Raw genomic sequence first — 72089 nt, 5'->3', positions numbered from 1 at the left:
GATTAAGGAAGGCCAAAAAAATATGGTTTTCTTGCAGTAATTAATATTTTCCATTCTGCTAGATAGCTACAGCAATTGGCACAGGGTAGTTGGGCATATTTTTCAGATCCAGAGGCATCCAAATTGCTTGGTAAAGTCTGGGATAAATACAAGACCACTACAAAAGAATATGAAGCAGAGAAAAAAATCAAATGAGAATAAATACAGAGTAATAAAGCCACCCCAATAGACAGAAGAAAATCCTCTCCGTCAGCCTGAAAGCTCCTATTTTGTTTGGGTGGTTGTTCTGGGACAGCAACTGCTGATGCCGGAGGTGGCTGCAGGGAGGCATCTGGAATGATTAACCTACTGGCATCATCCACTGGCCTTGAATACAGCAAGGCAGTGGGTCAAGGAAACCCTATGAGATACCACCTTAGCTGTGGCTGACACCAGAGAGAGCAGAGGAGATTCACAGCAGGACTAGGACTGTGAGACTTGGCAGTCCGTTGAATTCCACAATTAACCTCTGACCCACTCAATAAATTTCGTAAGTCAATATGTTTATTACTCAAACACTGCCTATCTCAGCCCATTAAATGTTATTTAGCCAGGTTCTGTTTGGGTCTCCTATCATTTGTAGCACTGTTGTCATTCACCTGTGTCGGGTCCTCCTGTTTACCACTGCAGAAGGTGGTGGTGACTTTAGGCACGGTTTGCTTAAAGTCACTGGTGTCTTTCTTTCCTTTGAAACTTACCACTGGCTGTGTTCATGAATATGTTGCACAACTTCTGGGCTTAGCAGTGAAAAACAATTTGAAAATTTATATTAAAAAATCTCTTAAAATAATTTTTCATTAATGTTAATATGCACTTGCGGATCCCTGTTCTTCAGCAACTCTGAAAGTGTACCTAGTTCACTGCAGACACATAAGTCAGTTCATTACCTCTGAAACACCCAGCATTCTTTGGGCAGTAAAAAAATAAGTAAGAATAACATTGTAAAAAGTTGCCATTCTTCAGCATAGTTCAGAGGCCAATTCCATTGGGGTCTTTGTACAGTTATTTTTATGCATTCATTGCTCGTTGACCAGGATAATCAAATAGAATATTCCATTTGCTTCCTGCTGTTTAAGTGCCTAATTCAAAGCTAATTGAAGCCAATGGCAGATATTCATAGACTTTAATGGACCAACCATAATCTTATCTCTACCCTTGTTGTGTAAGTTATTGTATTTATCCTGATTACTTTTACCTTTACATACATGTGTGCATTCATGCATATTTATAGTTTTACATGCATAATCATCATCCCTAAGTCAAAGTATTTGAAAGTAGTTATTAAATTAAAATATATTTCATGATAAGTATTTACATAGACCTATGACTACAATAATAGCATATATATAGGTTCTAATATCATATTACTTACTCTGATTTCCAGTATAACAGTTATCACTAGAAAGACATAGCTAAATGACCAGGTTTCTTTGTTACTTCAGCTACATGGGCAGAATGTAAGCTATTAGTGTGATTATACTAACAGCCTATACATATTTATGCCCTAAAGGCATAACTTTTCAGCTAATGTGAATAGAATATACTATGAACAAAAAGCTAAAGTACATGAGATCCGTAATCTTGTAGGGAAAAAAAAAAAAAAATCTGAATAGTGTTAGCGAGGGGAAAAAATGTCAAAAGCTATATAGTTGTTTTTCTATATATTAAAGTGTTTTAATTTAAAAACTGTTTTTCCTCTCATTTGTATCCACAGGTATTAATGCATTTCCATCTCCTGGTTCTAAGGCATCCAGCCTTTTAATTTATCAGAATTTAATGAGTATTAGCAAACTGAGATAGAGATTTAAATCAATATCTTCTATTACGGTTGATGTCTCACAAGGAAGGATTCTGGAAGCATGATGTGAAATAAGATAACTAATGATAGACACTAATATAATTCATATTCTCTTCTGTTTTCTCTGCTACCAGTGCTTTTGAGAATACCTGAAGTCCTTATGGTGCTGCAAATTCTAATGTCACTTCTTGTGAATGTCTGAAACTTGTGTGAAAAATTACAATCTGCCCTTCTGCCTTTCTTAGTGGTTTCTTTTCCTATACCTATCTTTTGAGGAATGTCTGTACATGCTATAAAAAGTTACTTACCCAATTTGTTGTGTTTTTGTTGTCAAGAAGTTAATATTGAATGCCTGACTCAAAGCAGTCAAAAGACAAATTCTAAAACAGTAGTAGTGTAGGCTCAGTGACACTCCACTTTCTCCTGTATTGAAGCATGGCACTGAAAACAAATAAAAATAAAAATGAGGATTTTCTTAATGTAATATCTTTATATAGTACCATATATACTAATGGAAAGTCCTTGTTTTCAGGTATAAGCAGCAGTGCAACAGTTCTTTGTGGCATGCTGTACAGCTGGGACAACACACATTTCTGATTAATTCTGCTTTGTCATTGACTTCTGTTGGAGTAAAGACAGGTCAGTCCCAAGTGTTTGGAAAAATTTTGATTTTTTTTCCCCCTTCCATATAGTTAATTCAGCATATAATTACAATTCCAGATACACAATATTTGGTTACTTAATAGTGCATTAAGCAAGTTACATTTAATGTTTTGATATAATTTAATCTTCCTATGTGTCAATATTTAGCTCCTAATTAATAGCATATTTACTTCTCTTCCATACGTTGGTGTGCCAATTATGAGCTTAAACACTCCTTTCCAGTTCAATACTCACAGTGGAAATTACATATACTAAACCGAATTTGTCTTTGATGTAGCTCCATCAAATGAATTTACTTCAAGTATGTGTTTGATCTACTATATAATGCTAATACAATTTGAAAGTAGTTTATAGATTGTAATTTCCTCCTGTGATTGTAATTGCTTCAATGGGTATTGCACATACCCAAGAAAGAGGGAAGTGCTTTTGCAGTGCTTTAGTCATAATCTCTACATGGATTATTTCAAGTTCATCACACATCAGGTACTATAAAAACAGAAATTTTACCTAAAACACTATTTTTTAAATGAAATGGATTAGTTAATAGGTTTAGCCAGTTATTTTTCATCATTTGAGGAAGAATTTTGTCAGATATACATTTAACTAAATTGTATTCCGTCTCATTTTCCCTTTCTCCTTTCATCTCTTTCAACATGCAAAATAACTGGGTTATTTAAAGTCTGTAAATAATAAATATTTTATCCTTTTTGTTGTTGTTTTGTTTTGTTTTTCTTGAATTCAGATAAAACTTTACTTTTACAGACTTTTTTTTCTTCAGATTTTTTAGTTTTAATGAAATTCCACTGAATTTTCTTTCTCTTTATAAATGTATATATTCATCCTGTAATATTAAAAGTGTATGCTTTTAAAATGGCAGATTTCAGTGAAGAAAAAATATGTCAGTGCTGTTTGATTTTATATAAAATTACTTATTACTATATGCTATTATGCCCGCTCATACATTATTGTTATATTATAGTATTATATTATTCTATTGCATTACTCAGGGGTTTGAAGCTTCTTCATGCAAAGTAATTGTACTGCTAGCCACCCATTTCCCCACAGCACTACATCCTTGTTTAGATTGTTTAGATGAGGTAAGAGATAGAAGAGGCGATAGATCCACATCGTGGTCAAACACAATGCTCTCCTCATGCCATATGCCAGTGCCATGCCCTCAGCAACCTCCTGGGAAAGTGGGACTAGGAAGGAGGGTACTACACTATATGTACAGGGTTTTGTGCATTTCTGGGTCTTAATACATCTGCTTTGATCAGGATATATTTCTTAGGGAAGAATAAGCATTTCACTGCAGTCCAAGAACACCTTTAGTTGCTGGTTTGTGCTCTCACTCCTTTTCTGTTCTTTCTCCACACACTTTATCAAGTACTCTGTGTGACAGGGAACACCAGGGGAAAAAAATCACACTCACCCACACAACAAAATTAAGGAGCAGATCGCAACAGAGATCACAACTGTTCTGCAGTGGAGCTGGCGCTTCAAAAATTGTGACTCTTCTGTTTCCCAGTGTTTCTGTTTCCCAGCAGCTAACTGAACATTTCAGCAATTGTACTGAATCTTCAGACACAAGGAAAGTAATAACAGAGTAGAGTCAGAGAAAGTCATTCACATAGCAGAAGAAAAATAAATAAATGGGATCTTCAGAAAGAGAAAAGATGATATATACAACAGCATACCATTTAGCAGGAAACATTTACTTCATTTCATTGTACAGCTTGATAAACATAAACTATATTATCAAGATAGAACTCAGCTGGACATAGGGTAAAGGGAATTTAAGTGAATCCCAAATGAAAGATAAGATCAAATTATTTTTGTCATACAATTTTTAAATGTCAGTACTTTAAACAAAATAATGTAATAACTCTTTCTATTAGGATTAGAGAAAGCTTGAACATGGAAGAAGCAAAGGAAGATGTATAAACCTGTACAAGGTAAACATTGCCACAGTAGAACTATACTTCAGTCTTTCTAAAATAATAATGGAAATGTTAGTGTAAAGGACTGAATTTACTCTCATTAAACTCAGAGCTAATGCTGCTTTTAATAAGACAAAACTGAGTATAGGAGTGCATCCCACCTAAATCCACAGTGATTTCAGTTATTTCTGTTCATCTATGTGGTTTTTAAAATCTTTTGCATACAGAGAAGTAAGATACCACCCAGTTTGGTTGCCAGGGGTTATCGGTCTGTCCCATTCAGTGTACTGCTGCTCCTCACCATCCTTGTTGCTAATAGAAAACAACCTTTATTTTGCATAAGAGATGTCTGGTTCTGCTCTAGTTAAGAGGGAAATATTTTCTTCAGAAAAACAACATCCTTATTAACCAAGTCCCATATTTGTTTAATAAATGTTTCTTTTCTCTTTACTGTCTTCCAGCCAATCTCCTTTGGACACATACAAATAAAGCAACATTCAGTAAGAGCCCATCACCACAAACTAACACACCTCAAATGCTAAATATCAAGAATCAGGCATGCAGTTAATTGCTGACAGTTAATACACAGAGGAAAATAACTCACAAAAGTTCAATCTAATCATGAACGTATTCAAGGAAATTATAATCTACTCATGATGATTCCATGTTGAGAAACAGATTCTGAGCTCAGAGTGAATTATTCATTGTGAATTGTTTGCAAGTCCTACAAGAGCCATATATTTTTCATGGTATGCCATTGAAAGAAATGCATTTCCTTGCAAACACAAATGCAAATTGCAAATGCAATTGTAAAATTAGATCAGAATTACATTGTCATTGTCACTGCCGTTGATCACTGTGGCTTAAAAACCGACTGCTTTTCTACAGGCCAACTTCAGAAAAAAACACAGTAAAACTTTGACCTGTGGCTAAATGTTCATCTTCAATGAAAGACTGCCAGGATGGTCAGAAATGCAGCTCAAAACTATAGCTCTTCATACACCTATTAATCACAGAGAAATTGGATCAATGGATTTTCATTTCTCAGACCTTCCCAAAAGGTTTCCCTGTGACCAAAGATGTTCTACCTTACTTTATTATTTCCTCTCACACTTTGAACAGTCAACTTTATATTAAATTCCTGGAAAACTATCCATCAATATCAAGCCAAAAAGTAGATAGTACCTCTATAGAAGACCCAGCAACACCTCTAAAAAAAAAATTTTTGTTTTCACTAAATTAGCATCCATTCTCATTTTTTAATTTCAGAGAAATAAACCCCTTTGAACCAAAATTTTTCAAGAGTTGCAGTAGTTGCTGAATAAATGGACAACATCAGGCAAGAGCGTTCAGGGTATTTTGAATGCCTGCTCTCTGGCATTACTTTCTGTCAGGTAGGGATTTCTGTTGAGTGCAGTGTTGTTCTTTTAGTTAGGATGTAAAGGAGGGTTTCTAACCATCATCTCATATGTACCTTATATGAAATATATATATATATGGCATAGTGAAGCAAATATCCTCTATTAATGATAGATAATATGCCACTGAAGTATAAATGCAATCTATATTTCTTCTGGTTTTAAATCAAAAAAATACACTGAGGAGCACTAGAGAGTTCACAAAACATTCAGACAAGAAATACTCTTTCTCTAGTTGGTCTCAGTTCTTTTTCTTTTTCTTTTCTTTTTCTCCAGAGATTAGACAGGGGTTAAGGCAGCACAGAAGAAGCTTTCGGACAAACATTTTAATGACTAGCCATTTCCAGTAAGATTGAAATTGTCTTTCTTTATCCCAGAGGAAAAATAAGCTAATGTCAATTTTATGGTGGAAGCTACTTTGCTTTCTGATTATTTAAGAGACATCATTTGGGATCAAGATCTAGTCCAAGGTCCATTTCAAAAATAAATAAATAAATAAATAAATAAATAAATAAATAAATAAATAGATGAAATAAAAAGAACACTCACACTAACTGGCTGAATTCAAAGGCCTCAAAAACATACATATGAAACAATTTTTCACTACACACTCCTGCCTGTTTATTTGCAACTTTTGAAGAAAAAAATAGTTCTAATATAATGTATGGTTTTCCCAAATTATTTAATTTCTTCTGTCTATTTCAGCAAGAAATAAGGCACTGCTAGTCCATTTTTCTATAAAACAACAATTTTAAATACAAACGTATAAAAATATTCCTAAGTAATAAGGAATGAAAAACAACATATTTCATTATTTACCTCTCTACTTTCCTTTTCTATACTGTGCAGTAAAGCAGACTTGAGAAAGGGTACCTAGTCTTGAGGTTAATTATAAATAAATAAAGATTTCTGTAAAAAAAAAAAAAAAAAAAAAAAAAAAAAAAAAAAAGGCAAAATGCTTTTTCACCTATGCATTATGAGAGACTTTCTTAACCTTTTCTCAGGATAAGTTTCTAGAAGGAAGTTTGGGAATTTTCTGGCATGCTCTTCCTGGCCCCTCGCTAACTATTTCTTACATAGATTGTTCAGCACAGCCACTGAGGGCCTTTTCTGTCCCACTTACTCATATTAAGTATTTCTGTACTTTGCTCATGTGGAATAATCGTACTGACTGTAACAGGCTGAATTGTCAGAACAGTATTCAGACTGAATGAGGGAGCAGGATTAGACCATTAGTGCTTTCCCATCAGGCTGACACAACAGTATATGCTTAAATCTAAGAATGTAATCTTGATCTTCCTACTATGAAATTAAGTTACAAAGAAATGCTATCCCAGGCAATTTGGCTTTCCAGAATAGCTTTTCTCTTCTTCTTAGGATAAATTTAAATGGTCCAAACCTGGCTTGGGACAGTGTGATTGGATGCCTAAGACCAATCCTAAACAGAGAAAAAGCTGGAAGCAGCCTGAGGTACCTTAAACAGTGTCCATAAGCTAATTGCCCTTCTTAAATAATAGAAGATAGACAGCCACAGCAATGACGTTGTCTCATTCTTCTTTGGCTTCAGCATGCTCTATACAGGACAAAGGGATGCTCATCTCCAAAGGGATAGGGGGTGGAGTGCTGTAACTAGGATTCTGGAAGTGGGAACTGTTCTTGTGGCTAGTCCAAATGATATAATATGTTTAATGTTGTATACATGTATTCTAGTATATTATAAATTTACAGTGTGATATATAATACAATATGAAATATAACATAAATTTAATATTTTATAATAAAATAAAATATATAAACATGTAAGTACATAAAATCCTAGTAATAAATGAAATAGTGGCCTGACAGAAACTCTCTTCAGAATCTCTTCCACCCTTTTATGTAAAAGATTCAGTATTAAGAGAATTTACATTAAATGCATGAAGCAGAAGTAAGCAAATTCCACCACATTAAAACTAAGGCAAAAGTGTTCATGGCCCTCTACTGAAGGAATAATTTTAATTTCAAGGAGAAGTATACCATGCCCCCTCTGAAAATTTTCTCCAGAATGTTCAAAAGCATAATTGCATGATTTTTTTTTCACAACCTTACTTAGTTCAAGATGATCAGTAAACGAAGTAAAAAACTAAGAGGAAGATTACATTTCTGTAATTAAGCTATTAAATAGAGACCAAGACAAGCTACAAAAAGTAGACCTCTGATGAGACATATCACTCTGGAAATAGTCAAAAGGATGAAAAAAAAAAATTAATTCTGTGCTTCATTTTAACTTGTTTAGTATTGAACATTTCACTATTCTTTTTTTTTCCACAAAATGTCTGATTCATTCACCTCATTTTCAGTCTGAATGGAGTTAAATGTCCTTCATGTTTTCATTTTTTAATTAATTTTCCATTCTGCTTAACAAAGTAATCTATATACTTAGAAATTTGAATTAATAATGTTTTGTCTCAATGGCTTTACCTGCTAGTTACTACACTAGCTATCATCTCTCATTCAACTGGTTGAATAAGCTAATTACTTCATTTGCTTTATGTCTATGCTGTTTAATTCCTTTTGTCATTTTTTTCATTTATAAAAATATGAATTTGATTATTTCACCATGTTCCAGACTTTTTTACAAATATATTTTATTCAAAATACTTACCTAAACTATACTTACATAGGGATCAAAACCAGCTTTATCCATTTAGGCTAAATTGATAGACCATATTTTGAACATAGAAAAGTTGTGTCCTTCAGGTAATTTGAGGAATCTTTCTATTAAAAAGTGCAATTTCATTTGTGGCTGGAAAATATAAAAAAGTATAAGTGAGCTGAACTTATCTATAGTGTTTCATTGCTCTTTTTGTTGAGTATTATTCTAGCAGGATAAATAATGAAACAGTGATAAAACTGCCTCATAATGCTGTTTAGTGGATACAACCCACATGTGATTGAATAGTAACATTAAACTCCTGGGCTTAGGTCGTGATTTGTAGTTATTGGTAATCTAGTAAAAACAATCTGTTACCTGGAACTAAAATTGAAGCAAGGACTTTTCTTTTCCGCTGCTTCATGACATGATGAGTTTCTTCCTAAATATGAAAAAAATATTAAGTTATTTCTTAGGATGCTTATTCTACAATGAATGCATTAAGACAGTCGTGTCAGTCATTGATCATTTTCTTATTGGAGAATTTTAAATTAAGGTCATTCTTATAATGTTTGATGAGTAATGAGTAAATTGAAAAAGGTGGTTAAAGGTGATAAAATTGCAGATGTATTAGGTTGTACTTAACAAGGAAAAAATGTCTCAAAAGGTTATAATGAATTTGTCAGAAACATAGCTAAACCATGCATCTTGCTTCTTAGTGCTGTGAAACCTTTACTTGCAACAAGAAGGTAAAGAATATGCAAGAAGGCCACTGATGGTAAAATTCTTAACTTTAATTTATACTGCCTTTAAACACAATCTTTTCACTGTAGGCATTTAAGTAGTTCCATTAACTTTCTCAAGATAGCTCTCTCAGAAATTGTACTGAAAAATAACACAACAACAAGAAAAAGATCTGACTAAATGGTCTGCTATGGGGGAATCTGAAAAGATTCTGAATTAATAAATAATTACAATCAAAAATGTAAAAAGAAACTTTTGGGTACAACAGAGATAACAATATCACTTTATTTCATCCAAAATTTTTGCTATTAAACATTATTAAAACCAGTACAGCTAATCAGCACCAAATTTGCATGAGAATACCTGCATTAATTATTGATTTAATGTTATTCCAAATTTTATTATTATAGTTTGGCATCAATGGAACTTGCAATACACAGAGTCTTATGAAGTTTCATTCAAGGCTTATTTGTCTATAAATTTAAATGGGGCTTACGTAAACAAGGTTATCATGTTTGGGAAGAATGGAACTGAAAACAAAATACCTTGCTTTTGCTCCTTTCAAATATATTTAAACAGTGATCTGAAATGTATAAATAAGACTTAAGTAAGAAAATAACAAAAGGTATTGTATACTTTATAAAGTCAAAATATAGGGCTACTTTGTGCTGCTCTTACTGCAAAGTGACTGCAGATTTCTCTAAGCGATTAAGGGAAAATAACGAGGTGCTATTATGCCCATTCAGGTCTCAGCAGCCAGGTAACCTGGTTAATGCTTCTTCATTATGTACTAAACATGTCTAATCTACATAAAACTGAAAATACAAATAGATATATATTTTTCAGCAACAAAAAGCAAAGCTGGATTTTTCTATAAATCAAGAAAGTGCTGAATCTATTTCTCTCTCTCTCACACACACGCACCATATTGTCATGGGGGACAAAAGGGAACAATGCATTGAACAGCCCGGTTTTGTTGTTGAAAATACATTTTGACATTTTATTTTAAAGTTCTTTGAAGAATCTACCTTTATTTCAGCCAGATACTGAGGACTTTGAAAAATCTGACTAATTCAAGGAAACACAAAAACGCTAGTTCTGTTACAGATCTATATCATAATAAAGATCAAATTGTCTGAGCCTTCTATCTAGTTTCTATCTGTAACTGCAAAGGGTTCTTGAGCTCCCTCTTCCCACAATTAGATTTGTTTTCTGTCATGCAATGACATTTTTAAATTCTGTTCAGTAAAATATTTCTAGTTCCATTACAATAAATTTAGCCTGGTGTCACACCAACACGATTAATATTACCAAATGCCACAGCAGTTGCTGACTGCCTGTTGATTAGCTTCAAGTTGCCAATGGGGAATCTGCTTGACTTTTTGTCTCCTTCAGAGTTATATGTCCCTGTTTTGTGAAAATAAAACTGACATAAAGATACAGGAAATAAAGATTTTGCAGGTAATCTGCTAAGTCTTGTCTCATTCCTGTTATCAGAAACACAGTTTGCTTTTTACCTGCCATTGATATGTTTGACATCTGTCACAGAACTGCAGTGGCCTTTTCCCTTTTCTTCCAGTAAAATCACCAACCCGAGGATGCACTGCTGGCACTCGGGCTGTTATCTCGAAGACCCACAGAATTTTTCAAAGATCTCTTTGGCTGCTCTTTTTTTTCTTACAAGCTGTTCCTATCAGAAATGTACTTCTAACCACAAGGCAAAGATGAAGAGCTATGGGAAATACCCCAAATATACACAACAAACCACCTGACAAAATCTGGTGGTAGGAGTAAAAACCAAAAATAATGTGACAGTGTCTAAGCACCTGCTGTGTGGTTAAGTGACAAGGATCACACTCACTCCCTTCCATCATTTTCTTCATCTGACACTTCTTTGGAGAAGCCAGATGCTCACATTAGAAAAATAAGATCTTTTATTAATAATTGAGAAAATATGTGCCTACTGGTTTGAGTTTATATTTCTCCAGTTTCCCCCTTCACATTGACTGTTCATATGCAGAAGTTAACCAGTTTCTAACTTTTCTTCCAATTAAATCAGTTTATTGGAGTCAACGTACCCCACAGATAAAGATACCTGAAACAAAAACAAAAACCAAACAGGCTATTTCGGAAGCCAAGCACTTATCTTACTAAATGTTTGTGTGAGTGAAATATAACTGAATGTAATTTAGTACAGAGAGTTCAGAGAAGTGCTTGCAAAGGGCATTTTGCTCTGTGGTTGCTCCATGTAACTGAGCAAATACCCACTACAGGCTGCAGAGGAGCAAAGGAGGCCTTGGATATCCATATCTTTCCTTCTTATCCAACACTACATCCATTTATATTTTCTGACCATAGAACATCTTTCTTGGAAGGGCCTTACACTGTGCTGGCTCTCCATGAAAGTGGTCAAGCTCTGTCACTCTGGGAGCAGATTGGAGTTTCTTGGTCATGTGTTTCCATGTGTCATGGGTCACATTCAGAAGATTGTTTCTGAAATTTCTACATTTATAGATTTTCACTCAACATGAAACTTTAAAATTTATATTCCTGTTTATAAATAAAAATATATCTGATCTGAATAATAACTTTACATCAGCAAACATTATATATATATGTATATATGTATATGATCTGACTATTCAGGTATTCTGTTGCTTTATCCTAATCAAAAGAAAGAAAGAGCTTTAATTTTTTTAATGAGATAAAGCTTAGCAGGGAAAAGGAATAAAATGAATAAAGCAACAGACCTGAATTAAAAATGAAAAGAAATCTCTTTTCTCCTAAACCTAAACCCTCTGGAGGCACAAACAATTTTTCATTCTACCCTTGTTAAACTAAGAGATATCTGGCAAAATATCAATGTTTCATAAAGGAACTTAGGCCTTTAATAGCAAATGAAAAATTAAAAGGTGTTCGATTTTGAAGGAAGAAGTAAGAAAATAATTTCTCTTTTATCTCTGCATTTGAATCTGTCCAACAATGTTTAAAATGTTTTTAGTTGTTCTTACTGTGTCCAGGCTCACAAAACACAGATGGACAGCAAGCTCCAATACTGCAATACAATCTATAGGCAGCATAATTAATAACAGCGCCATTGTTAAAAATAATAATAATACAAATATTTTTAAAAGGTATTATCTTGCTGTAGGACTTCAGACAACAAACAGGTGTTCATGAGACCTATATGAAGAACAGATCTCATGTCTACCTTATAATGGCAATTCTTACCATATAAATGACACACATCTATAGACCAAGAAAAGTCAAAAAGAATAAAAGTCATAGATAACTTCACATATCACTGATATTTTACACTAGAACTAATTATCCTCTACAGTGGTCTGTTAGGTGGAAGTCTTTTGCTTTACAAACACATTACATTTCTTCTTTCCCTGTTCAAATCTGTTTTTGCTAATGCCTGGAAGTTCAAAGCATGGCACAAGCCGACTTGACTGGGAAAGCCAAGTCCTTTCCAGTCTCCTCTGAGCACTGCAGTTCTGTGCCTCTCCACTCTTTACTGTCACTTTCACTTTTTTTTCCTCCTTCCCAGCTGTCATAAAAGATGAGATTGAAAGCACTAAGGGACACTATGTGCAGCTTGCTTCTTCCAGCCCCAAACAACTCAGCAGGGTTTTACAGGATGATTTGCACCGTCATCTTCCAAAACCCAGGAAGCTGAAAGTCTTTGTTTTATTGAAGTGTACAAACACTGAGACAAAAAAAAAAAAAAAAAAAAAAAAAAAGATTCTTCATCATGACCAGCATCAGTATTCTCACTCAGTCCTTACACCTGCCACCGCATGCCAAAACTTAACAGGGAATAAAAAAAATAATAATAATAATAATTCCAAAGAAACACCCAGGTAAAACATTTTGAAAGTACAAAAAAGGATTGTTAAAGTTTTAAAACAAGCAAAATACAGTAAATTGATAAGAGCCCTAGGTAGACTGCATGTTGTGAAATATGCAGTTCTTTGCAAATACCATTTTCATAAAAATCATTAGCAAAACGCATCTATGAAAGGTTCCTGCTGCTAGGGATGAATATGATGTCAACAGAAACTATACTTACTGGTGTAACATATAACTTGGCTCTTAATTATTTTTTTCTTCAAAATTACCAGGTTCTGTGACACAATGTGATGCATTTTTGGCGCATATAATTTCTTCTGAATATCCAAGCACACGTGTCAGTGTGGGAAGCAATCTCCTACTGAGACTGTGGGTGATATTCTGTCTTCATTTACTCCCAGTCATTCCCGCTGGCATTGAAAAGATCTAAATGTAAGAAGAATACATTATTTTTGCATTTAAGACTTTTTTTTCAATTATTGTTATTGCTATATGGTTAATCATATATTTATTGGTTACCAGAGATAGAGTGCAGGAACACAATAAGATCTATCTGTAGTACGGGCTATATAATTACCATTTGTAATAACATATTTATTCGCTATCTGCAATAAAATTAACTTATGTGCCTACAGTCCCTGGTGAAAATTGAGGTGCTTGCCTTTCAGCTGCCCATTCCTGCCAAATGTCCATAGGCTACTCTTGACAGATTCCTGGTTCCTGGGGCCATGGAGCAGAGGTCACCTTATATTTTGCTTCCTTGCTGACATAGCACTGGCTCTTGCCCTGTCTGACACTACATGACAACAAGGATGCTAAGGTACCCTCAGTATATGACAGAGGCTCTTCCTCTCACAGCACAGGGCACTCTTTAGAATCTCAAAAGGTTTACCATGAACTGGGACATGATCTTTTCTAGCTACACCTTTGTGATTTGAACTGACAGCTGGTCAGAGTGACTGGGCAATCCTCAGCCCTCAGAGGATCCTCTACATCAGTACAGACTAACTGTGGTCCCTGAATAAACTGCAACCCTAGACATCCTGGAGGCAGTTTTCTGCTTAGTTTGTGTTAAAACACATAACTCAGTTTTATCTCAGTTGAGCTTTGTGTTTTTGTTTGTTTGTTTGTTTTGAGAGTGACTGAGGAGATGGAGGGTTCCTGGAGCATGTGGGGATCCACTCCCCAATCTCCTCTTTCTCCAAGGCCAATGTGCAGTTTGTCCTGTTGGGATACAGTGTGGACACACAGTTCAAGCAGTTTCAGTGCCTCTCACAGGACAAAATTTCCAATTTGCTCTCCTCATACTATCCTGACAGAATAGGAGGTATATATATACTATGAAAACAAAGTTCTTGTAATCAGCTATTATGGAAGCCAAGAGCTAAACTCCATTATCTAAATGTAGTCAAAATTTCATCCTGTATATCTATGCATATTTCTGTTATAATCAGTCTTACAGTACGCTGGTTCTCCTGGAATCTTTTTGGGATATAATAATCCTAACCCCTTAATGGCTGAACCAGATGGCAGAAGTGAAGCCCAGAGCCCCTTCATTTTACTCCGTTGCATGCATTTGTTCTCAAAGCATTTCAGTATGCTGACAGCTCCTGGCACCCGACCAAAACCTCTTCTTCATTCCTGCACTGTCAATTCAGAGCCATTCCTCCACAGGCAGCTGGGATATCCTTGATTTACTCTGGTGACACTAAGATGGGAATTTGTCCTATTCATTTTGTGAATTTGTATCCTGTGGTCACGCAAACTAAATAGCATGTTGTTTCTAGTGCCCTGTGCACTGATTCCCCTCAGGAGTCAAGATGTGATATGTCAACGGTTTCTGCCAATTACCTGTGTATTACTTATCTTTTAATGACCTTTCACAAGAGTGGAACATATAAAGTTTCTTTATCCAATTATTACTTGCAATATTTGAGTAGTTTCTGTGTGAACATCATGAGGATCCTTTGAACATCTGGACCTTCTTTTTGAGTGAATTTAATCAACGCTACTTCTTCTATTAAAATAGGTTTTTTGATTAAATGCAAGAGTACTGAATTTTTTTTTTAATTTTTTTTTTTTTAATCCTGGCAAATTATCCTCTTCCTAAAATATATTTTCAAGATATTAAATCAAAAAAAAGTCATAGTGTGTTTCAAGGAAGGGAAACAGTGTGTATCTACATATAAAACTCTATGTTACAATCTTTGATATTAGGATTTTGATAAAGGATAAAGATTAGATACAAATATGAAACTTCTGAGTTTAAAAAAAAAAAAAAAAAAAAAAAAAAAAAAGAATAAAAACACAAAATGATTTTATCCTTTAATTAAACCATTAAATTTTTATTTAAATTCAATTTTCTTTTTTTTTTTTTTTTTTGATAGGACAGTTTGTGAGAAGACTAGTACCTAAATCAGTAATACCTAATCAAACCACTTTTCACCTCACTTCTCATCTCTGATTGTCTGTTATGTACAGAAATTTAAGAGGAAGGAGATTACACACACAGATATTGGAATTTAAATAGTCAAATGGAGGAAGTCTCTTTTGAAAAAATGCAAACCAAAACACAGACTTCTACAAAATTTCACACAAGAACTTGGTGACAAAACTGAAAACCCTTTAAGCATTTCCTCATTAGCAACATGTGCATTTGAGGGGACATAATATTTCCTTTTTTTGTGGCATGAAAAATGCTGCAAATCTGTGGCAGACCATTGGTCATTCAGATCAGAAGAGAAAACAGAGTTAAAAATAAATTCAAATGCAGACATGAACATTTGGCCATTTTCAAAAAAGAATAAAAATGCTTTAGTGATTCAAAATTAGATTTCCATGGAGAGTTTCCTCAGTTACATAATTCATGGCTGAACTCTTTTGAAAACATTTCACTTAACAAAACGTGAATAGTCTATCTTCTGAACAATGCTTTTGAACTGCTGAAGTATACAGTATGGCAAATATTCTCAGTGCATTCTCCTTGGGGAAGAGGGAACCATGGGCTCCATTCTGCCCCTACTGAAACTAGCAGGAGTTTTGCCCTGGAATTCAATGGAAGGAAGAGAAGATTTCATATCTTTAAAGAGGGAAGAGTATCAAAGTGGACACCACACAATACACAGATGTACTAGAAAGTAATTACGTATTGTAAAGAGAGAAATACAGGCCACTGTTCTTCTCATGTAATTTCCTATTCTGTTTTATATCTCAGCATCTCCCATTCTGTTCCTGCATAATGAGTTGATGAAGCTTAAGTTGCCTTCATCACTTTGTGATCTGCCATTCCTCCTAAGATGTATTATGTATACAAATTATTATACTTAAGAAAACTTTTGTTCTGAAAAAACTCATCAAAAGAAAATACTTTTCAAATGAAATAATTAGTGATGCTATTTGATGTAAGAGAAAATACAACTCTGGTGTAACCATTGCCATCTCTTTAATGCCTAAGGCCTTTTATACACATGGGTTTGGAAAAATTTGGCTTTCAGAACTTGTGAAGTTCTTAAGCTTCATTTTGAAGTCTCCTCATCAATTTAACAGTTTTTTTCAAGCAAAATAATTGATGAATATGCCTCTTTCCTAAGATTTCAACTATCAGAAAAACTTTGCATTGTGACCAGGTCCGAAAGTAATGAAGTTAAAGTAAAGGAATAACTTCTGCGTGAGTTTAATGGATAGATGACTTACTACGTGGGACCTGAGTGGGCAAGTTGGGGGTATGGGGGTTGTTCTCATTTTTTTTTTCTCAGTAACACAAATCACCAAAAGACCTAGTGTACCCCACAAAAGATTAGAATTTTACTCTGCATCATAAATCTGAATCAGAATGATCCAAACCCAGCCTAGGTGATGTACACCAAGGGACTACAGACTACAGACAAGTGTTGGGTTTTTTAACCATACTGATAAGCAAACTATCAGGCCAGACTAAAATTAACGTAATTAATATTGCCCTTATTTTGTCTTATTTTTATAACAGTCAGGTTGGTTTTCAGTTATTGTACTTGTACAGAAACCTGGTTGGATTAGACAACTTAAATTTTGATAGTCAGCTCAACTACTGTTTTCTCTAAATCAGTTTGAAGTACTCTGTAATTCAGTGAAGGTGATTTGTAAAGATACAAAAATTGAATAGTATTTTCTGATATTTATTTAAAAGGATATAAAAGCACATCATATATTTAAGATGTTTGAGCAAGGAAAAACTATTAAACATTGGCATAGTTTAATAAAGGAGTATGCTTATTGTCTTAATGTATTCAGCAGTTTCTAAAGTGCTCGTGCTTTTGGAGAATCAAAGCAAGAACATTAAAGTTTCTCATGAAGTTCCCAGCACTGCAAGAACTGCTTCTTCACTTGAGATGTTAAAACTGTCACCTTTCAGGTGTTTTTTCTTTAGCTTCATTTTCACAAGGGAACTCAAACATTCAACCTCACGTTCCCTTGCAGCAAAGAACTTACACACCCTGTTGCTTTGTGATGACTGTGTTGTCAAAATAAATGACTACAACACTGTGAATGTATTTCAAACACAGAATAAATTCATTGTGTATGGCTAGTGTCACAGCAATATGAAATCTTCATGGGAAATATATGAAAGAATCAGGAGTGTATTCCTGGTTAGGCAAGACATCATTTTAAGAAGTCAGTTAAATTTTAATCGAGAACACTTTTGTTAAAGTGCAGTTAAGAGTAATGAATCTGAACACACCTTGTATGTTCTTACAGCTCAGCTGATGTATTCAGGAACACATTCAGGATGTATTCAGGATGTATTCTGGACTGCTCTGAGTTGCCATGCAGTGGTAGAGGCTTACTCTCTGCACAAATGCCCAGTGTTTGCACAGTCAGGAAAATACTGTAGAACCAACAATCAAATGTTTGTTAACATTTTCAATACACTCTCTGAATTAATTAAAAATTCAGATAAATAACATCATCAGTAGTATGGCTAAGCATACTAACTGCCCCATTTCTGTACCCCAAGAAGACAATATGTCCCTTTGATAGAAACATAAGCATATGTCTTCCAATTCTACAGTGGATTTGGAAGTTTTCAAACCTCTTCCTCCTTCCTCATTAGTTGCTGTTGTTGAAATAAACTGGCTGTGATCATTATTAACATTTACCATCAGGTCTAGGAAATTGTGGTTTTAGTTTCTTTCTTTTTTTTTTTTTTCTTTTTTTTTTTTTACAAATCAGTAGTAAACCCAAGATCTTTCAACACAAAACTTTAGTTCTCTTGAATACTTTTCATACCTTTAGCCCCTTCTAGTTAAATTACTCTAATATCCTGTCTTCTAATTCAAAATGAATAATTGTTGACCTCCAGCTGGTGCAAAATTGTACTAATATCACAACAAAACAAATAAACCCACATTCTTTCAGGAGGAATCATACAATTTATATTATATTATATCAGGGAAGGAATAAGAAGAATACTTCATACAGATTTTCTGGCAAGTACTCTAGTACTCTTACCTAAGCATATGCTAAGCAAAAAACAAATGTAGTTATAAACAAATCTTTCCTTCAGCACAGAAAGCATATGAAACATCTGCTTTCAGCAGGCCAGATCAAACTTTCAAAAATGAGTAGTATATCTATCACTTAACTCATCAGAAAATATTTTCCTACATGGAAATTCAGCCCAGATTTTCACCATGTCAGCCCACTTTCATACTAAGATAATGCTACTAATGCTACAGTAGCATCTTACCAGTATAAAGCTCAAACAGTAAACTGTAGCCAATATTGGGCTCTTGTGTTTCACAGAACAGTGGAAAAACTCTGCCTGTGATGCAGGTCACAATCTTGTCAGAATTACAACTGCTTAACCAGGAGGCTTCAACCAGTCAGAACTACAATTACATGCATGAATGGCTGCTGGAAGAGGCAGCTGTCTTTGGATATGTAAGCAAGAATAAAGTAGACACCACAGATGTTGATGTTATCCAATCCTAACCTCCACACATGCGGCCACATCACTGCTGAAGAAAGAAGCAGCAACTTTGTTAGTCATTTAAAGACTTTTTTTTTTTAAAGGGTATTACCCACACCATATAAATCTATATTTAAAAAATTACACATGTATAGTGTCAGAATGAAGTTAATTAAAGACTTGAAATCTACAACTGTATTGAATTAAAGATGACATTCATTTACAAACACTTGAAGAAAACGTCTGAAACTTAATAGCTTGAAAGGGCTTAGTACAAGAGACAGGGCAGGTGAAAAACCAACACCTACTTGTTCCTTCATATGTGTTTAGCACCTGTTGATAATATGAACTTGAAAGAGATGTCATTTTCATTTCTGGAATAATTTTAAAATTCAGAACACTCTATGAAAAGTATTTAAATTATAAATACTCCCCACACACTCACATATAGAGGGAGCAGTAGGTGATGTATCCCAAATAAGCTTCCTCATACACAGAATAATTCAGCTGCTCCCAATGTCCAACTTCTCTTCTTAGAAGAGTTGCTGCAACACATGGGAAACAAAAGGAAATCAGAATTTGATAAGGCCACAACTTGTCTTCTTTGGAACTTGCAAATATAGCTCATATTTTCTTTTGACTTTCAAGAAGCTATCTGAAAAATCTTTTCTCTAAAACCATCAGTTATTAAAAGGTCAAGAAAATGTAGCAGTCCTAGAAGGAAAGATCAATTAGGAATGCGTGCTGGTTAGGTGATTAAGTTTTAAAAGCTGTTCATGGTAAAATAATATTTTTGAGATAATGTATGCTATAGCACCCACCAAACTGTTTAATTCTGTAGTGGTTCCATGAACTTTTTGAAAGGTTCTTGTAGAAAAAAAGAGTTAAACCCTTTGAATTGAAATAAATTAAAAATTAAGAAAAAAGAAATTAAAATGTAAGAAACCCAGTTTCTTTTACCAGGCTCTCATCAATATTTTCATTCTAGACATTACGTTAATACAAGGATAATGCTCTTTGGAATGCCCCAACTTTAATTTCTTCTCACATGCTTTCAGGAGTCCCTACTATCAGGGCACATGGATCAGTCCTTACTAAGGACTCAGTTTACCAAGATTTATATGTGTATAGTTTACACATATACCAAAACTGATTAATCTGTTCACTTAATAGATGCTCAAATTTTTGAGGAACTGAGATTCTATGTTTTTATTAAAAAAAAAAAAAAAAAATCAAACAAACAGACCCCTCTGGGCCTTTATTTCCCTTCTCGGATAAAACTATTCATGGGCTGGATTTAAACCCTACTGACATCAGAATTCCCAGTAGTAGCAACAGGCTTTGTATCTAGACCCTAAGCCTTCTAATTACAAGCCCTAGGTAGGAAAAAGAACAGGAGATTATAGAAACAGGACAGTAAGTAATTTCATTCTCTTACCAGTAAAAGCCTATTTTTTTTTCCTGTAGTTGCTACATTACTCTGTAATACTTTCTTGCTTCTCTCTAAAATCTCTCTGTGTTTTACTAACTGAGAATATAGATGGAGGAAATCAAGGCAAAAGTAGAGTTTCTGCTGATAGTTGTTGGAGTAAACAATCTATTCTAAACTCCTCTTAACAGACAGCTCCTCTGAGATGTACTTGGCAGATGCTTCTCTATCCAGATAAAATATATCCCATTATCTTCTATTCAAGTGGTAGTCTAGTCACTCAGTTCCTCAAAGATTCATATCACTTCTCTTTTGGAAATATCTTACTCTATTGGGAAATGGCTTTCCTCAAAGAAGCAGGTACAGAAGAAGAACTCTAACAAAAGGATTAGAGAATTGACTCAAGGGGAATTAATACCTTCAAGACCTGAGTGAAGAGTGTGTCAGCTTCTCTGAATCAAAAGCTGAGGATCTTATGCAAAGATTTATTAAAGTCCCACCTTATGTTTTATGATTCTACTTCTTATTCTGATATGACAAAAAATGTTATAATGTCAGGGAGACTAGAACACTTGAGTAAACTGTATGGATAAAATATGTTTAGTGTGAGATGGCTGAAGAGAAATATTTTTTACAAGGAAGAATGTTTCAACATGAGCTTAAATTGCAACCAATTTGAGATTAAATTGTAACTGGGACCTATCAAAAATTAGTTGAAAATGTAGGCAAAACATGTTTCTAGTGGCATATCTGGTGAAGAAGTTGATCTGTTCACCATTACTGTTTCCAGAAAGGTAAAATTCATTTTTATGTTTTATTAAATTATTTTTTATTTTATTTTAAAAAGTCCTAACATCAGTGATAGAAATTACAACTGAAGTACCAGTGGCAAAAATGGCAGATTATTGACAGTTCTCAAGACTGAGATCTATCTAATCCATATGATCTTCTTTCTAAGTTTCTAAATCAGCTCTGACCCTAGGAAATATGAGAGCAATTTGCTAGTTGTACTGCTTTCAGAGGAATTTTATGTTCAAGGTTAAGCAAATTACTTATTGAGAACTGGGATATTTTCCAGAACCATTTGCTATAGTACTTAAAATTAGGCATCTGCATTAAGTTACCTACTGGATGTATCTCTTGCAAATGTCCAAATGCAGTCCTAGTTGATGCAAAATGGATTATAGATGCCTATCTTAGATATCTAATACTGAAAGCTTATCCTTGGGGAACTCAGAGAAGCATAAAGTCATATTAATAGCTTTCTATCATCTTTTAGAGATGAAAACTCGACAAGCATTCCCAGGACAAGAGGACCTGAAGCATTCAAGAAACATTTTAAAACCAAGATTAGGAATGACAGGTTATTCTCACAATTATCTGTCAGCTCTCTAGGGGATATTCTGTCTTCTGCTTTTCAAATCCATAAAAGATAAAGAATTGTAAATGGAAGACTGATAACTAGCTTTCCTTCCTTGGACTGTGTAAATTAAAAGTAACTCCAGTTTACTATCCTCTTCTAAAAAGGATAATGGGATTTTTCAATTTAACTGTATAATTAAAATTAAGGCATTGCTCATTATAACTGATATCTAATGCATGCATATATATCCAAAGCTTTGGTTAGTCTTGTGATGCTACTTATGCCAGAAGTTTAATTCAAACAAGAACTCTTGTTATGTTATTGAGTCCCAAAATATTAAACTGTATCTACCACAATTTATTTAGTCTTTTAACCTCTGTGTCAAAACAGGTGCTTGTCTCTTAAAGTTCATCAAGCTGTGCAAATTATAAAGTTTTTCACATTTTAATATTAAAGCATTCATTTTAGAAAATGGAACACCTGTTATTTTAATGTGCAAAACTTCAGGAATAATTACCTTTCAGGAGTGGACACCACTTTTGATTGGGACTGTCAGAATTGCCTGTATAGCTCTCTTGCTATAACGGATGCAATATTCATACTCTAATTTCCATAAAAATAGATTTTACAGAGTAACTGTTCTGGGATTTGTTAGATTTTCCTGCAAAGCATTATAATTATCTCATACATCAACCATAACTAGTGCTTATTATAAATGCCAGTTGCAATCATTTCCTGATTTTGTTGATGTTATAAGAATATTCGAGTTTTACTTCAGTACTTCAGTTTACTCAGGAAAAAAAAAGAAAAAAAAAAAAAAAAAAAAAAGCTCATTGCATACTGTGTGTTTATAATATAGTATTCAAATTAATGATAAACTTCAAACTTTTCATCATTTGTTTCACTGTCACAAAAGCATTACATATATTAAATATGTTAACAAGAAAGATTAGGGTATTTTTTTACTCCTCATTGTTGATACTTCAGAAATGCAATGCAATTTTGAAATCAATCTATTAAAGAAAAGAAATCTCTGATTTTTTCCCACAAATATATAGATTGAGATGAAAAAATGTACAGTAATTATTTGAAGGAAGCATTTGGACTAGAAGTCCTCTGGGTACTTTCAAATCTGAATTATCCTATGACTGGTTTAATATTTAATCTTTGCAGAACTATACATAAACTCAGCTATAAGAGCATAACAGAGTAAATAAGCTTGTTGTTAAGAAAGAAAGAAAGAAAGAAAGGAAGAAAGGAAGAAAGGAAGAAAGGAAGAAAGGAAGAAAGGAAGAAAGGAAGAAAGGAAGGAAGAAAGAAAAAAAGAAAGAAAGAAAGAAAGAAAGAAAGAAAGAAAGAAAGAAAGAAAGAAAGAAAGAAAGAAAGAAAGAAAGAAAGATTAAGTTAAAAGATTATAAAAGATTAAATTAGAGAATTTGTTTATGATATCCTGAAGTTTTAAAATATTATTCTGTTTCCAAGAGCATTAAAAGGCCAATAGTTTTGGAATACAGGGTTTTTAAATGGAGGAACCTTTTCTCCGTTCTTTATGTTCTCAGATGTCTCATTAAATCTTCTGTAGAGACTATATTTTACTTTGTGTCCCATTTAGATAAAATAAAAACTTTCTAGTATATAAACAGTTTACAGTGTGTATATGATTATGTTACAGATACTTTTGGCATTTGGGTATAGAAAGCAGCTATGTTAGTGGCTTACAATAAATATATGCCCTTACTCTCCAAATATACACGTGTAAATACATATTTGTTCTGCATACCCAGTTTCTAATGAAAACATTATCTTGTAGTTTGCATGTCAGCTACAGTTGGCTTTCCATTTAGAACATCACCTTCCCTTTACCCACTGCACCTTCCACTCATACAGATCTAGTGCCAGTACCTTTTGCATCGAATGAGACACTTAGGTTCCCATAAAGGATTTCTGTCAGTGAATTCCTCTCTGGATTGTTTCCAAACTGGATTGTTTCTCTTGGGCTAGGGGCTTTCTTCACATGTCACAAATATCCCGAAAGCCTCTAATAACTGGAATCCCTTTTTTTTGAGTTATATACTCCAATTTTCACTTTTTGGGTGAGGGTGTTGAGTCCAGAATGACTTCATTATATTTTAGAGAGCTATTCATATTAGTAATCTGGAAATTATGCTTTGACTGTTTTGATATATGGTTCTGTCATGCACACTTAGCTTAGTTATGTGCACTTGCAAGGGTCTCCTTGCCTGTAGTCCCACTAGCTTGATAACATGATGGATACTCCTGCAGAGCCTTACTGTGTATTCTTTGATCTTAGCTATTTTTCTACCTAGCTAGATTCTGTCTAGCACACTTTCTTGGTCCGTGATCACCTCCTAGTCAAATAGTTGCTCATAAGTGGAGTTACTGATCAGACTCTGAATGTGTGAACACTAGTTTAGGATTGAAAGATTAGGCTTGTCAGTTATTTGTTCCACTAAACTTAATATTTATAGAAGGCTACTAGCTCACCTAATGAGCTAAGTTTAACTTAACCTCATACATTTAAAGCTGATCTTTATTATTTTATATTTTCCTTTCAGTCAAGACATACATTTGCAAATATTCCAAAAATTTACTAGGAAAAACAAAACAAAAACAAACAAACAAACAAACAAACAAAAAACATATATTATGGCATCTGGTCCAAAACATAAAAATTTAAAACATCATCTTTTGTAGCTTAACCTTAAGACTGCTGCTGAGTTTTTAGTCTCTTACTGATATCTTCATACAGAAAGTCCATAGCTGCCTCAACTAGCTATTCAGCAGGTAGAAAGGGACATAAGCAAAAAACTCTTCACTGTGACAGTGATTAAGCATTGGAGTAGGTTGCCCAAAGAATTGGGAGAAGTTTGTTCTCTGGAGGTTTTCAAAATTCAACTGAAAGAAAACCCTCAATTTCATCCTCTAGCACTGAATTCACCCCACCTGGAGCAGCAGATTAAATTCCAAAACCCCCAGAGGTACCTTCTAGTCTATTTTTAAAATTACTAATTTGATTGCATGTTGTTCTGTTTGAAATACCTCTGATTTCCAGATTAGTAGATAATTAAAATATATATATATATATATATATATAAAAAAAAAAAAAAACTTAAACTTAGTCAAATCATTGTTGTTATTCATCTCACAAGACCCTGGCTGAAACAAGATCTTTGGGTGATTGAGAGTTCATTAGTTAGACTTCCTTAGGTTTCTTTCCTGAGACACTCACAATTTGAATATCTTTGTTACTATTATATCATAAGACTACCAAAACATGTTGATTGCCAGAAATGTGCAGGAAGAAATAGCGATGGCTATCTCAGTTAGAAAGAAACATTGTCAAATATTGAGATTCACAATATTAGCACTTCCTTAAGTATACAGCAGAAGTAAAGAAAAGTGAAGAGAGAATTGGCCTCGATCATAACCTAGTTTGTGCTTCAACAAAGTAATTTATAAATACTACATTTCTATGAGGAAAAAATAGAGTTTTAGAACATCTCAGAGGTAATTAACCAGACAGTTTTTGGCATTTGATTGATTGCTTTTTTTTTTTTTTTTTTGAAAAACATTAAAACCCTCAGAGCTGCAACAAAGTTAAAAGCTTAGGTCTAGACATGAGGTCATCATTCTTCATTATCACCTTATGTGAAGAAATAAAAAAGTGATGCACTTGTGATTGAAACCAAGGCACTTATTGATATAGCTCTCCACTGTAAACCTCCCTTTTCCCCTATCTGCTATGTAACAAATTATGCTATTTACCAGATGGCTATTGCAGATGTTTTATACCAGATTCCTTACTCTAGTCTGAAGCCCAGCAAACTGAGCAAATGCAGAATTTGAGTTTAATGCATACTTGTTTGCAGAAACAGAGCTGATATATTGTTATAAATTGTATGCTTTCTCAGTGTCCAAATAGTCATGGGTTATAAGAGTGCTAGATGCTTACCTGACATACAGTTATTTATGTCACCCAGTGCTGTGATCTCACTGTATCTCACTAAAAAAAAAATAAATAAATAAAAAAAAAAAAAAAAAAAAGAACCGTTTCTGCAATGAAGCCTCCCAAGGCTACCAAACCCTTGGAGAAAGTGTTAGCAATGATTCATTAGACAGTGACATAACCTCCAAGTTAGTACTGCTCCTATGGACCTGATGGATGTTAGCTGCTTCTGCAATATTAGAAGTTCCCATCAGGCTTCAGATAGATGAAAAATATCACCTCTTAGTCATTAAAAAGTACATATATATGTATATATAAAAATATAGATCTTGCAGAACTGCATAAAAGACTGTTCTTACTGGTCATTTGCAAATGCTCTTGTACTAATGACTACTTGGTGAATAAAAAAAAACAAACTATGTTCTATATGAATTCAAACCACAAATTCACCTTGGCTTCAATTTTCACAGCTATTTTTGCAAGCCAAAACTTTATCTAAGAAAATTGTGAACAGAATATAAAGCATAAATAGGTACTTGTGCAAATATGTGTTTTGATCCTTCAGTCTATCTTAAAATGTTCAGAATAATGAATGTTACTCACTATTAGTAGGGGTGGGAGTAATGTACTTTTACCAGATGAAGGTCTCAGTTGATCTTTCAGCACTGAATTTCCCTGGAAAAGTGTTGATACAGGGTCATAACATTGTATTTCCTGTAATCTACACAACGGGGAAGCTGATTTCAAATTCTTATTTGGAATCTCCTACATCCCAGGAAGCCATAAAGACCTGATTTCAAAATCATTTAAACTTACCGATTTCTGCAGGTTTTGTATCATTTCAAGTGTGTGGATTTCACTGGGAACAGAGCATTAACAGAGCAGTAAATACCTGTGAACTCAGATTCGTAGAATTCTAAATACTCGTGAACTTGGGGCCATAGATTCCACTGTACGTGGAAAAGGTACTGCTTACTTCACCATGCACAGTGAAAATAAATATATAAAAGATGATGGAGCACTCAGATATTATTGAGTTAAAATGAAAAGGATATTCATAACAATGGTTAGTGGTGATGATGTGACTTAAAAACAGCAAAAATTGAGCATGGAGTAGAAAAAAATATAGTCCCTATCTCAGGCATTTGCATGATTGTTTTTAGTGTGAAGAGTAGTAAGTGCTCAAAAACTTCTTTCATTTATTTGTCTTTACTGCAAGCAAGAGATGAGAAATAAGGATTAATTATCCAGCACAAAACACTAGCTTCCAGAATGCCAAACTATTCATTGGAGCAGGAGCAATGAATTGTGTTTGGAGCTCTTGGATCCCACCATCACGTGAGAATCTTTTTTCCTCCTGTTTCTTCAAGTCACTTCTAGGACACTTCAGCAGGTGAATGTTAAAAGCTTTACTAATTTAAATAATTGATGTGATGTTTACTGTTATTTTTATTTGTTCCTATGTGAAGACTATCAATTAATGATCTCTCATATAATGTATCAGGTTCAGAAAAGTATTTGTATCTAGGGAGTTAAAAAAATAAATATTTTTTTAAATAATTTTTAAAAATTGCTGAAACTGTCTTTTGTTCTAGTACAAATTAAGTTTTACTTTGTTAACTATTCTGTAAAGCAATGTGTTTCTGTGATGTTTACAGAACAAATGAGTATCAACAGATGAATATTTGTTAATATCAGTGGCAAAAGTGTTTGTAGTTGCTAATGTAGTGCAGCTAATAAGCTCACTCTTTTCTATTAAAAAAAAAAAAAGAAAGAAAAAGAAAAAAAGAAAAAAGTGTGCCCTCAATGATGAGGATATTGCTAAAAGTAACAACAACAAAATTATTTGACTTGCAAACTTTTTCGTAACAGAATATTGTGATTGAAACATATCTTGCAGATAGCATTGCTTTATTGACTAAACCTGTTCATTCATTTTGGGTAGAGATGTCTGCCCTTTGCTTTGAAAATTGTGGAAAAAAACTGTGCTAGATCATGACAGCTAATTACAGATTATTTGAAACCTGCCATTTTCATGAAGGCTTCAAAGCGAACATTTCTTTTCCAGCTGCATCTTAAGATACAGTACAGAAGATGAAGCACTCTTTTTGAGGAGTTTTAATCCATCTCTAGGTTATTCACTGAAGATTCACAGTGTTTTATCAATGCCACTCTCCTGTTGGTTTAGCTGGGCGTGAAGTAACAGAGGCAGCAAGGGAAGTGATATTTTTCATAACGATGATACTATTTTCTGTTTACAAAATGCTTTCCAATGAGCTGCATAGTTCTAAGTTTTATTATTCCAAAATTATTTAATAAACTTCTCTGGGATAGTATTTACCCTTGGTGAATAGTTCACAAAAAAAGAAAGGTGCAAAAAGTTTCAGTTGCAAAAGTTACCAGACTAATGTCAAGTCAAATCAGTCATTCAGCATCAGCTTCCTTCTTTATTTGAGTATATAATGCTGACTGGCACAAAATACATTTTGAAGTTTATATTTAGGAATATTGCAATGCAACCTACATTTCTGAGTACCTTGTATAACTCAAAAAGATCAACTCTGTGAATTAACAGGAGGTTTGTGGAGATACGAGGTTATTGCTATGCTAATCATAACAGCTGTTTGCTGTGCAGCATATAAGTGAGGTACTTGAGGAGTCAGTCCCTCCTCTGTAACGCACAGATATCCCAGTAGCAGTACTTAGGGACTGAGATTCGATAAGCATTTGTCAGAAATGTGTTAGGAAAGCTGATCCTGCCTTGAACCCAGAGGGCAAACCTCACTGACTTTTAGCACTTTCTTCAAGCCCTACATTTTCTAACCAAAATTAATAATGGGATTCAAATCTAACCTTTGGTTAGATTTAGGTAAAGGTTATGCTTTTCCAGATTTATTGATTTATGCAAAAAGTTCATTAAAAATAAAATTATATATATATAAGCTATATAATAATATCTGGCTTTGATAATAGTACATGAAAACCTGCAAGAAAAACACCTTGAACTCAGAAACTGCATCCACTATTTAAAGAATAAATGAAAGATCCGGCCTTGACTTTATGTCTGTTCTTCCAAGAAGGAAAAAAAAAAAAAAAAAAAAAAAAAAAAGCATTCCTACAAGGACTTGTGTAGTTGTTTCTGCTCACTCTTTTTATTATGATTTTGGAAAATTGGAATATTTCAAAATATCAGACTTGGCTTGATATGGCATTGTACAATTTTATATTGACATTAAAATAATAGTACCATGAAAGTTTTGAAGAAGATTCTATTTCCTATTGTTTTGTTTTAGATAATGTCAGTGCCAAATATGCACTTTTACTGTGGCTTTCCTATATAGTCTCAAGTTATGTATATGCCAGTGAGTGAGAGACAGAGATCAGTTAATGATAAAAAATCCTGATGTATCTCTGACCAGCACAAAATTCATCTTTCACACTTTTAAACCTATCCAGCTTCTAATTCAAATCCTGCTATTGAAAAAATCTTGCAACACAGCACTAGGTCTCTGCAATACGGTACAGAGATACAATTTCAATTATTTTTCACTGCTCTGAGAAATATATAGTGGTGGATTTGTACATGATTAGACTATTAAAGAAAGAAAGAAAAAAGGCAACATTTTATTCTCATAGAATTCCTTAGTTCTCAAGAGTGTTGTTTGTCAGTTGTTTCTTCACTGAATCCTCAAAAACCAACCAACCAACCAACCAAAAAAAGAAACAAAGAAACAAACAACAATTGAGACACAATAAACCTTACTATAGGTTGCTATTAAACGTGTATCTGTTACAAGCTTCCTTTTAAAGCCTTCTTGGAATACTCTTGTGTGGGAAAACAGGACTGCAGATGCTTTCTACTCATTTGCTTAAACAAGCATGGCATAATTCATCTGAAAGATACACAGCTCAATTGATGGAAAAAAGAAGTAGCCAGCACTTATTACAAGAAGCAAAGCGAAAAATTCATAACTGTAATTTCTCTGAAATATTTGAATGACTTTTCCACTTTTAAATGTACTCAGTACACTCACTACAACTATCACAAGAAAATTAAGAATATGAGTTACCCATATAGTTTGGGACTAGTGGGACTAGTGCATGAGTTTTGTTTCTTGATAATGTACACTAAGAATATTTTCACCCATTCCCTAGATTTTCTTTTGAACAGCCATCATGATATATGTGCTTGCAGTTTGCATAATATCACGTTTTTATTTGGGGGGCTACCTTTTGTTTCAAATGGCTAACAATGTTTAGCTCTTCTAAATAATAGAATAAATAACACTCCCATCTTAATGGTAGCCTGCCTGTCAAGTTGTAGAAGAAAAATAGTTATATGGGACACAAGTTGATTATATGTAGTAAAATTCCAAGTGAAAGAGATGTGAGAACAATACCTTACATTGAATCTTGTGCTCTGTTAAAGCCTGCTTTCAACAAAACTTCAAAAAGCCCATCTAAAAACTGGCCCAATGGGTGCTCTGCCCAGGTAGCTTTTGTCTCTAAATTTTAACACAAATTGGACATGGCATGTCCAATGCCTCACACATATTTTAGTGTCTGCCTGGGGCTGCGTATTATTTGATACAGAAAAAGGCTTGTAAAAAGGATAGGACTCTGCTTTGTGCTCAAGGTCTATTCAGAGGCATATGTATATTTTAAATAGATTTGCATTTCCTAATAGGCACCTCAGAACTGAAAAAGAATAGGCAAGAACATCAGCTATTCAAATTTTTGAAGACGAAAGAGAAAAGGTTAAAGGAAAATGCTAATCCTACAGTCATTTTACAGCTTTGTAATACATCTTACCCTCTTAAAGGGAACCTTCAACTTCCATATCTCTAATTCAGCCACAGTGTTACTCTTACAGATTTATCCAAGAGCTGTGCATTAATGGCAAGACAGAAGGGAGCTTCAGAAAACAAGCAGTTTTTCCAGACAATGCTCAGGCTGCATCTCCATGCTGCTGGAGCAGTTCTGTACCCTCTAGCTCCCAGTCTTGGGCAGGACTGAAGGATTTAGTAGTGCAAAGGAGCAGAAAAATGAAGGTTACACTTTTTTCATCTGAGGAAAGAGATAATCCAACTAAAGCCCTTTCTGGTCTACAATTTGGCTTACATCCAGATTCCACTTATCACCAAGATTAGCTGATTGTTCTCACTGGGTGTAATTATGCAAGCCTTCTCCTCCCTCCCGCTCCTTTCCTTCATTATGCAATTTTATTTTTGAAGAGTTTTCCTACAGGTGACACCTGCTGTGATAGAACCTGAGACGATAATACATCTTTACAGCTCTGCCTAGTCTGTTGCAACAGTATATGTAAGCAGTTGCTCCAACTGTCCTCTGAAAGGTTTTGGAGTGCCTGCAGAAATTTGGATATGCCGAAGCACAAGACAGCTCTTTCAAGGTCACAAACAGCAAGAGGCTTTAAAAGGCCCTCATCATCTCTCAGCAATGTTGATACATGAGAGTTTAATTTGATGAGAATGGCACCTCATTATATTATAATGTGATGACTCCTTCAGCACTAATGCCATGTTAGAAGGTGGTATGAGTATTTGGAAAGCCAACTAGAAGGGGTCTTCAGAAAGGCACATTCTTATAGACTGTGATAGGGAAAGGCAATCATTTAGAGTTATAATGCAATTTATTATAAAACATTTTCAAGACATAGACATTTACCCAGTACTATTAAGACAGATGTAAAATAGCTGCAGGAGGCCTTTGCAGCCTCATAGGGATTATATTGAATGCTTCTAAAGTCTATAATACAGTGTAAGGATGGTGCTGCTAAACTATATTTTTTCCTTTGCTTAATCATGTCATAAACATTATGAGGTAAAATTCTGAATGAGCTTGGTTATTGTATTCAAATTCAAGTTCATTAGCTCTGGAAGTATAGAAGGCAAAGATCTAACAAAGGAGGAAAAAAGATTAAGTTTTCTGGCAAAGCGGTAAAACCCAGATTTGCCAGAAAAAAAAAAAAAATATATATATATATATATATATATAAATTGTATTTAATTTGTTGTTCAACAAAGATTGAAAAAAAAATAAATCCCAACATCCAAAAATATTGAATATTGAAAAATATTGAAACATATTAAAGAAGGAAGATACTAATTGGTGTAATTTATAGTGAAAAAGACAAGAAATAATATAATTTCCATTTAAAAAGAAGCCTATTGCCTTTTCTCAGGTAGCAATATTCTGCAAGGAGCTCGTAACAACCTACAAAGTATGTGTGTTTATAAAGCCTTTAAGTACAGAAGCCATTCAATTTAATTACTTTATATTCTTCTCTTAGTTCTCTGCTCCCAATAGATGGTTGGAAAAACATTCAAGAGGTGCACCTTCATGTGCACAGAAGGTGCACACTGAATGTGCAACATTCAGTGTGCACCTTCTACTTTTCAAAGATGCATCATTTAATGAGACATCCTGGTTGCTTTGTGTGTACTAGCTATTGGAAAAAAAAAAAATCAAAAGAAAAAAAAATCCTGGCATTGATTAAGCAATACATTGATCAAGTTTCTCTTACAGAGGAGGTCTAGTTCAGACATACTTCCATTTTCCTAGTACTCTGTAACAGTTCTCTGCCCATTCACAAACACAGAGCCACTTTCAAAATTGAACAATAAGTCACTGACTCCTTTCTTACTTTCCTTCATTGTCAGAGTATTTCACGTTATGGCAGTTCTTTCCAATCAGTCAGAATTTTTTTTCTTTCAAAAAAAAAAAATAAAAATAAATAAAAAAGTAAATGAATAACATGGATAAAAACCAGTCCAGAGATTAGAAACTCCTCATTCTTTGTATGTTAAATAACCTATTCTTAACAGTCAAAATTTGAGATGAAAAGGTCTTAAAATGTGACTTGAAATATGATATAAAGTTGTTGTTACCTAAAGGAGCCATTATTCCTAATTGTTTTATGATTTAACTATTGTACACTGCCTGTTCTTGATTCTGCTAGCACAGAATTTGAGGTAAGATTATAACTGATTGAATTTTAAATGTCAACCAATTTTATGAAGCAAACATCTCCTGAATAAGAACAAATGTTAGTCAGAAATTTCTTCCAATAGGGACTACTTAGGGCTCTGTAATATTTATTTTTATTTAAAATTGGGTGTCTAAGAGGAAACGTATGAGAAAAAAAGCTATTTGGAAGATATTAAGTGAAGAATAAAGATGAAGGCAGTGGGTGTGATGTTCCATCAAGATCAGCCCCCTGCTCCTGACTCAACATGTTCACTCTTAAGAATCAGCACACAAAGGAAAACAGCAAGAAGCTAATTTAATGTCTACCAAAACCAATGGAAATTGTTGAGAAAGAGATCATGAACAAACAATGGAAATACCAGTGAAAAACTATATAATGTAGAGGTATTGCATGCTTGCAGCCCAGAAGGCCACATGCATCTTGGGCTGCATCAAAAAAGGTGTGACCAGCAGCTCAAGGGAAGTGATTGTCCCCCTCCACTCTGCCCTCGTGAAGCCCCACTTGGAGTACTGCATCGAGGTTTGGGGCCCCCAGCAAAAGAAAAATGTGGGTCTGGTAGAGCGAGTCCAGAGGAGGGCTACAAAGATGATCAGAGGGCTGGAGCACCTCTCCTATGAAGAAAGGCTGAGAGAGCTGGTGATGTTCAGCCTGGAGAAGAGAAGACTCCAGGGAGACCTTATTGCAGCCTTTCAGTACTTAAAGGGGTCTTATAAAAAGGATGGGGAGGAACTCTTTACTCAGGTAGATAATGATAGGACAAGGGGGAATGGTCTTAAAATGAAAGAGGATAGATTTAGATTTAGAAACAGTGAAACTAAGGTTTGCTCAGAAGAAAAGCAAAGATTCTTCCCTCTCCCATATGCACATAGTCACAAAGGCCCATAATTTCTTGCAGCAGTTTATTATATTAGTGCTCTTTGGAATGAATGATGAAGAATTAACTGCTTTGGTAAAAAGTTTTGTCTCACCTATGCCCCAAACAAAATCGACTAGATGTTCACTAAACAAACCCTATATATTTGTTAATATCAGTGGCAGAAGTGTTTGTATTTGCTAATGCAGTGCAGCTAATAAACTCACCCTTTTCTATTAAAAAAAAAAAAAAAGTATGAGAAAATAATTTTATTACAATGTAATGCCAGTGAAAATCTGTAAAAATTTAGACATACCCAAACAAAGTCTTGTAGCCTGTAAGAAATACTACACAGTGTAGAGTTATATACATATTACAAATGTATTTATATATTTCATGGTAATAATAGTTTGATTCAAATAGAAAACAAACGTGAGATGATTTTAGGAAGTATCTACAAGAGAATTTTAAAAGTATTTTGCCTCAAGGACTAACAACTAAGAAAAATGTAAAAAAAAAAAAAAAAAAAAAAAAAAAAAAAAAAAAACCACCCAGGGTATTGTAGACTTCATCAACCTCTTCCAAAAGAATGTAAAAAATGAATGTCATTTGAAAATATTGAATTTATAAACCGTAGCAGTATAATCTATCATAGAACAGAACGTTATTGCATTTTCCATTATAATTATTAACCTGAATCCAGAAATATATTGAGATATCTGAACAAAGTGGAGTCACTAACTGTTCCTATCAGTGCAACATCTTAAAAAAATTACAAGCCTTAATCAGAAAATGGTTGTGGCTTGTCTACAATGTCACTTCTAATGTGATTGAAAGATTTAGAGCCTTTCAGCTTTTGCTGATACAATAATATTTATTTATTTATATTAATCTCTTGCCCTTTTTTTTTTTTTTTTTTTGGAATATTGATAAGAGGAGAGGCATTGACTTAAAATCAAAAAAAAAAAAAACAAAGAGGTCAGTCTCAAAGATTATGGAGAAATAACATGGAAAATGTAACCAGAGTTTGCAATTTCTAAAAGGTGTACTTAAGAGCAAGAAAGTTTTTAACTCATTTTTTACTGAAATAAATAGCAAGTAATCTTGCTATTCTCCCTACTCGCCTAGGAGCTGGGCTCAATGATCCTTGTTGGTCCCTTCTAACTCAGAATATTCTATGATTCTATGATTTTTAAAGAATGCTTATTTCAAGCCAGAGATTATGTTATTTTTTAAACCTTCATGACCTTTAAAACCCTCATGACTCTGCAGCAATTAACACTTTGTAGACATCCATTAACTATTCATGAAATCTTTTTAAAGTATTTGAGATGAAAATGTTAATTACACTAGAAAATAATCTGAAGTGTCAGGAAATAGTGCAGATTCTAGAGTACAGATCTGTCTAACTGGTTGAATCATCCTTGATAAACATCAGAAAACTATAGAAAATCCTAAAATTACCTTCCATTTCTCTAACTTGAAAGCTTCCATGTGTATTAGCACAGCATGATATAATTCACTTTGAAAATGAAATATTTGTTTTAAATTCCTGATTAAAACAAGCCTGTTTTGATAGCTTCACTGGATATGGCAGAGTACCCTTCAAATTCTGTGAATCTGGGGGGAAGAGAGAAAATCGGGTGCAATGCACAAAATATCACTTTCACAAATATTCGTCTCCATCTTGATTCTTTTGGTCACATACTTCTTCATCAGCAAGGAGGACAGTTGTTCCATAGGCTCTCAAATTTAATAGTCAATTACTGCCACAACACAACAATGCAAAAGGTCTTTATCATACACCTGTCCAGATGCTAAATGAATCTTCCTTCCCAAAAGTCTCCCTGGCAATGCAGCATCCTTTTAAGTCTTTTCGGGCCATCATAGATCACTGGTAAACCACAGTGACTTCCAAGGACCCTGTTAACAGAGGAAGTATACAGGTACTTGGGCACCTCCAGTTTATCAGCATCATTAATTCCTTGTGGTTCTCCCCCAATGAACACAATAGTCTACTTATAATCACAGAAAGGCTATGGGAATGTGAATTATTGCTTTTCTCACCTCATGAGGAATGCACTCCAAAATAGCTGTGGCATTTTCCCCTAATAGCCTCACATTTCACTTATATTTAATTTGTTACCTGCTGTCTCTCGGATTCTTTTCTGCATTGCTGCTTTCTGTCCTGCTCTCCTGTATTTTATTTCTGCTTGTTATTCTTCTTTTCTGCCCCTAGAGAGAAATGCCTTGCATTTATCCACTTTCAACCACAAATTCCTGGACTTAATCCAACGTTTTGAACTCTCCAGATCTTTCTAAATACCCTCCCTTTCCCTACCCTGTGCCAGCCATATGCCTTATGTTAGCTTCTCCAGTACAAAATCCGTGGGTTTTGTTGTTGTATTGTTGGTGGTTGGTTTTTTGTTTGTTTGTTGTTTTATGTTTTGTTTTGTTGGTGGTGGCGGTAGTGGTAGTATTTATTTTTTTGTTTGGTTGGTTGGTTGTTGTTTTTATTTTTTTTCTTTTTTTTTTTTTCTTTTTAGTAAGTTCAGCTTCTCAACCATTAATTTAAGTGATCAGAAGGGAGGACAGAGTAGACAATGAATGCATGCCCAGTGGCAGGCATCTTACTGAAAATCAGATAAACTTCCTATTGATTTTGCTTTTCTTCTGGAAGTCTCTGCTCTCTTGTTACCAAGGGCAGCAGCAAACAGGACCAGAGGTAGTGACTCCTCAGCAGGACTTCTGAGGGCAGCAGGGCCACAAGAAACACAAAGCTTTTCCCAACTATTTTCATTCTCTAGCAGCCTTATTAAGGGAGAGCAAAACTCAAAAAAAAAAAAAAAAAAAAAAAAAGGTTTGGATAGAAATTCATTATCCTATGTTCCCTCTTATATTTCTTAAAAATAATACATTATTCCCTTATTGCCCATCTATAGCTTATGTGACTTTTTAAGAACTGCTGGGACAAAGCTACACACACTGATAAACACAACAGGTGAGAGAAGACAGAAATTAACATGCTCAGATTCTCAATTATTCATTGTTCTCAATGATAAGGATGTCGATGAGAGCCTTTCCATGTAGTTATTAACTGCCAGCCTCACTTTCAAATGTGACATACTCAGACAAACCATAAGCTAGGAACAGAGTCCTTGATGACATCGGTAATGTTTATAAACAATATGAAAATAAAATAGAAAGCATAACATTTTAAATTTGTTTTACTAGCACCACCGGCACATTTCAGTAACAGTTATAGTAGAAATTAACAGTCTTTACTGTGCACAAAAGTTTCTTTCTTCATCACCTCACTCAATAGTTTCAAATGACTTTACATATAATTGTACATATTCATATGTAAATATCAATGTGTGCTATACATTGACTTATGAGTGCTATATTTACTTTTGAAGTAAGTGGAATTGCCTTTCTCAGAATAATTATATTTTCTATTTTATAGATACAGAAAATAAGAATGTGGACGAATGCATCTCTTGTGGAAGAGTCATCTTCTTTCTGAACAAGTCTGCCTAAGTTTTTTTGGTTGTTTCAGAACTGTTTTTCTCCCCACTTGTTTCCCAAATGTCAGGTTTTGTGTCTGTGTTTTCTTCACTCTGAATTTTCACTGTGTTTATCCAGATATTTTAACTATCCCTGGAAGTGGATCTTAGATATAAAATCCTGCATCTATTTCTATAAATAGAGGGTCTTCCTGGCAACAGTGGAAGTTTTCATTAATATGGTACAAAGAAATTGAAAAATCCCATACTACTGAAAGTACTTTCTGTTCATACTGAAAAACTTTACAAGTGTACACCTCTTGAGGATACGTGCATAGGAGCCAAAGAATGACCATACAGGAGAGGAAGTCTCCTTCTTTGCCTTTGGAACCTGGGTGAATCACTCAACTTTTCTGTCAGCCTAAAATAAGGATCAATAAAGTGTTAGCTCCCAATTTTATAGAGTTTGTAAAATGTTTTGATATGCCAATATATACTTATCTACAATCTACAATTCCCAATAGTTAAGTAACTCACACTAAAGAATAAATTCTTAGAACAGCCCCCCTTTTTGTAGTGAAAACTCTGCCATTTGTAGAAATTTGTGATGGTGATGCTCTTCAGTCAAGGATCTGGACAGGTGCAAACAAACAATTAAACACGATTATTATTATTATTATGATGCTGAGTGGAGCTCCTCAAAGAACAAAGACATTTTTGTTAAACAATAAAACCTATAAACACTCAAAGCCTACATTTTGGTATAAACTTAAACAGAAGGTATGTATATCTTGCCCTAAATTTTCCACTGAAGACAGAAGTTAAGACTACCTTAATGAAGAGGAGAAGTTACCCCCCATCTGAGGCTGCAAGGGTTTGTATTTGTTCCTCTGCCTGGATCATTTTTTTCTAAAGATTCCTCCTAGAAAGGAAAAAAAGATAAGAAAAATGTCTCCTCAGATTGATTAATAATGTTGCTAAGCTCATCTGGCAACATTTTCTTCTTTGTAAAAGACAGCTGCCCTTTGCAAATAAATATTCCCTTCTTTTTTTTCTTTTCTTTCTTTTTCTTTTTCTTTTTTTTCTTTTTCTTTTTGCAAGCTACTGTCTATGGGAAGAGAGTACTTTGTCTTAATGGCATGATTGTCTGACATGGAAAGACCTGGAAAGAGAGAGAACTAAAGATGGAAATTAGGCAGAGAAAGAAGTTTTACTACTTTTGAAGGGCCTGAGAAAGTCTCTCTGCCATGACAGCAGTTGATTATAAAAGGACTGCTAAAGAAGTTCTCTTGCTGCTGCACATCTTTGTAAAAACATCAGTCCTAGGACATACATGCATGGTGATTACTTCTCAGTTTTAGGGCACTGATCTGTTTATCCTGTTCTTATGTATAACCCCTCCACCTTCAATCAAGTCTGCAACCAAACTGCTCCTTCCATAAGTGAAATTAAAAATTCACAATAGAAAAGTCTAGGATGACCAGCAGGAATGTCTCAGATTTTGATCAGGCAGAAGCCTCACAAATAGAATATGAAAAATTTGCTACTGGAGTAGTTAAAACCCAGGCAGAGAGCTCTGAACAAGTTGATTCGAGATCCAAAAAATATGTTTTACAGAGTAAAAGGTGAAAGATTGTGTTAATACTTCTGTGTGGGCCATTAAAATGCACCAGCACACACAGTGCAGTGTAGGCTGCTGGCACACTGCTGCAGGACCACCTTCGATTTCTGCTGGCAATGAACTTTGGGGGTGCTTTTCAGTGTGAACTCATTAAAACCGTTGGAGCTGGCACTCATTTGAACCTAATTTCTAAGAGGTACATTGATGCACATGAGGCCTGTGACTTATTTGAATCTGTCAGGTTCTTAACTATCATTGACACTGCTGAAGCTTCCTTTCAGGGAGTGATAGATTTAGCAGGCAGCTCAAGAAAAAGAGAACAGCTCCTGTTTCCTCCCCTCATTCACCCTTGCACATCATGCTGTTTGTGCTGCCATAAATGAAGAGGAGATTAAAATACCTCTTATTAATCACCTTTCACAATTGATTTAATGTTTTAAAAGCTAGGGTAGTGATAGCTGATAACATGCTAGGTAACATGGCAGCTGACTTTTCCATTGCATTTAACACAATATTCTTTCAATAACAATCAACAACAGGCTAAAGAATAGTGTAAGCTATCAATATTTTCCTTATTATAGGTTAACATTTACTGTCACTGTTCAGGAGATACTATGTGCTGTTCAGAGTGATCTCCCCAGCAACTACAGCTGGCACACAGGCTCAGGGACTGGAGTACTTACCCACTTTCCTCCAAAACAGCCCCATTTTGCCAGTCATGTGGCAGAGGAGCTACGAAGGAGTTGCCTTTCACGCTAGAAGCATACTGCAGTCACAGCTGTACAGCCCAGAGAAGCAGTGAGTAGCGGCCACCTGCCATCAGTGGCCCAGCAGAAAAGTGGCCCTTCCAGGACAGCAGCCCTGAGGAGCTGCCTGTGGGTTTCTGGATAGGAGTTATAATGGGTGGAGCACAAGGCATGCAAAGGAGTTACCCAACTAAAAGGCAATGTTGAGCTATCCGCTTCTTTAGAATGGTGGTGCCTATGGAGAGACGCACCGTTTCAGAACCCAGAACCAGTAAACGGTAAAACTGTGGCTGGGAAAGGAAAACATTAATGATGTGCTCTTGAGGGCTGATCTCAAGCTGAAGCAAAAATATTACCTTTTCAGGTAGCAAGAGAAACAGTTAAAAAACTACAATCGCAAGTAGAAGGGAAATAATAGAACAGAGACTACACAAACATAAACCAGCCTTTTCTTGTACGTTCAGCAACTTCTTCCTCCTTTTCAATGCCTTGACAAGATCTACACCTCTGCTTTAGAGCTGAGAGCCTGAAATTGCCATCTAAACTGTTTCCAGCCAAACCTGCAAATGCTGTAGGACATGACAGGAAATGATGCATTGACTTTATCTAACGCATTGGTATTTATGGTCTGGTCTTTTGGCGTAGACATTATTTCAGCATATTTTTAAAAAGCAAGAGCTGTAGGAGTTGGTAATCTTGCTACTGAACAATATGAAGTGGCTAACACTGCAGGCATTCCAGAAGAATCAGCATTTTTTCCTTCTTTAGTGAAGATTTGAAAAACAAACAAGCAAGGAAAAAAAAAAAGAACAGAAGACAGAAACTTTACAATACAACTGACAGCTGTCCCAGCTCTGCAGTTTTCTTACAGTACAGTACCTATACCAAGCCATGAATACTCAGAATGCATTATGGGTGTATTGTTGGCCTCTTTTTACATAAGCGAGTACTGAAAGTTAAGAGTTCTGTATCGAGCTGTACTCCTGTTTGTACTGTACCTGTAGGTCCTACCTAAGATCTATCATGTTAGGCATTTTGATACCTAAATATGGGATATGGCTTAGACTGCCGTCATTTTCCTACAGTCTAAACAGCACTCACAAAGTATTGTAGGAGATTCTGAACTCAGATTTCCATGATCCAACTCTCGTATACCAGTCACGGACTAAACTGTTTTTCTGAGCCTAAAGTATGGTCTTCCTCTAACATAAGCCATTAGCTTGAATGTAATGTTTCAACAAGATTAGTCTCTTTACCTTACTCTCTGATGCTTTTTCTTTTCTTTTTTTTTTTAGAACATGTCAGAGAAAAGTGATGTACAATTACTGTTTGGTGAGGTGAGTATGCAGTGTTTCTTCAAAGAAATAATCAAAAGCACTCCTTTCTCTACTACTGATTATGGCCAGATTTCAAGAAAGTAATGAAGCCTGTCATAAGCAGTAATTTGTGCAAAGAGCACTGAAAGTTAAAAACCACAGTTTAGGACTTTTCTCAAAGTCCATTTCAGTTAGATTTTTCAGCTATAAGGACGAGGAAGCAGTAGTCTCTACATGACCAAGCACTCTGTTGTACTGCCATTTCTTTTTCACAAAGACTGTGATCTGTACCTGTGATTTCACCTCTCCTACAGATGTCAGCAGGCATCTATAGGGTACACTCAGTATACACACAAAAAAAAATATGGTTGGAACAGGTTGGAATATCATTCTATCCATCATCGCTGCACATTTTGTATTTTTATATTTAAATCCCTGAATGAGGATGGAGATTTGATAGTAAATAATTTCAACTGAAATTAAGAGTTTTAGATCTCATGCTTCTATCCTAATATCAGAGTAGTCTATGATACAATAACATACTTTGCTTTCAAAATTATACCATAGAATCATAAGCTGGTTTGGGTTACGCTCTGTAATCTCACAAACGCAGCCAAGTATTCTATGACCAGCACTGGCATCTTTCCAATCATTGCTGTTCTCTAAAGATCTTAAGCTGTTTTGAAAGATGTGTGTCAGTGTGCTACTAAACAGTTTTAGCATTTACTCAGGAACCATTATAAGAACTGGGAACAAGAAGGAGAAGGAAGAAGACTTGCTCACAGACATATCAACACAGAGCGATTTGTCATTGTGTTTTTCATTGCAGCATACTGACATTACACCACAAATCACAAACTTAATAGAAAGGATCTGTCAATATTCTGAATATAGAGTTTAGCACAAGGGAAATTAATATTATTATCAATGTTGAATTAGTAACTCCATATAGCGATTTAGTGTGATGGAAATAATTCAGTCAACAGAATGAATAAGCACAAGGAAAAGTAAAACTGAATACTGAGGGCTTTGTATTCCAAGTAGAGCCTTCAAGAGCATTTGTGCTTCTGTTAGAAGTAATCTGACAGAACCTAAGCCAGGTTTAGGATAAAAGGAGAGGATAATAGATTTAGGAGATAATTAGAAATTGCTTACCAAGAGATAGAGGTGTCCATACAGAATGATAGCATAATTCAAGTGGGAATGGACTTCTGGGGGTCATCGGCACCGCTCCATTCTCTCACTCAAACCAAGGCTAATGCCGAAGTTAAATCAGGTTACTCACGGTCACATCCAGTAGCATTTTGAATATCTGCAAGGAAAGAGATTTGTCAGACTTTGCCTGTTCCATCACTGACACCACCACCATAATATAGATTTAGTTGCTTGTTCATCCCATTGAATTGTTGGGTTCAGAATGGAAAGCAGCATTCAGGGGCTGCTGTAAACTTGAAACTCTTAATGATCAGACATTTCTCAAAATTCCAGTGTCAGAGTGAAAAACATAAGACTAAGAAATGCAACAGCTGGGCAGACAATCCTGTATTTTCACATTTAGTAGGAAAATAAAACAAATTCTAGTCTTACAATGTTCAAAGAAAAACATAAACAAACAAACATAAAAGGCCTTGCTTAGTTGAATATTATTTTCCTAAAAACATTGCTCCAGAATTGCAAAAAACACTTATTAAAAAATATATTGTACCATGAAAAAAAAGAAAATAAGGTTCAATAGAAAATCATTTAAATAGATAAGGTGCAAAAGAAGCTGTAAAATGTGTTTGTTTGTTTTTTATTTAAAAAAAAAAAAAAATAGACTCCCTTTTATTGGTTAAATTTTTCAAGCTTAGATGGTACAAATAACTGATTTTCAATAACAGCATATATCTTTCCTGTGTCTGATTAGCTGTTACTGTTATTTATAGCTCTGTGCATGTGATAGAAACATAGAGAAGACAACATGAATCTTTCTGCCTCTGTTGACAGGCCAGCTAATCCATTACTAAGTCTCCTCCGTTCTTGTTTCACTTACCTGTAAACCAATAGTGTCAGTGCTGAATTATTTTTGATATTGAAATTATTGATGAATTGCAAAGGTTAAAATTAAAGTGTGATTTATGTTGTGATCAGCAGCATGGTGTTAGAGCACCAAGTGATCTGTGCAAAATTATAACCATAAATACACTCAAGTCTTTGTTTTAGAACCTCTGCCAAACAGCTCTACATCTTTGTTTGTTTGTTTGTTTCATTCTGTCTCCTTTTCCTGTCTCTGATTCTGCAGTAAAAGAAATGCAAATAATTTGCTGATAAAGATCATAAGCTCTCTGGTTTTGATGACTTTCTGAACAAAAAATATGTAACTCTATTTCACTGGAGGCTCCTGAAATGCTGTTTCAACCAGTGTCCCTATCTACAAGTGTTTGCTTGGCTCATGTAGGTATCAGGCTTTCAGATGATATGTACAACAAAAGAGAATGGCCTGTTTGCCATATACAAGATCACTGCTTTTTAAGAAAGCAAAACGTTACAAATCTTGAATTCCCCTATCAATATTTCCCCTTTTTTGTGTCTGCTTGTACTTCAGGTTTGGAACCAATAAGTCCAAAAATGAAACAGACTAATCCTGCAGATCTGAACCTTCAGCCGCAAGGAATAACAGTCAGAAAAATCTCCCATCTCAGCTTCTCTCTCACTCCATGTTGCATAACAGGGGTGAAATTCAAATGCACTTTTCTGACTGCACCTAAGCACGTATCTGTGGCCAATTGCTCTGTGATGTGATATCAGAGAACTGTGTGGCCTCAGTGTGCAGACTACAGGTGTTGACAAAAGGGTTGGAGAAAAGCAATCTAGCAATTTCTAGGAGCAGCAAGTCCAACCTTCTTGTCCCTTTCTTCCCCCAAACTTGTGCTAGTTAAAATTTGAACAGATAGCACAGGATAAAACATTGTGAGGAAAAACTAGTACTTCACATAACCCGGCGACAAAGGTGTAGCAAAATGTTTCATTAGGAGGTCTTTGCAGAATTAGAATAACCTCAAGTCCAAGCCTGTATAATTCCTGAATCTGCTGTTAAAGAACACTTTTAATAGTCCAGTCCCCGTGATGCTGAAAGTCAGGATTTCCTGTAGTGAAAAGCACAGCAAGTGACAGGCATAGCGCCAAGCATGACTCCGAGGAGCTAGGAGAGTGGAATTTCTAACGCCCTGGCTAAAATCTTAAAGAAATCACTCTCCTAATATTTGCATTCTTTCATCTTGCTGAAATATATATTTGACTTTCCTGGAGTAATTTAATGAAGAAACAACCTCTACTGGAGAGTTGCCCAAAGGGTAACATTTGTTAGCATGGTACTGTTTTAATTGGTTACACAGAGATTTTGTACAACAGCTCCTGTACAAAAAGTAGAAATGATGACAAATGAATAAATTCAAACTAAACAAGCATTTGGTTCTCTGTTTGCACTTTCTAGTCACAGAGCAGTACCTTATTTTGTTAAGTCCTCTTGCTGGATAGGGTTCAAGAACATTTGACAAAGGATGGTGGCATGTCTATTTTCACATGCGTTGAATGCCTCAACTGATTTCAGAAGAATGCTTGTGGAATAACCCATTGGTTATGGAAAGTTGCCCAAGCAGAGGATTTTCACATCTCTTCTCTGAGGAGTGCCAGTGTTTCCCAAGACAGCATTCCAACAGTTGTCAGTGAACATCTCTGAGACTCCCACTTACATTAATGAAACTGCACAGCATGAGCAAAAAGCCTTCTTAGTCCTATTCAACATTTCTTTCAAGAGACTGAACATATTATGTTCACTTTGGTGCAGTTTAATTCTGAGGATTCATTAGAGACATGATTAATAATTATTATCCTGTTCATATTAAAGAGAATATTTTAGGTAAAGAGAAAGATTATAAGCACTTCTCAAAGTTACATCCAAATGAATTTAGTTTGATTTAGCATTTGATTTCATTTCAATTCACTGGAAAGTTAGCACACTGCCATTTGGTTGTCATTTATGTTTATTTTGTTTTGTTTTTATTTATTATTACAGAAGTTGTGAAAACAATAACTGAAAGAAAGTATGTGAAAAGCAGTGCCTTACAAATATTCACTTCCAGTTGTAAATCCTTCTCACTCTAATAGAGGTAACTTCTGTTCTCTTTTGCTATGAAATAAGGACGCTGATCATCAGAATGATGCATCGTTAAGTTAACAAATTTCTATTTCTCTTCTGGATGGTGATGATTTGTGAGAAGGATGCCCAGTAAGTTACACAGAGGATAAGAGACCTCTCTTCCCAATCTACGGGCAGGTTGAGTCTAATTTAACATTTTCTCTACTTCTATTACTACAGAGATTTCCTAGGGAAAAGAAGTACATACACTAGCTGTATCTGCTCAGTTACACATATATCTGAAATCAGATACAATGGAGGTATCTCTGGTGGTATGATTCCTCTACCAGAAGAAATGGAAATTTGAATTACACAAGTATCCATGGTTTAAAATTAATATTATTTATAGGAACTTCCTAATATGTAGGCCCAGTAAAATAATACAATTTTAAAAGTGAAAAATGGTGTGTTTTTTTTCCTAAGTTGCTTCTTCAACTGCATTGATCAGCAATTCATCATTTTGTTTAAAATTCAATATTAACAAAATTGTAATGTATCGGCCTTATTCTGAAATCAATTCCGTAATCATAGCCATGCCCTATTATGAAGTAATGGCAATGTTAATTTTATTCTGCCAAATGTAAATTGACCGATTTATCACATCATTCTACAGATCCTTCAATTTGTTTCCAAAATAAAAGGAAGAAAAAAAAAGAAAGCCCACTGTAATGACTACAGTTTTTGTTTTAAATATCACTGAGAACAGACGATCAATCCATATGAACTGTAACATATAACTTTAAGAAAAGAGTCACTCTGGTCTCTCTGACTTCAGTCCTACTCATGGCTTCTGACATTGATTTTTTTTTTTTTTTTTTTTTTAATGTCAAGTATGAATCTAACCTTCAATTTCTGTTTCAATTCAGGTAGTGATTTCATAATTATGAAGCATGAAAACATAATAAAATAATGGAATAATTATAATGAGTAACAGAAGACATTAGATTCTGTTCCTGATTCAAGATCAACTTGACATCTTGACAGCATGGTCTCTCTCTCTACATCTCTCTTTTTTTATGAGAAAAAGATGTCATACGAAGACATTTTAGGAATTCTTTGAGATTTAACCAAAAAAGCTTGTAAAGCAACCCCAGATTTCTAAGTGAAGCTTGGGTATTCAGGGAGATTGTCATCATCATCCTCTTATTGAAACTTCTGTAGACCAAATGTCATTCTAAGCAATTCCCGGTAACCTGATGGCACAGGCTTAACCAACTGGAACTAAGTTAGCAAACCCAAAGCAGGAACAAAACAGAGTTTGGTTGAATCAGAGGTGTCAGCCAAACCAAGAGAAGAAAAAAGAAAACAAAGCACAATTACCAAAGCAGCCAGTCACATAACTGATTTAAATGGTTTACAGCCAGATGGAAGCGTGGCATAGGTAAGGCTTTGCCATGCCGAACCAGTTTGCACTCAGTTGTTCCGACAACCTGCCAGTTATAAATCCTTTATGCAACACAGATCCCCAGCACTTGAAATATCAGGAAAACTCCTTTGGCTATGAGCAACAAGCTGTTCCAGTCATTGTCACCAACCACCTGCCACAGACGTGATTCCACCCGCAAAGTGGTATACAGCATTGGCATTTAGAAAAAAAGTACTTTGCCTCAATTAAGTTCTAGAAATAAACCATGTTTTTTTCCTGTTTACAAAACACTTCTCCTGCCCCAAATTTCAGCAATTGTTAATTGCTGTTGTGAATAATCTTTTACAGGCCATTTTCATATTCTGTAAATCTGTCTCTTACCCCTACTGATTGCATATCTAATTTATTGTGAACAGAAGAAGGTAATAATATTACATCTGCTAAAGTAGCTGAGATGCATGAAAAAAAAAGACCAGCCACTAATGTTTTATATTATTAAGCTTTTTAAGGTTTTGACTGTTGGCATTATGCAAAATACAATCATTATAGTCATTGCTTCGGTAGCTGCTAAATTTTCACAAGGACATGCTACTTGGCCTGGAGCACATCTAAATAATGATAAAAAAAATCAAAATAAAAATATTTGGCATATAATTACATAAGATGCACTGTAAGCTAGCCGCAAGTGATAAAATACATTAAACTTAAACAAGACCCTAGATTCTTGGCAGAAGCCTCAGGGATTCATGTGATGTGAAAAACAAGCACAAGGGCAATTATAAAAATGCTGCAAGAACCACTTATTTGGTTATAATGTTGGCTGTGTGTAACTGTAAAATGTACTTTGTAGTAAATTGCTTTTGCACACCGCTGCCTCAGTGGTTATATGTTCCATACTTCATGTTGTTTCACTTTTTTTTTTTTCCCCATTATAGCTTTCTGACAGGAGGTATACCCAGTCTACTGAAAATACCGAATCCACAATCCAAAATGTAGGACAGCTTTAGAACAGCTTGAGAACACCTAACTTTGAACCGCATCTTTGAACACACATCTGTGAACCACAACTAAACACACAGGACTGAGAACACAGTAGTTATTTTTAGAAAACTTTTTGCAATGGATGTGTTCAGCAATTTTGCAAGACCTTTGTTTTAACACTGAAGCATTCTTTGCTCTGGACTCTGAAAATAAGAGAGACAGTAAAGAAATATAGTATATGTTTAAAATGTGCAAGTAAGGACAGCAAAAAGGAACAAATTAAAAGTATCAAAAAAAAAATCCGAACAAAATTACTAATAAAAGGAAAGAAAAACAGAAACAAAACTGGATGGTTGTGTTCTTTTTCAGAACATAGCCCCAGCACCTGTATTTCTCTTTCTTTATCTTTCCAAAAACTGCTTTCTAGCAGATTTATTAAAAATAAATACATATTAAAAAAAAAAAAAAAAAAAAAAAAACACTCAATTGATTTTCCTGTGCGTTAGCAATTGGACAAAAAGAATTGATGTGACTCGTCGGTGGGTAGACTGACTGCTCTTCATATCCTGAAGCTGCCTACCTCTTTCCCTCCTCAGATATTTGAGTTCTTCAAAAAGGACTGGCCTTACTAGAGGTTTTAAGAGATAGGAAACCTTTGCACTATCTGCATTTGCTCTCTGCTTGTATATCGTTCCTGCGATGGAGAGCCAATTTAGTTTTAAAAGCACTGAATCCATTATTACATGCCAACAGTATCTGAAATGTGGCAGGAGACAACCTGGTGAGATTTATGGCAAGCAGATGAGAAAATTTCCTATGAAGCTGACTCTATTTTATAATATCTCTAGAAGTTATAGCTCATCCTCTAATCTACAGTAATCGACTAAATGAATAATTCTGTCTCCATGCTGCCCTGCAGGTCAAAATTTGCCCTTCAAGGGCGATCTTTTCTTAGGGCAAAGCGGAGCACCGCTGGTGCACACACAGACAGTTCGTGCCCTAACTTAATCCTTTTGTGAATGTTGACTTTCTGAGTGACACTTTAAGTGCACAACAATTCCTCTAATCTCTAATTCTGGCAAATGTAGAATTCAAATGATCCAAGGTATTTTATGCAAAAGCTATAATGTTGTTTGCAATTAAAGAGCCCATTTATTTCCATATTTATTTGTTTTGACCTTACTTGAAAATCATTTCATTAAAAAAAAAAAAAAAAAAAAAAAAAAAAAAAAGGAAAGTAAGTGCTGCTTATCATACAGTGCTCTGAGAAGCTGAACAGAAATATGAAGTTGAAGATAACTTTCCTCTTTGGTTTGTTTGCTAACACACATACCAGCAGTCTCAAACTGTGTCATGAGTCACTCAATGGCCTGCAGCACATCTACACGATGAATTTACTGCTCACTGCTGGACTGAAGTTAAGCCTTTTCAGAATACCTGGAGTCTTTCCATCAGCTTTGATGGGTATGGACAAGATCTATACCACTCATTTCCAACCATCCTATTCTGACTGGAAAAAATATATATATAAATATATATATATATATTTATATATATATACACATAAAATATAAGTTATCTTTCTACCAGGTCAAGTGATCATGACTAGGTAGTAGGTGGAAAGACTTGCTGTTGACCAGCTTATTTGCTTCTGTCAACAAGGGAATTATGCACTTCACTCATAAGAGAGAAGCAGTAATATATTTATTGAAGAATATAGGGATTTAGCAGGTCTTAATCATGAATAAGACAGTGACTTAATAAAGCTCTAATGGTAAATGCAACTTTAAGCAAATCTGTGATGGCAAGGTCACTTGATTGTTTACTGCACAGAGGACAGGGTCAGACTAAAAGCATCTGGGAGACCCTCACACTGAATCACGAGGTTCACAACAGAGTTCCTTTTGTCATCCAAACTCCAAGAAGTCTAGATATGACTGGATCCTATCTCAATCCCAGATTTAACAGTTTGTGCCTCAAGGATTATATACACAATCAATCACTTAGCTAAAATTACAAAGTTTCAGCATGCATAGCAAATTACTTGCACAATTTCAACAAGCTAGCTTTTTGTCACTTACTGCGTATCTGTCACAGGTAGAGGAATCTCTTGATAACAAGGAGAAACCTTGAGATGCATCCCTGCTCAAGGAGAAGATCTTGGCATGCAGCCCACTGTAGTACAAGAGAACTCAATGGGCTCTGGGCCCCTATTTATGGAGTAAGATGATTGACAACTACTTGTATTTGTGTACTGCCTTGTTTGGTTGGTGCATGCTCTAGTAGCCCTTGGATTTATCTCCCCCAAATCCACCTTGAGCCCAATTTGGCTATCACAACCAGATGCTTTCAGCTGGCTGTCAAACAGTCAGCACTAATCATTATCACCCAAGCAGGGTTATGAGTGAAGGGGCCGGCTGGGGGGGGGGCACAGGGGGCATACACCACCACAGCTTCTAGCAGCAATCAAGCAAGCAATGACAGACAGTGTGAATAAGATTGATTAACTGAAGCAGTTTAGAAACTGAGGCAAAAAGCATGTCAGGAGAACAGAATTTTTGTTGTCAACAATATAGCAGTTAAAGTTACTGAAACTGATGTTACTCCTTACGGTGCATTCAGATAGCCTTTTGAAGGGTTAATGTTAGCATTCAGTATTTCTGATATTAAAGTTCTTCCAAAGTCATAAAGCGTAATGTACCAAAACAGCAGCCCTTAGTAATTCGCAGTGATATTTCTATAGAGGTCGAAGTCCATCACTTACAAGTCTTGGAACAATGCACCCAAGGATCACACATTTCAGCTAGGTACTAGCACTGCCACATCTTAACTTAACAAAAAAGAATAATAATAAAAAAGAATAAATAATTGTGAAACGGAAAGTCTTAAAAAAAAAAAAAAAAGAGAGAGAGAGAGAGATTGAGAGAGAGAGAAGGGAATCTGAACTGTTTGACAGAATTGTGTGAAGATGTTTTTCTCTGAGATCTCTAAAGATAGCTTCAGAAGAAAATATCCTAAATCAGCCCTGAAAGCAGTGAATATCACCTAGAAAACCTATCACAAAGTTGAGGATCAATATTTTAAACTCAATCTGGCAGAGAGATTAGTGTGTAACAAAAATGTACAGTGGCTGGCCACGTGTTAGTGCATTGCTAGCACTTAGATGACACCCCGACAATATGCCATGAAAGGCACAAATCTGAATAGGGTGGTACAGATTGTGTGGGTGCCAACAGAAGTGTTAAAACAACAGCCCCGCAGAGATTCACTAGTCATCAGCTATGCCTAAGCTGCGTGGTCCTAACGCATTTCCACCAAAGTCTGAGTGATAACTCATGTCAGAATAAACCCAGAAGATCATTCAGGGGGAGAGGGGTGGGAACACAAAAACCACAGTGCTCTACAACCATAAAGTGCATCCTAGAGTTCAACTGTTCTGCAGGCCAGTATCTGGCACTACTGAATTGAGCATGATGTGAACACAATTTTCCCTAACATTAAAAGGAGCCCATAGGTAAATACTGCTCTGTGAACCAGCCAGTGAAATTGGTCTGCAGTGCAAGTCTGTGGGACTGTGGGAAATACAGGCTCTGTTATTATGAGCAACCACAGAGAGCCAGTGGTCCTGTTCAGAATATGTTATTTTCTTTCCTTTTCTTTCTTTTCTACTGGAACTCAGTTGGAAAATACCCTAAATGTCATGTAGGGCACGTGTTTTCCTGCTCCAGCAACTATTCATCCCTTTCCTACAATTCCAAATGTAGCACATTTATTTCCTACAAGGCACTAGTTACTCATAAACCACGCTGCTGCTGCATTAACTGGGGATGACTGAAGGCACAGCCACTGCATTAATACTTTACCATCGACAAGCTTTGATCCTCAGCGGCTGTGGTTCACCGTAGACCTGCCCACGTCTCTGGGCAGATGCCAATTTATTCCAGCTGGATCCATGCCTGCAGGCTAAAAACACCTAAGCTCAAGTCTAATGCACTTTCAATGGTTCCCTTGAGAATATACCTACTGACACAAACTAGTTTTAAACTAACTCATCTCCTGAGAGAAGGGTAGGCAGAATGCACCATTTTCCCTGTTGGCTATTTAACCAGATATTTCTCTGGCATTCAAACTGAATTTTCAGTCAGTCAGCTACAGGCTGTCACCATCATATCACTAAATACTTGCATTTTACTTAGACTTGGTTCAATTACACATAGCTGACTTGAAGTCCTGTTTCTGGATTGCAGTACAAGCGTAGTGAGATCTGCTTACAAACGTTGGAAAATTTGACTGCATATATTCCCCAACTTATCTGAAAAGCTTGGGGGCCTGTGGGGAAAACTCTGAAATTTTACAGAATGTTGTAACCTTCCTAGGGTTCAATTGCTGTAATTCACCCTTAGCTATTAACTCCCTGGAACTGGAGTAGCAAGCAGGCACACTCTATTTATATACACAAGCTCCTGAATGCTGATATGTGCCAGCAAATCAAATGTAAATGCAAGGTAATATGTAATCTTTGTAAGCTAAGGAAAATTATCAACTGACATACATTACCATGTGAAATAACTAAATCAAGCACTACTCCTTCCAAATGAACAAAGTGCACTGCACTGAATTTAAAAGGTCCAGCAGCTCAGCAAAGACTCTGTTAATGAGTCAGAAGGCTTATCCAAAGGGATGTTGAAATAACCCAGCTCAGCAGCCTAGGGTTTCTTTTATTTATTTCATTCATTACTTTGTTTACTAACTCTAAAAGCCACTGCACTGCAATTTGGCCATGAAGAAATCAAAGACTGATTAATGGAGAAAATGAAGGGAAAACATCTAATCTGATTAACAGGAAGATAAACATAATCCCTCTTTGCTTTAACAAACTGCCTTGAGTTGAAATGAGACTCAGAAATTCTGACTAGCACTGCTCTTGTATTTTAATGTACCCATCTTGAATCTTGCCTCTAATTCTGTGGTAGGATTCTTCAAAGGCGTTACTATTCATGTATTATTTTTACATCTTTCTATTAGTGGCTACAACAACTTGATTCTCCATTGCTAAAGAGAAAGTAAAAAAAGGTGCCCGAGCAGCTCCGAAAAGAGAATTTTAAAATGTCATGCTTTTCAAAAAGCCCACAATCTCACACATTTTGCGATGGTTTCACGCAGTAATGGAAACTTGTGGTGATGTTTATAGTAGGTCAAGGCAAAAGATCTGACTGTGCATGTTCTGTACAAGATCTATTTGCTTGATCACAAAATTACTAACAGTCAGGCTTTCATTTAACCAAATCAGTGTCCACAATATCTGAGTTTCTAGGCTCTTTCAGAAATTAATTCTACAGACTGAGTATACGCTGCATAAAACATAGTTCTATCTCCTTTAGACTTTTGAAAATGGCTGAATTTGCTGACATTCAGATACTTCTATCTGGATACAACTTGAGAACTTCATTCTGCACAGAGCTGGTTAGCACTACAAGATTAAGCACGAAATAATGTGCTATAACATTCTCATTGCCTTTTTATGGAGTGTTAGCAGTTACAGCACACTCCAATATAAACTTGTAACCGAGTTCTATTTTTTTATTTTTATTTTTTTCTTGCAAATGAAATGACAACCAGACCATTCAGTAGCTACACAAACACCAAAATACTTTGTTAATCTCAATTTAGACATCCTGAAAAGAGTTAAAAGGATATTCGTTTGGTCTGTCGCCAATATAACTGAACCAAAATAGTGGTACTCATACTGCTGTATGAGACCCAATGAAAGAACATTCAGAAGATCTAATCTGTTAACTCATTCAGAGCATAAACACCAAGGAACTCAGAAATGTCACAGGTTGGTGGCGCGTTTGTGCACTATGAGAAAGAAAAACAGATGTCACGAGGACTTTATTAGCAAAATTTAAATACCTCAAGACTTTCATTAGCAATGAGAGTGTCAGTGTTAAGAGTTAAATCTAGGTGTTCTTAAAACTCCACAAATTCAGCTTTTAAGCCATGGATGCTTTTGAATATGCCATCTGAATCATCTATATTTTTCAAACCATTGCACCGTCTGCCTGCTGTAATAAAGGGCTTCACAGAGAAGCTTATCTTTAACTATGAATCAGCAAAAAGCTTGTTAATAATTAATGACTTATAAGACATAACACTTCTACTCAATAATGCTAATTTGATGGATTCATGAACAGCTTCTTAAGTAATATCATTATTTATTGTCAAAGTAGAGATGAGTTTAAGCAAACCAGCCGCATAATTTCCCGCTTTGTATGCTGCTTCCAGAGAGGAACACCAACACCAAAAAAAAAAATCAAGAAATTTGGCATAACTCACATTATCAAGATAGATTTACCAATCACAGAAACTGAATTATACCTATGGATGGAATGGGTGCTTTGATATAATTATATTAAATATTGAATTTGTTTGTTAAAGTCAACCTAAAGGAGAGAATTATTTTTGCAATATAAGCAGAACAGTGTAGCATGCAAAGGTACAATTGCTTTGAAAAATTGTTTTTCATGAAAGTGTTGTTCATAAATAGTACTGTGTCTAGGGTGAATTAGACCTTTCTCATTAAATTTGACACATGAAGGTGTTGTAAATGATTCAATTAATTCAACAATTATTTTCAAGGAAAAGATGTATGCTTCTCTGCCATTTAACTAATAATGAAGTCAGCATGATGTTGCACTTAAACATGGAAAACCTTGTGCTGGAAAGATCCAGATAGCATGGTAAGAGTTGTTTTGGCTGGAGCCTGCATCATTTCAGGTTGCAGCCAGATCTTGCAAACAAAAATTCCAACTAGCACATCAAATGACCTGTCACTTTCTAATGATAGAGTATTTTACCTCACAAAAATCAGTGTAAAATGAAAGACTTTCCCTTCTTACTGTGAATTTCTCTTTTTCTTCCTCAGCAGAAATCTCGCTAGCTACCTATTAAGCTCCAGTTGTGACCATTGCCCTACCTAATGCTTGCTGTCAAGGTTGAATGAGTGCTTGTGTAGGAGTCCTCTGGTGTTCTAACCTCTGCTAGTGTTGTGTTTCTTTTTGTTTTTCTGTTTTTCCTGTTTTTCTTTAAGCAATCATGTGTGATTCAATGTAATTGACAGAGCTGTGAATCACTTTTAATATCACACACCCATTACATATTTTTATACATATTTATTTCTAATAGGCAATATGCTAATTGAGGACATTAAGGGATGCAGAAAGTGGTTATCTATCTCGAATGAATCTGCACTGAAGGTGTTCTTCAGTGTGGATTTTACCAGGCTGACTGGTTTCCTAGCTTGAGGCTTACTTGTTCATACAAAGGCTTCCTTTCGGTTTGTGGGAGTCTAAAATTCTGAAAACATTCAATTATAAAAGCTGTCATTGTGAGAACAGGGTTGCAAGAAATCTGCCCTGGCTGAATTATAAAAAGCATGGCACAAAACCTACAGACTTTATTCAAAATCAGACTCACTGAAATTCTGCTCCTAATGACAGTGACCTCGTGATTTGACCCCATACTTCTGTACAGTAGATTTCACCCTTAGCCCCACCTGAAAACAAAACTTTGCATTTTGAATCTGGTACAAGCTCAGAATCATCTCTTTGAAAAAAATCGCAAGAACTGCTGAAAAATCTTTTTTTTCTGCCTGATTTCAAAGCTGGCATCCAGATGACAACCTTATGGCAAGAAGCAACCAGCTGCACCCATGGCTCCAGCTTCCGTTCTTTCAGCAATACAAATTTAGATTGATGTTTGAGGCCTGATGTAAATGGTGCCCATCACACCTCAAGACTTGTATCAGTGATTAAACCAATTCCAGGGACAAATGAATAAAACTTCAATATCTAGAGAAAATTATAAAATTGGGAAACCTGGTAGGTAACAGTGCTTCTTCCGTCTTGCAAGTCATGCACAGTGTTATGTGAATGCCAGACAAACAGCAAATATCTGCACAGCTACAAATTCAGATCCCTCTGGCCTAAGTGGACAGTTTTTGTTAGAAAGTTGCAAGGAAGTAGGATGCACTTACTCATTTAGATTCTTGTTATCTCCAGACCACCACAGCTCAGTATAATTTAGTACAATTTGGTAACTTCTGCCCAAGTAAGACCCTGCAATGAGATTACAGGAGAACTGAAGGTCAGTTCTGAAGGGTATAATCAGAAGCAAATGCAAGGTCTACCTGCACTATATTTATCTCTAGTAAATGTTGTGCAACAAATAGGATAAAGCTGGAGGTATACAGTGGGCAGAGAGATAACATTGAAAGCAAAATGTTTGCTAGTTAGTGTACAGGCCAGGGAAAATCTTGCCAGCTTGCACTAGGCAGACCTAGAGCACTGGGACTCAGTACAGCCACCATTCTGTTAGCTGTTTGTTGCCTGAAAACTGATATTTTTTTTTTTTTTAAATATTAAAATAATGTTTAAAGTAGGTTTTTTGTTTGTTTGTTTGTATGTTGTTGTTGCTATTGTTTTTGGCAGAGGATGAACGGTTGCATTTGAAAACATATGGGAGAAAAAGCAAAGGAAAACAAAGCAAAACAAAACAAAACCAAGCAACCAGCCAAACAAACAAAAGCCAGCAACCTTACAAGACATTTAGTAGAATAAATGTTTTTTGAACTAGGGATTCCACTTCAGCTGTCCAGCCATGGAGCTCCAGACCTGTACTAGGAAACAGAGTATTTCAAGTACATTAGCAAATATTTCTGCTGCAAAACAGCAGGTAAGTGTCAACTAAATGCTAAATTACAATGGAATTTCTATGTAACCTTGTGCTTTTACTCATATTTTCTCATGAAATACATTTTACATTGAATACCATTGTGATTTACTTATGACTCACTATGAAGCAAGTTACCACTCCTCTTTACAGTTAATTTATCACATAACTCTTATCTTACAGAATAACCAAGGAAAAATCACTGAGTTGTAAATTACATTTTCATTTAATCTTATAAATTATTCAGAACTGATTTTACTTCAAACAAAAAGGGAAAAGCAGTATGTTCAGCAGCTTATAATCTCACAAAAATACCCCTTATAAAATAGACATAACTCAGAATTTGTTTATATACTTACAATAATTAATATTCTTAGTCTCCTAACAACTCTCTCCCCAGAAGAGAGGAGAAAAGAAAACAACAAAGGAAATATTCCCAAGGCACAACGTTTCTTTTGTTTTTGAACTCTCAATTTGCATACTCATGTTCAATGAGTAACATCTACTGACATCTCCACAGCTACCTTTTTACAGCAAAACATCATCTTCCTCTGAAAGTCAGAAGCCACCACCTTGTACATTGTCAAATGATGTATTCTAATCAAAGAATTCCAAACTGTGACACATTTCTTAATTGGAAAATATTTCCAGCTCCTATTTTGAAAGTAATCAAAGACTTCTAACACTTAATCAAAAACACCTGTTCCTAAGGGCACAGAATATTTAATATCAAATACTCGGAAAAGTTTCTGAGCACTTTACACTCTTTACCAGTATTCATGGACTAATTCAAATGTTCTTTTAGCAGCCAATCATTGTCAGCCTGTTTGCTGTTTGATAATCCATGAAAAATTAGTTCTTCATTTGAACTCACTCTTTTTAGATAGCCACCTACACTATGAAAACAAGAATCACAGTTATTGTTTTTAAACTTTGTTAAATGAAGGATCTACCACTCTGAAATAAAACAGATAGGAAAAATTAATTCTTACAATTTTTTTCCAATAAGTAAGACAAACTATTGAATGCAATTTGCAGCAGCTACAATTATAGCTGTTTTAATAATGCACATATTTATTAACTACTGTAATATCCTGTGGTGTTCACAATTATGTTGACTGTGGATAGTCTGTTGACTCTGCTGTACCACTGACATTATTTCTACCTTTCCAATGAAAAACATGACTGAGAATAGCCAGATTGTAAACAATGTTACATTTAAAATATATGTATGTTTTGTAATTTAGATTTCTTCTGTATTAGCATATATTAGCACAAAATAAATAAATAAAAAGTCACAATAACTGAACAGTCTCGATGTAGGGTCCAACTGGTGCACAACAACACGTAAAACTAAGACATATTCATGTCTTGCTCTGGAGAAGTGAAAATAAAACTGTAAATTTGGCTATTCTTAGACAATGTTTAGGTAAGAGAGGAAATAGTACAGCCAAATCAAGATAATTTGTTCCAGTAAAACAAACGTCAACAATTCAGGAAACTACTAGATAAGATTCTAGAGGGAGGACAAATACATATGCCCTGAAACATGTATCTGTAACAAGACAACACACATGGACAAGAACATATAAGGAATGACATTCTAAAGATAAGAAAACAGACAAGACATATCTGAAGATCTTTTCTAACTCTATTTCCTACTGTTTGACCTAAATTCTGCCTTTCAACTACAGTTCAGCAACACAGAATGTTATATACACTATGAGACAGACAACATAAAGATTAAACTCATTTAACTGGTGGAAGGGGATATCCAGATCAAATCAGAGTGTGTTGCAGTATCTGGTGAGTCCAGGGCAGGATGAAATTTTATGGCAAGAAGGCAGAAGCAAGGATAACTCAAGGCAGACAGAGAGTAGAGAGTGTCAGAGAAAAAATATAAAAGGTAGTTTGGGAATTAGCGGTATTCTTTGTCTTGCACATGCAAAAAGAGGAAGCCCCCACCCTTCTGAGCCAAGGCAATGTCGGACTGAGAAGGCAGATACATATAGAAAGGAAAAGTGAGACAGGAAAGGATGAAATTTGGTAGTTAAGATGTCAATACACACACATCACACATCAACTGTGTTACTTAGATTAATCACCAGAAGTTAGCAAGCTCCTTACTGAAGATGAGAAATGTAGTCTCAAGTAGTCATAAGCTTCATCTAGGAACATCAAACAAGAGACTGATTGTCTCTAGACAATATTATCTGAAAATCTGGATTATTAATTATGAAATAGATGGCAATTAATGGCAATTCTGTGTTTAGAAATGATGAATCTGATTGAAAACTAAGCGTTTTTATCTCCCAAATAGAAGACCCAGTTGTATCTTTAAAACAGATTCTAACAGTGTTGAAAGGAAACGAGGCAAGTCAAAACAGGCAGCAAAATATCCACAAAACAAACTTTTATTCATTATATTTTCTTTCAATTCTTGCTCAACTTGAGCACTTTTCAATAGCTCAACAAGTGAAAGATGAACACTCAAACGTACTATTTGCTCTTTGATCCTTTCTTCAGAAAACAAGTTACAGATTTTATTGCTTTTGTTTTTAGAAAACTTATTTTACTTTATTTTTCATTTATTGATTTTGTTCTAGGTGGATGGATCATGCTGTTCAACAGGCCCGGAGACTGAAATATTTTGAAGCTGCTATTATTACTCTGAATTTTAAAAAACTGTGGCACTTCCTTGTCCTTTAAAATGTTGGCAGCATTCTGTGATTTTTATTAAAATATCTGTAATGGTTCTTTTTAATTTGTCAAAGAAGGGACAGCACAGGTGGTAATGCGGAACAGGAAGACTCCTCTGAAACAGAAATAACCTCTAAGGGCATTACACTACTGTCAATGTTTATTCAAAACTCCTACTGACTTTTGTGAGTTCTTCACCGCTAATGAGGCTGAGTATCAGTCCAGTTTCTCTTCACCTCTTCAGGAGGTAAACATTTCATCCATTCTGATAAATTCACTTTGTTTAGCACCTTGCTTAGGGATAGCTGGAAAAAAAATAAAAATATCCACTCAATTAAAAAAATGGCTTCATAAAACAGTACCTTCTAACTAACTCTGCAAGTTAAAACAGTATGCATTCATGTTACTAACCATAAGGGCGGGAACCAGCTGTAAAGATACCAAAGATGCGAATACAGAAGACAGACCACTTCATAATGACCTAAAACATTAATCATTCTTTGAAAAGGCCAGCTAAACAGCTAGCAGAAAAGCAGATATTTCAGGTAAATAAGCATGGTTATATTGAGTTGGAAATATATGCAGACAGAACAGAGAAGAAACAGATAGAACAGAAAAGAGCTCATCAAAGTTCATCACAGTTTATATTGTGGGAATTATTTAGCTTCATGTCATTAAATTTTTTTTTTTTTCCCTTGTCTAATCAGACAAGGCAGATCATGCTTGATAATTACCAGGTCAAACCTGGTCTGGTAATGGTCTGGAAAGTCTTCAATGATGCTTCAGCATTTATGTATTTATTTATTATCTTCTTAATAACTGTAACTTTTTTTTTTAATAAAAATGAAAATTGATTTCCTAAATGTTCAAGATGAAGGGACTTTCTTAAGAATTTGGAAAGTTTGTCGTGAAACAGAGGCATTCCAATAAAGAATTTGTCATGAAAAGAAAGTGTGAAGATTATACAGGGGTTTGGTTTTGTTTTTAAAAGTGTACATATTATGCACTTTGGTTACATATTGTCCTTCGATGTGCTTTTTAGACCTAAAACACTGTTTTCCAAGATATTTCTCCAAAACTTGGGAATTATGAAACCCATTGAAAAGAGTAAGGAAAGTAGGAGAAAAGCTTCATTCATCAGCAGCATGCTATAAAATTTTGCACTTCATTAGATGCGCCTAGAAGATAAAAGTAATCAAGTTATGCATGCTGATGAAACATCATGGAAGAATATCATATTTCATTAAATGTGAAGAAAGTAATGTAAGATGTTAAAGTTTAAAACTCCTCCATATTCCAATTTGTAAGTCTTTACGGCCAATACTCATGCAAGCCAATTCCCATAACAATTACTTAATTCCTAACTCCTGAGAAGTAATTCTTCAATACAATACAGACAGCAGAATGATTGTAAGATTTCAGCAGTTATTGGATATTATGTCATATTCAAATCTATATATTGGGAAAACGTGCTTCACTTAGCAGGTGGTCAGGCACTGGACAAGCTCCCCAGAAAAGTGGTCATGGCACCATGCCAGATGGAGTCAAAAGAAGCATTTGGACAATGCTCTCAGACATATGGTCTGATTTTTGGGTGGTGCTTTGTGGAGCCAGAAGTTGGGCTTGATGATCCTTGTGGATCCCTTCTGACTCAGGATAAGCTGTGATTCTATTCGTTGATTATTATTAAGCTGAAGACTGTCAAAGACGGCACAACCACTTTCATCAACCTTAAAGGGTGCGCACATCCAGGACAGGAGCAGCTGGCCTCATTGCCAAAGAACAGATGAACTGAATGGTTAACATTAAAAGGTTAGTAAAATGGTCAATGTGTTAAAGGACTTCTGCAAAGGAAACCCTAGTGCCTAAAGGGTTATAGGAAGACAAAAATAAATAAATAAATAAACAAATCCAACAACACTATATATTTCCATAACATGATCAATGCAGTCAGAAGTGGCTCTCTCCTAGCAGAAGCTAGCTGCATAACCAACCTTAAAGGAAACACAGCCCTCATTTTTGCTCTTTGCCATTTTTCAGTTACTTAAAGTGGAGAAATCATAAAGAAGATGCTACCTGTCAAATTCTGATGTTCATTAGTACTTGCACTTACATTTCAGCAGTTGAGTTAATAAGTACTGTGTGATCTGCCATCCACATATTTGACCTTTTATAATAATCATATGCAGTAGTTCAAGTATAGCAATTCAAGTATTACAACATTTTGGACAGGGTAGACGTATCATTTATTACAAGACACTTTTGTTTGAAGCTTCATGTGCATAACTTAAACTGTAAATTTTTAGTTGCTCATGTACAAGAAAAACTGTTTTACTAACTTAAGATGGGTGAGCTTTAACTCTTTAGAATTTATACTGATATATACATATATATATACATCTATATAGGTATAGGGGCTATCATATGAGGATAGCTACTTATCATTTGGATGTTATATGAAGCTTTAGAATAATTTGATTGCATGATAACCTCCCTCTTATGTCTCTTTAATATAAAAATAAACACTGTACTATAAATACATCTGGAATTTAGAGGTAAATATTCAAAACCTTCAAGACTGAGTTAATAAATTAGAGCAGCCAATTCAAGTGAAAAAGAAAACCTACTTTGGTTGTCAATACAATTCACAAAATTAACTTTTGTCCTCTGTCAAGGGAGTCTTGGAGTCAATATTTGTTGAAAATAAAATGTCAAACACTATGGAAGTACAAAGCAGTGTTGTTTGTACCACTGGTCTCAGAAAGGTGACAACTCTTCTGGTTTTAAAATGACAGCAATAGCTTGGAATATTTAAGAGTTTATTCACATCGAAGAGTCAGGAAATGTAAGACAATTTTCTCCTCTTATCTCCCCCCGCCCCCCCCCCCCCCAAAAAAAAAAAAAAAAAACACCAGCTGCTCTGATATGACTTATAAAAGCCGTGTACAGCCAAGGGAGCAAAAGGTAGCTTCAATACAATTCAATTCCAAGAAATACTTAAAAGAAATTTAATTGGAGAAATATGTTAAGGTGTTATTTTGCCTGCCATATGTTGTTAATGCAAGGAAACACACTGTTAGATTTCTGGACTGAAACTTTCATTCACAGGGAGAAGGGTGTAGAACAAGAACTATTATGGCCATTCATCACTTTCTAGAGAATGAATTGTGCAAGAGCACCACTACAGTAATGAGATCACCATCCTACTTCATTATATTTTTTACCACATGAATAACAGATTTGCCACAGAAAGTCCTGAATTTTGTTATCTCATAATTTAACTTTATCTTTCAAAATGTTGGTCCTATTTTATGCTTAAAATACTCATAAAAATGCTTTTTAGAAAATGTGGTCTATACAAATTATCTGCATATTCAAACATATACATTAATATTTTATTTACAGTCTAATTTTGAAAGTAGATATTTAACAAAATTTGGCAAAGTTTCCTAAACCAGTGAAGACAAGTAAATATGTCTGTCTTAAAATCTAGAGGTTTTTTTTTATTATTGTTTTTGTTTGTTTTTGAAAGACTAGATTCTCATTAACTCCTTTAAATTACATGGTAACTCACAAAAACTGCAGCGTTACTTGATTTTCTGGTGTAAACTATTCCACAACAAGTGGCATCCTCTCAGAACTTAGCCATAATAATTCAGGATTTAAAACCACGTTTCTGAGTCCTTTTCAAGAATGTTTAGTTTTGCTATTTATTTGAATGTAGAAGACATTATAGCTACAATGCTCATAATTCAACCTCCATTTTTTTGCTAGCAAAACAATCCCTCTTTATTGGCAGGATCCAGCTTTCTATTGATTCTCATGAGCATGTACTTATAGCTTCCACAAAGCAACATCTGTGAGGAATTTTGAAAAGTTTCTTAGCTGTGTTACATTTTCTTTTGCAAACTTCATTCCAGTTATTAGCAAAATCCAGAGTCATCCGTTAGGATAACCTCTATCAGCAGGCTGTGAATGATTAAGCACATGTAAGTAATTCATACCTCTAAAAAATACTCTGTTGCGTGCTATAAATGCCTATTATGCATGTTATAAGGGTCTATGTCATTTCTTTCTGAAGTGTAGATAGGCATTTAATGACAGGTACTCTTGAGATAAATTGCAGTTCTTTAAATCTGGATAGCTTAGATGATATATCATTTTCCACTAAGAGATTCTTGCATACCCCTTATGATACAAAGACTTATCATTTGCTCAGCACATTCAACACTGTGCTCTTAATTCTGACTAGTATTTCTGAGTACTACAAATGTTATATTTGTGAATATTAAAAGTAGTGCTTAATGTAATTGAATAGAAACCTATATTTCATAACTTCTGCAGAATAATCTCTAGGATTGTGTCATTAGAATTATTCTTTCTGGGAAATGTATCCACTAAGAAATCTGGTCTGCAGACTTAGAGCTCTATTACTGCCTCATGCAAGCACAATTTATCTGAAAGCAAGGTGTAAGCCTCCGTTTTCTCAAAAAGACTAAGGTTCTTACACTACTTTCTAGCCCAGGGCTTTCCAGATCATTAGATGTGACAAACATTTATCACATGTGATTTTCTTCATCCTTTCCTCTTTTCTTCTTCATGAAAAGATATAAGAGCCAGCCCCACAGACTAATTATCTGTCTCACTAAATTACACTGTTAGATTAGTTCATTTTGTCTGTGTGAGTGTTCCTGGTTCATGGTTCACAACAAATGTGAAGTAATTCAGTTTAATTTAAAGTCAGTGACTTTAGGTCAGGTTGCATTACCTCATATTTGTCTCAAATTAAAAGTATGCACGTGAGCAAATATTGCAGGACAGATGACTGAGCTGAAGTAACCTAATGTACGTTAAAAGGGCACAGTGTTTTTAAATACCCAACTGCATAGAAAGATGGTAACATTTCTAACTTTTGCATAACATGAATAACAGAGTCATAGTTTTATTTGTCTGTCCATGATTTTGGGTCAGAGTTTTCTACAATGGCTCATTGGCACTACCCCTCAGGCAGCAAGTTTTACCTTGCTATTGATGAACAAGAGAGAAAGGGACATTTTTTTCTTGCCTGGCCAGGTAGCAAAGAAGGTTACAGTTTTCCTGTTTGGACATTAGAAGAAAGAAGGGGGTGATTATGCATAAATTGGGTTTAGTGTATACATTTTTACCTTGTGAACATTGGCTTAAGATTTTCAGGTTTGGGGTAGTTCAATGGAATGAAATAGGAAGCAATATTTTTCATCTTTACCTATTTGAGTAGAGGCCTGGGAGGCTACATAAAATTACTAGTGATTTTAGCTCAATTCAAAATAGTTTGACATCAGTAACTCTACAAATGCAGCTCTCCATAGGAATAACCAGAAGGCAAGGATTTCATTAGCCTGCATGCATTTCATTTCACTTAGGTGACACTTGCCTGTCATCAGTGAGGCACATGACTGAAGTTGGAATACTTTGATCTGGTCCAAATCTCAGTTGAATAAGTTTTTTTTTTAGTTTGAATAATGAAATCTGATGTTTTCTGTGCTGAAAAATAATAATAATAATAATAATAAGTTTAATATAACACAATTTGTTGAATGAAAGAACGTTGTGTATTTGATCAAAATTATATTTCCAAATAAGTGATGTGATTTTCATTTAAAAATTCTGCTTTGAGATGGTACTTCAAACTTTGGTCAGTGACACTTTGCTTACTAATATTTTTATTTCCTTCCAGTAAGTTACATAAATAAATTGTGAAAGCAATCCTTAAAACAAGATACTCTATAGTAAGAAAGTATATGAGATCTGAAACATGTTTAAACTGACTGTCCCAGCCATACTCTGTTTGGTGGGTTGGTATTCAATTTCAATTTCCTCCAAGTCAATCAGAAACATAGACTCCGGGTCCCACATAAGTAGAAGCCAGAACTTACCAATAGCTCAAATAGCAGGAGTCATCAACTGTAAAAAATATGTAAATATTTACCCTCTCCAGCCCCTCCAGGCAAATATATCTCCTGTGAAGTCTCTTTAAATTATACAGAGAAAGAACATGACTATTACAATTTGAAGAAAGAGATTAACATAAAAACAGGAATATCTGTACTTACCCAGGAGCGGGGGTAATGATCCTTTTGTTAAAAAATGACCTAAAAAGTGCAATTTAATTTATGTATATTAGAATCACTTCAACTTGTTTAAAAAAAGGAAAAAAAAAAAAAATTAATGAAACCAGATTTAAAAATAAAAATAAAAATAAAAAAACTTAACATTTTTTCTTTTTAAAATAGTGTTCTGCTTCTCCACATGAAGATACCCACCTGGTCTTCCTTTTCTGTTCATTCCCTTCCATCTCTTCCCTTCTTCATAGTTCTGCACTACTCATTGCTGCCGAATGACAGCTACCTACTCCCATGTATCCACTCCTGCCTCCCAGATCCTGCTGTCTACAGCAGAACCACATTCACTTCACTGTGTCTGGAAGTCTCCTATAGAAACCCTTCCTATTATTAAGTGCTGGAGGAATTGCCTCAAGCAATTAAAATTAGGAAATCAAACAGAACAGTTATTCAGGTAAGATTTACTAGTCTCCAGCAAGAATGTCAGTATTTCTTGATGGGTTTTCACTTAGAAAAAGGAAATGAATTACCAAATCAGAGAAGGCCCATGGTTCTACCACAGCAAAACTCTATCTGAACACACACACCAGAAGCAAATATATCATGCGATATGGCATTTTTAAAGGTCACAAAATAACAAGCGGTTCAAGACTAATTGATATTGGCATACCTATTGTAAAGGGGGGGGTGGGGGGGGAAATGTGATCAATGATCAAATAACAGAAAGAAGCCTACAAAATACATACATCATAAAATGATGACAAGTTCAAAGTAGTGACTGCTGATGTAGGTAGATTAATCCAAAAAACAGAGAGTAGTGTAATATTTTTGAGTTGGAAAATAAGTTAGGAGTGGGTTTTATAATGATGAAAAAATACATCTGAAAGTCATTTAGTGAAAGGGGTAACAAAAGGAAAAGATCTGAAATATCTACAAAACCTGAAGTGCTCAAAAAAAATTATTTGGAATGCATGAATAAAAAGAAAATACCTTTGGAGTATTATTAGCTCATCAGTGAAGTCAGAATTAGGGAGATTATAATAAGCATGTAGGAATGATTGTTCAGAACAAATAATGCATTTCTAATCTGCGAAGAGTAAGGCACCCCTAGTATTTACCATGGTGATCATTTTGAGAAATGGAAAAGGAAGAAAACCAAATTATTTTTATGAAGTCACATATCTTATTTCAAGTGTTAAAAATCACAGCACCGACACAGCCTGAGGATCTCCTCATTTACTGTCTACTCTATTTTCTATGCTGGGAAGAGAGCTAGGCATAAGATACGATATTTTGCACATCTAAGTACGGAACGTATAAAGACAGGTTAGAGGTGGTCATGTGTCTTATGATTAAAAATTGGTTTTCAGATTCCAAATCTCTGTACAAATTCTGCTTGGTCCCAGCACAGACATCGCATGCAGCACCCAAGCAGACTAAAGTAGCTCCAGGGTTTATGCAGTTGTTTCTATCTTCTTGTACACCCAGCTTGTGGGCAAGAGATCTCTTAAAAGTGGTTGCAGTGTTAAGTGCAGAAATAAATTCTTAGGGATGTTGATAGAATAAGGCTATTCTGGTATATAAAATAATTAATATAACAATAAGCAGTCACAGTAACTATCTACCACTTTTATCAAATAATTTCGCTCTTGCTAGCAAAGAGTTAATTACTAGTCTTTCTCTACTACATTTCCTTTAAATGACTAGAAGACTCTGACTAACCTGATAGGAAGTCCCTTTGACATGTACCACAGTGCTAGGACTTGTATAAGGATTAAAGATTTTTATTTTGAGAGAGGGGTGGAGGAGAAAGCTCAAAGATTAATTTATTTCTAGACAGATACTACAGCCGTAAGATTAAGATATCCTCCCTTCCTGCAAGACAAAAATAAACAACCCAGTAGAAAAAGCAATAAAATGATTTTTTTCCCCCAGCTAGTCAGCTTTATTAGCTCTTCAAGAGAGTTTTTTTTTAAAGGTTTTAAAAAATGCATTGAGTGAAAAAATAAACATTTTCCAACTTTATATACTGAAGTTTCCACTTTCAGTTCGACACCCAATGGAACAAAATGTAGGGATTAAGAACTGATTCAGAAAAACACTTTAGCTGTAATGGTAAGTTTCATAACAGTTTGGTTTGGTTTTGGTTCATTGGTTTTTGGGGGGATGATGAGCTGAGTATAAATTATAGGCTAAATTTGAGTTTACAGTATCCCTTTAATTATCTATATAATACTAACAGGCTGTTACAATATTAAATACTTGCAGTAAAATCACACTTGATGGGAGATAATTTTCTTATGCAAATGACTTGGGTTATGACTAGATAATTTATAATCATAAATACTAAATTCAAACAAACAAAGCTTAATCATTCCAGCCGTGCAGCGGGAAATGGAAATTGCAAATCATTGTGGATCAAGCTTGGAGGAAAAGGTTAGTCCCTTTACTGTGTTTCATTTGTGCTCGTCTACAGACTAAAAGCAATTAAGGAGAATTCAGTGTATAGTAAAGGACATTCTACAATCCTCTTACTTAACAGGCATTCCAGAAAGAAACCGTTTTTGAACCATAATTTATTTTTTTAAATTTTAACAAAGCGTGAACAGTGTTGAAAAGAAAATACACTGCTAGTGATAATCTTAAAACTCTCCAACTGCGTGCATCTCATAACTAAAACTCTTTGGGTGCATCTCCTACCTGCACTTTCTAGCTAACTTTGTTACCTGTACTAATATCAAGATCCATCACAGACCTTGTTTATTGTTTAGTGAAAGTAAGGAGACAAAACATATCCTCATGCTACATACATAAAAAGGCCACTGGCACATATTACTATTTTTATGACTGAGGACAGCGGGATACAAAAGAGTAGTGTTTATCATTTGGCTTCTTCTTTGCTGTCGTTAAGATTATATTCCTTTCAAAAGTATTCTTTAGTCAAATGGAAGGCAAGAGAAACCACACATGACCACTCTTGCACAAATTTTACCTTGTAAGTCTAAGATGATCCTGCTTTGGCACTTGGACAATTTTGTTTTCCAGCAGTTTAAACATTGTGGGTAGAACTGGGATAATGTGCAAGTTCCAAAAATAGGAATTGTAGATTATTTTTCATTTCTAAGGAAATCAAAGTACAGAAGTTGTTCATAACTCAATGTTTAACTGAAAAAAAAAAATAAAAAAATAAAAAGAAAAAGAAAAAAGAAAAAGAAACTTGCTTTTTACACACCGCTTTCATTATGTCTCAGCACTAACTTTTTTAAAATTGTTCTTTATATTTATGAAATACAAATAACGTAAGTTTAAAAAATTTTTCTACAGAAATGTTGAGTTCTTTCCCTGGGAGACTAGAAAATATTGTGTAAGAGAAAATAACCACATCTAATTCTTAGATTTCAGCTTGCTTAAGTCAAAATGATAGAAGAAGAGTGGCACCATTGGATACTTCTGTTCTGTGGTATTCAAGTACTACCATCTTCAGAGGAAAAAACACTTAAGAATGCCAATTAAGAATGTAATATTTTTGGTGTTGTACTGATGTTGCCTACAATCTCAAACTGGCCAAATAATTTGTCTAAATCAATCCTATGTTCAGAAATAGACTACAAAGAAAAGAGTCATATTAAATACTGAAGATTACCGACTGGTGTTACCGAACTTGACTTCACTTAATTTGATGACTGCTCATACACTGCCTGGAAACTTGTAATTGGGCAGTTGCAATGACAAAATATCCAATTCCTTTAAAAGATATGCTAGCACTTTACATGACAACTTATAGCCTTCTCTGCTTAGTTTAGTGAGACTAGAAATCTGAAAATTAACCACTGATTCAGAGCAACCAAAATCCATCTGCTTTATTACAGCTCAAGCAGCAGATAAAAAATGAAAGCATTTACTAAATCTTAAAGGAGCCACAGGGCAATTGATGTAATTGCTTCATGCATCTGTCCTAATTGTTTTTTAGTAGTAAAACTGCATAATTAAATTTGTACTTTGCCTCCAAATAGTATCTCAATCAAAATCCTAAAGAAAAAAATAAAAACAAAAACTTATGCTCTTTCTGAAGTTTTCTTCCAGTAGACAACAGGTTTCTTAACTCCTTCTAGGCTATAGATAAATAGGATGTTTGTTAAAGTTTGTGGATTTGTGAAAATTTTCTAAACCTGCTAGCACATACCACCAACTTTAAATGCTTTTAGAAGCAAATTCTTCTTCCTCACAGAGAGAAGGTGTGGGAAAAAGACAGACATTTATTTTCAAAGTACATGTTTCTGAGTTCTGAGTTTTTAATGTTCATACAACATCAGGCTTGGGAAGAGAAGGAAACACAAGACAACACAATCAACACAATCAAGTTGAACGTAATATAAAAAAAAATTCTGTAGAGGGTTGATAAACAACAATTTAATCCTTTGTGATTATCATAAAATTTACTGAGGCTATATAAGCATACAAAAGTATATGTTTAATATTAATAGATAAATCATAGTATGAGTATTTTTATCATGAAATAAAATGCAATATGATTGGGAATGGTCTGGACCAATGACTAATTACTAAATATCAAATAATCCCAAGCAATAAGTATCTTTTCTACTTCTTGATTTGACAGAGACATTGTAGTGTTTTGTATTTCAAATGAAAAACACATATATTATCAATATTTCAATGTTAAATTAGAAGAAAATGAATGTTAGCTGGGATATGGTTTCTCTGCTTCACCTTCATCTTCAGAACAAGAGCATATTATTTACTGGCTTTACATCGAATGCATATGCATATATGTGCATATGTGCATGTGATCTTAGTTTCATTTGCAGAAAATAAATAAATAAATATATCCTTTGTAGTATGTATCAGACAGTATAATTGCAAGCCCTAGACAACTGTAATCAGGCCCTGACAAAACACACTGTGGTTTTAAACCTCAGCTCCTTTTCTTCAGTTAATGAATCTGGACTGATAGTTAGAAAATGAAGGAAAGAAAGAGGTCAGTGCAACTACTACAAGGCAATTTCAGTGTATACACCATGCCTATTGATACATAGGACGATTTAAAAATAAAAATAATTTTAAAAGCACACTACCATTGTGACAGCTAGAATTTACTGGGACAGCTATTTCAGCAACTAAGTGAGTTATCTGAGAGGAGTACATATAAAAGTGCTATAAGTCTTTTCACCCCAGGCATATGAATATCCAGCATATATTTTTACATAAATCAGATAGAAACAGTTGTGTTGCCTGTGGGCATCACTTCTCCCGGTTCACTAGAGTCTGCGTTTTTTGGCACTTATCTGAGATCAATATCTTTCATCTGCCTTTCAGCAGAACAGATTGCACCAACATTTCCTCCATTACTGGGAGTGGCTGCTATCAAAAGTATAAAGAGACCATACTGATCAGTCTAGTCTCTGTAGATCCTGAACAGGGTAGAACTGAAAGAAAACAATATATTGTTTAATAAAAGGTTAACATTTTGAAAAAATATATCTTTCATAAAATTCTGCTAATACCAGAGGAGAAACTTTATACATTTGACTCAAAGTGTTCAAAGGAAATAATATGAAGGTTATATCAAATTATTCAGAGTCATAAGATATTTTTTTTCCCCATTACCACATACCATCAGAATTTACCTAACTTAGGACTGTATGTAGCTCTGATAGCAAAAGCTAAAGGCCTTGTTTGGTTCTTATATAACAGAATTGTTTCCTTGGTATTTTATTCATGAGTGGAATCTACAGAAGATGCATTTCCTATAATGTCTATCCCAATTCCGGTTCCCCAGCTAAATCAAAGGAATATGTCACAATGACAAACCATAGTAAAAAAAATGGCAACTAGAGCTCTGTCTGTCTGAGAAATACATACATCCTCCCTGGGCATGCAAAATGATTTACAAATAAAGAAAAATAAAACACACCAAGTAATGTGTAATTGTCTTTAAATAATAATAATAATAATAATAATAATAATAATGGTAAGCCACCGGTTAACTAATTGCTCTATTCCTCAACAGTTTGCACAACTGGACCCATACCTAATACACTTCCTTTTTCTGCCAGATGTGTGGCTGCTGTTTCACTTGCAATAAATAAATAAATAAGTTTGCACAGCAGCAGAAAGGAGCAAAGTAAAGATATTTTTTAGGTGAAAGATTTCAGATACAAAAGATTATTTTTTCTTGCATTTCAGGAGCTGTTCAAGGCTCAGACTTGCAGTGGATATAATCATGCAAACATCATGAAAAGAATGGTCTTCTCCAGAATCCACAGGACAGAAAAAAAAAAATAATAATAATAATCTTTTTTACTTATTGCCTATGTTCAGTTTGTTTTTTTTTCTGAGAGCTCAGTCACTCTGTCTCCAATCCAGAAAGATTTGTATCTTCTTTCCCTGTTCTCTTTTCAAGCACTCTGCATAATGTAAATAAAGGCAGGGCTTTTGGATTCTTTTCCATACAAGTCCGACCACATAACTTAACCTCACCTTTCTTCAGTAAGTTCATCATTAAAATAAGCTTAATAGCTTACATAGATGCACATTAAAGTTAAATATTAGTGTGTATAATTCCTGTGCAATATCAGTTGTGGAATTTCACACCTTTACCCTTGAGTTCATCCATTGCCAAGATATATTTCTACAATCTTATACACTTCTAACTACTCTAAACATAGGTACTTATGCTAAATATTCCTTTAGGCACCTAATTTTATGGCATTCAAGTCTGAAAATATTCCCTTTAGTTCTAAATATATATAATACACCCCGAAGCTGGTCTTTTAATGGTGACTTAAGAAGTGAATGAGGGTTTTAAAATATCCTGCACAAAGTGCAGCTAATTAATCGTTTTTTCTTTCATAATGGGTTACTTGTTGTCCAGTCTGTTGCCTGCAAAATAATTCTGGTATATCTGGGGAAATGAAATGTTGTGCTGGAGCCAGCTAGAGATGTAGAACTGTAAGAATGTTTGTGTGCAGGTGACCTGAAGGTCTTGAGTGCAGAAAATGAAATCATGAATAATAAAGCTTACTCCCTGCTTAAGCAAGGATACCTCTTGATCTAAACTCCTGCCCTTTTCTTCCTCCCTGTATGAATATTTTATATGTAGCTGTGAAGCAGTGCTCTGCTGATAAAACTGGTAATTTCAAAACTGTCATTCCAGTATGACCAAGAATA

At 34.8% G+C, this 72089-nt stretch overlaps 1 long non-coding RNA gene across 1 annotated transcript; it reads right to left on the bottom strand.

The window, feature by feature from the left end:
* Window positions 1-37510: 37510 nt before the first annotated feature.
* Window positions 37511-49618, bottom strand: LOC118171807. Its single transcript, XR_004753407.1, has 3 exons — window positions 49452-49618; window positions 42002-42158; window positions 37511-38085 (listed from the first exon to the last, which is right to left on the bottom strand). It is a non-coding gene; the product is annotated as an uncharacterized LOC118171807 (long non-coding RNA).
* Window positions 49619-72089: the final 22471 nt, after the last annotated feature.

This window comes from Oxyura jamaicensis, chromosome 9 (genome assembly GCF_011077185.1).
Source record: "Oxyura jamaicensis isolate SHBP4307 breed ruddy duck chromosome 9, BPBGC_Ojam_1.0, whole genome shotgun sequence".
NCBI classification, from domain to species: domain Eukaryota; kingdom Metazoa; phylum Chordata; class Aves; order Anseriformes; family Anatidae; genus Oxyura; species Oxyura jamaicensis.
The sequence above is the reverse complement of the archived record's forward strand: the minus strand, read 5'-3'. Positions and strand labels throughout refer to the sequence as shown.